Here is a 72089-nt window from a genome sequence, read left to right on the forward strand (position 1 = left end):
CTTATGAAGGAAACTGAGACGTTTCCATGGTAAGATCGGTGGGTGATGCAGTGGGTTTTGAAGTGCATTCTGTTCTGGACTGGGAGCCAATGGAGAATGTACAGTGCTAGGGTAAGGTTCAATCCTTTTTTCTTTCAAAGGAATGGTCTGCCTGCTGCATTTTGTATTCGCTTATCTTTTTCCATGAGGTATTTTGAGAGATCGCTTATCTTTTTCCATGCAGTTTTTTGGGAGACCTAGACAGAGGTTGTGTTATCCAGAAGCCAGCCTGCATCAGGGAGACTTGCTCTGTGTGGTGGACCTTCACATACCCACCTGGCCGCCTCTTTGGTGCATCTGCAATTTTTTTTACTCTGAGGAATCAGCAGTTCCAGTACAGAGTTCTTCCTTTGGTCTTAATGAGCCCACCAAGTCTTCATCGTTGCAATGTCCGCTGTGGGATGGTACTTCAGCCACATCTAACCCTAACTGGACTACTGTCTAGTCTTGGTCTCCAACCTTCAGGAAGCTGCCAGGTCGCTCCAGGTGCTACTGGATTGTCTCTTCCGCCTTGGCTTTCTACTGAAAGCAGAGAAGCCCTCCATGACTCCTTTTCAGATGCTGATCTTCATAGGCTTCAATTGTGACACTAGATTGGCCTGGGCATGGATCAAAGTTTTCACTCTCCACTAGCCATTGGCTAGTGATAATGGACTTGTGGCGAGTAAGAACTGGTGAGCTGTGTGCTGCCATTCTACGCAGGCAGATTTCATTGGAACGCGGTTGCCTGGGTCCCATGTCGGCGCTGTAGGTAATGTTTACCTTTTGTGGCGCCCCTTCACTACAGTTAACTAATGTGGGGGCAGCCGCGCAACCCCCATTCTCTCCCCGCTGCCCCCATTCCCAAATGTCTCTCGTGCAGGGACAATCCCACCATCCCCGAATTCCTATTCTCCCTGAACCACCCTCCCATACAACATACATCGACCCATGCACACATACCAAAACCTCCTCCATGCCTCACTATTCTGCTCCCTCTTCCTGATGGTGCAGAGCGCAGTAAACACATGCAGTGATAGGGAACCGGCGCTGCAGAGTCCTTTCCTTTTTCTTTTTTTTCCTTTGGATCAGTTGTGGGGGGCATCCCCCGCTCAGTATACTGTACAGTATAGTATAGTGAGCGGGGTGTTGCGGGGGATGCCCCTGCAGATTTTTTGTTTTTTTGGTCTGCAGCCCTAAACCGAATCCAGATGACCTACCCAACCAAAAGTCTGAAAGAAGGTCGAACATTTGGTAGTGCCTTCTTTCGGACTTTTGGTTGGGTGGGTCATCTGGATTCGGTCATTTTTGGCCCAAACCAAGTAGTCTCTATGATGATTCTTTTTTTTTTCTTTTTTTTATTTAGTTGGTTTGGTCTCGACAAAATCGAGACCTTTCAACTTTTAAAAAAAAATTAAAAACTCATACACAAATTTACAACAATTTACAGAATTGACATATATACAAGATAAATAAATAACAAAATGTGATTAGATCTTTACATGTAGAAAACAAATTTAAAACATTACTCATTATGGAGTTTCAACAGTAGATCTTACAAATTGTATTTTGCTCACAAATCAGCTTTTTGACAGTGCATACATCGGTATTTTGAGCTGATGTAAATAATTAACCACGGCATATCTTACAGCCTTTCTGGTAGTGTGAAATAATAAAACCCATAGGTTTTCTGGAGTCAGGATCTCTTGGGCCAAAAATAAGGGTTTGAAGTGAGCATAGCGAATTGACAATAGGCTATTACATTCTGTGCACAAATGCTGAAGGGTTTCTACATGTTGTTTACAGAATCGGCAGGGTAATTGGGTATTAACATTGTCCCGTCGATTCACCACTTCATTGGTCAACCACAGATTTAACCTAAATCTCATAAATCCATTCCGGTGGCTTGAGTTAGGAGACCTCACCATATAATCGGCCACCGTATTGTAGCATTTAAGTGCGAATGGAAAAGCCTCAACATTTTTATAGTTTACACAAGCCAGGCATGTCCGGATCCAGTCATCCTCCCAGATTTTTGATCTTGCTTTATCTGGGTTCTCCAATAATAGGGTTGGATCTATCTTAGCTTTCCTTAGAATTGACTGGATTTTTTGTCGCCATGTTTCCGGGAAAGTATCCATAGAGTTTAATAGATACATAGATATGATATTGGTAATCCCTGTTGTGGCTTGATTTAGGAGGCATTTGCGGTATAAGGCACATAAGTGCCATTTATAAATTGCATATAGGGAGATTAACCCTAGCTCATGTCTTACAAGTGGTAAGGGCTGCGATGTTGGTAGCTGTAAACTTTGCCTCCAAAAATGACCTTCCCTGATGGCCCAATAGGTATATGACATAATATGTCGGGTCTCAGCACCATACAAAATAACAGGTACTAGTTTTTGCTTATAGTATGTAAGAATCGGTAAGAGAGAGAATTTGCAATATCTCGCCTTAATGATCTTAGCTTCTGAGATGCACATTTGGAGTTTGTGGAGCCCTCGTTTATTGTACTGATCCTGGGCACACAGATTAGCGATGATGATGCCTAGGTATATATAGACATTAGTAACAGTAATCTTACTGTTCTGAAGAGGCCAATGATGCTGAGCTAGGCTTTGTTTCCTAGTGCCAAATTGGACGACATTTGTCTTGGCAATGTTAATTGTTATAGCATTTGTTTTTGTATAACCATCGAGGGCACCTAGTAATTTTCGTAAGCCTTTAGGAGTGTGCGACATCAAGACCATGTCGTCAGCATACAATAGCCCCTGAATCTGAACTCCCATTAACCTTGGAGAGTCAGATATCATTTTGCTAAAGCTACGCTGGATGTCAGAAACAAAGAAGTTAAACAAGGCTGAAGCTAGTAAACAGCCTTGCTTCAGGCCTCTAGCTGTTGGAATGGGAGGAGTTAGTAAGCCACCGTTGGTGAGTCGTACTTGAATTATAGTATTGGTATATAGTTGTATTATCCATTTTAGAATGTGCCACGGACAGTCAGCATCTGCTAGTTTCTTATACAAAAGTTCTCTTGGCACCGCATCAAACGCCATCTGAAAATCAATAAAGGCGAGATACAGGGGCTGTTTTCTTTGATAGGCTCGCTGGATTAGACTTGACAGGGTGATGATGTTTATACCAGTGCCTATTCCTTGCAAAAAACCCTTTTGATATGGATCTCGCAAGTTACTCCTCTGTAGCCATGTATTAAATTATTTCAGGAGAAGTCTGGCAAACAATTTGCCAGGACAGTCCAGTAATGCTATAGGCCTATATGATCTGGGATTCTCGTGATTACCTTTTTTAAAAATCGGGAGGATAATTGACTTTTTCCAGGTTTCAGGGATAGCACCAGATATCAATACTTGATTGAAAATACGGTTAAGAATACCTGCCCATTCATCAATATGCATTTTTAACATGGCATTGTGCAGCCCATCTGGGCCTACTGCCCGGGATGAGCTCAGTTTCACGATGCACAGTCTAAGATCATCAATATCAAACGTGAGTTCCTTTGTAGCTGTTGACAGATTGAGATTTAGTTGCATGTCGGGGAAGGGAGAGAGATATAGTTTCTGAAAATACAACTGCCATGTCTCAGATGAAATTGAGTTGATGTGGGCTACATGTTGAGGGATGTCCGCTGTTCGGTTAAGCAGGGCCCAGATTCCAGCTGTGGATTTTGAAACTAATTGTTTTAGCATAGCTATCCCCTCAAATTCGTACATCTTGGCTCTTTTTATCCTGAGCCATTTTTTATAATTTCGCTTGGCTGCTCTGATTTTTCCAGCCATGTCGGATCTCTGCAATGTCCGTAAATATCGAATTTCCTGTCTCAAGTCAGATTTTCGATATTTTATTTCTAAATCATAGGCATGATTATGTCGCTGTTTAGTTAGCCCATCGTTAGTAATAACTCGGGTGAACATCTTGATGTCAGTTGTATAGTCTTTAACCATATGACTATTCTGATACATAGTCTCTAGGTTATAATCTAGAGTTCTCAGTTTCTCTTTGTTCCAAGACAATCTATTTCTCCCGTTGTTCACCGCAGCACCAATTACATTCATGTTAAATGAATGCATCGTTTGAATATCAATAATCTGTAGTGACAATTTGCGTTTGTGGTGATCACTTAGATCAGTACTGATCACTTGCAACTATTGGACTTAGTTAAAATTTCTGACATTGATATAGATAAAATCGATTATGGCATGTTGGGCACCCCTCCGCCAGGTGGGCTGGGCAGGGCAATCACCCCTCACATTGCCATTTACCATTACGAAGTTGCGCTCTCCCATAATTAAGGACCATTTTATTTCATCTTCTGGTACTGGAACAACCCCCTCTGAAATAAGATGTAAATTAAGGTCACCCAATATCAGAGTGTGTGTCAAGGTGGAGTCAATGGCAAGTGCATCTAGTATTTCCACAAGTTGTTTAAAGAAATCTTCTGAGGCTAAAGTGTTACTACACCAATAGATGTTAACAATTGCTATTCTTTGATGAATACCAGATAACTTTACCACCTGAAATGATACAGAGGGAACCTTACACTCGGTTGCCTCTAAACCACAGGTCTTTTTCACTGCTAGTATCAATCATCCTTTGGGTCTGCCCTGAGCACCTTTTTCTGCAGGAGTAAATAGTATGGTGTGTGAGTCCCAGACCGGTGGTAAGATAAGCCATGTTTCTTGAAGGGCAACAATATCACTGTCAATTAGATCTCTATTTCTTAGAGAGTTGAGATGGCTGTGACCCCGTGTATTCCAAGAAATTAGGGTCAAGACCTTGGTATCATGGCATAGTTATGCATGTCTGGTCTGATCCATTAAATCTTGATGAGAGGAGCTATTGGAGGTTGACGTGAATATGCGTGACATATGGCCCTGTAATGTTGCAGGACCAGGCATTGGTTCTTGCGATAGAACAAACCCTATGTCAAATAATGCGATTCTAGCCTGCCACAAGGTTTCAGCTACCAATGAGGATCGAATATATATGCGGGCAACAGACAGGTCAGTGTGGTTCATGAACTCAATTTGTTCAATATCCAATGACGAGATGGTTGACAGAGCAGGGATTTCTGCACAGATGTTAAGGATGCTAGATCGATTCAAATCATAAGACTTAAATGGTGTTTCTCTACATTTAATTATAAAGCGATGGTGAGATGGTTCTTGCTTGGCTTTGGTTTGTGTAGGTCGCTCTCTTGACAACATTGGTAGCCTTCCCGGGGAATGGGCCCTTCTGTCTTGATGAGTGGCAATAGTTGTCTGGGGCCCCTGTATTAGGGGCTTGAGCGAGGGAAACCCTTTTTCTGTTAGTTTAGATGAATTAGTCTCATTTGATTGGTGGAAGAAGGCTTTGATGGAAGCCTTGATCTCTTCACGTAGCTTTTGTTGAGAGACTGAGGTCTGATTAAAGACCGGAGGAGGAGGGGAAGCAGAAGCCTGAGGTGGATGGGAAGGATTCAACTGAGGATCAGAATTGGTATTGCGCGTCAGATATGCCTCCACTGAGGCTCTAATTTGATCCTCCACATTTTTCGTAAAACAGTCATCTTTTGGCAGGGCTAACTGGGCCACTGAGCTCTGGATTGACTGGCCATCAGACTGCAGGCTTTGACTACTATCAAGTTGTGAGAGGTGAGCCTTGACTTGGTCGCCCACAGTTTTTGGATACCCAATATTACAATTTTCTTGTCTTGCTACCTGAGGGGATTTATTTGGCAAAAATTTCAGGTATGATTCAATAGATTTCTGAACCTGAGCCTGAATTGCCATCAATATCGGAGCGCCTTGGACTCCAGATGGATAATTTAAAGACTCTGCTAATGCTGTTGCAACCGCAAATGAGGAGACCAGAGATGTTACTTTGGAGGTTTTAGACTGAGATTCTCGCTGTTCGTTATTACATTCAACTATCTGCACTAGATCATACAATGGTTTGTGCGGAACAATCGGCATGCTCGAGGCAGTTGCCTCAGGATTCTGGGTGCTAATATCAGATATGGAAATGTTCGTCTGATCAATTGATGAGTCCACAAGATTTTTCCGTTTTTTCCCTGCGTTAACATTGCGGCAGGAGTTTTAGATTTAACGGATTGGACTTTTCTTCTCTTAGTGGGCCGTTGTGTTGTAGATTTAGTAGAGGTCGTGTTAAAAACCTCAAACATATTCTTTGACATTAAGGGACACGAAGATTGACTTGTTTGAAGGCTAGTAACCGGTACAGGAACATCTACATGGCCACTTGACACTGCTACAGCGACAAGCTCAGACGCGGAAGCTTCTTTGAGACTAGTTGATGATGCCATGACAGAGCCTTCCGATGGCTTATTAGGACTATCAACAGTAGTAGTATCTCGAATTGTTCTGGACAGTTGGTCGGACAGCGGTATCATCAGCAAATTGGATTGAATTGTTTCTAATCCTGTGTGTGAGATAAGATTACTATCTGGAATCTGTGTAGAAACTGCTTGAGTGATTTTTAATCTCACTGGTTCTTGGATCTGCTCAGATGAGTTGGGTTGTGTTATGATTTTTGAGTATACGGAAAGCAGGTGCTCAAGATTGATGGATTGTTTTGAGATTTTTGCATCTAACCCCTCGTAAGGTTTTGCCACAGCTAACAGGGCTGTGTTCATGGCTGCCAACGTATTGTTCAGGGCAGGAGCCTCTGGAAATGAGTATCTCTCCCTGTGAATGGGGTTAAGAAAGAAATCAGATACTCGAGGGCCCTGATCAAAACGTGGTTGTCTCGGGGTAGGTGCTATGAAGGAGGCTGCTTCCTCAATTAATTTGAAAGGAGACACCGGGTGTGTTACAGGAGAGGCTATTGGTTCTACTGATGCTGTATTGTCATGAGGCAACACAGGTGATAGAATTTCGCAAGTTGTACCAAAATGACTATTGGGAGCTTGTTCTAACTGAACTAAATCACCGGTATTTGAACACACATATAAAACTTCTTCTGAACGCTCCTCAGTTCGATTAGAGAGGTTCATGAATTCAAGATCCACCTCCTCTATTTCTCCAATCATAGTTAGCTCAGTGTAAGCCTGTCTCAATTTGTGTTGGGCCAGAACTGAACACTGAACCGGTTGTGGCATGGTGTCTCCTGGAAAAAGGGCTGTGACAGGTCGTAGGTCATCTGCCGCGCAAGCTGCTATCAGCGTGTTATCAGTGGGAGCACCATGTGAGTTGGATTCTCGAGATGATATATCAGAGGCTATTGTAGGCATGGGGTCAAGAGTTATAGGGCCAGACAGATGGTCAATAACATCTACTCTCGTAGAGACAGATTGTATTGTTGGAGGCGAGTGGCCAGAGTGATCCTTATCCTCAGATGTAATCCCCTCATATTGACACGATTGAATGTCATCAGGAAGTGATTGGGTGCGCTGAGTTGTAGCCCGCACCCCACATGGTAAGAGACTTGTTAGTCGAGGTTGGAGTAAAACTTTTCTCATGGCGTTTTCACGCCTTGCCTCTATCAATTTCATACGGGTCTCTAGAATGGGCGGCATGCTGGTGGTCAGAGTGTACGGAATCATACAGTTAACCACTAAATGCAGAAACAGAATGGGAAAATAAACTAAAATAAAAAGGGATAGAAATTAAACTAAAAAGTAGAAGGTAAGTAATACCTAGGACCTGGACCGCGCGACCCACGAACAGCAAACAGTACTTATAGTACTTGCTGAGTGCGCGCGCGGGTGCGCTATGACGTGGAATAATGAAGGGCCAAGCCGAGCGGGCTTGCGGGGGGGCGTGGCCAAGGTCTGCAGTAGCCCTTTGTCGGTTTCTATTAGTCCAGGCAGTTCGAGTGCTGCAAAAAAGGACATCCTCCTGATGAAAATGCGAGGCTGTTTGTACGGCAGCTATCCACTGTGAAGTCCCGGAAAGAGGCAGAGAACGCTCCGGATTCAAGTCCTGAAATGCCTGTCACCTTTTCACCTTTACTTTGAGTGTAAAGTTCCTAAAGCTAGTCAACCAATGTACAATGTGTTCCTTTTTCCAGGCACTTTTAGTTTCATATTGGGGGCTTAATGTTCATTTCATGCACTAAATATAGCTGCATATCTGACTTGGGTTCTGTTCTAGTCTTCCAGACTGAAGAAGGGGCTATTATCTTGTGGTGATATTTGCCCCCGATTCATGGCCTGAGGCTTTGCTGAGGGCCGTATATTGGGGAAAGTTCATTATCCCTAGCGATAATGACCCCCTCCTGAGGTCTGAAGCCATTTTAGGTAGTAGTGATAGCGAAGTAGACTTTGTAGCTGAAGTAGAAGAAGCTATATTAATAGTGGATAAAGTAAATGGACAAAATGTGTTAGTAAATGGAATATATTGCAATATTTAAGTGAAAAGGTATTCATTTTATATGCAAGTTTGGTAGAACTGGAACTATTTTCACATGTCTGTGCATTAGGTGTAAAATGAAACTATTGCTCTAGTAAAAGAAAAAGTGAAAGCTTTGTTCCATGCTTTAGCATTTTTAAAAGGGAAATGGTATGGCTGTTCCTTGAATTAGTATTTTGATGGTATTTGAGTGCAGGCGAAGCTCCGGGAGGCAAGGGAGCACTTTAGTGGGAAGTTCTTGGTGTGGAAAATTGATAAAAGGGTACAGGCGGCGATACACCAGAGAGGAGGCAGATGGACAAGGGCATCAAGAGATCTACAAGCACATCACCCAATATCCGATTAGATTGGGCGTGGAGAGTGCCCGGACCCGTGTTTTAGGGTGTGAGCCATTCCTTGAAGATGAGGGTCTTGTTCCTGAAGTGAAGAGGTGATGCTTTTGTTGAAGGAGAGGGGCTTTCAGACTCTTTGGCTGGGATTCAGAGAAATGCTTTGTGGGGGTGTTCGGTCTACTTCTGAAGTCAGAATGTTTGGAATGCAGTCAATATAGTTATCGACCGCCTTCAGAACTTTCTTATTGGTTGAGAGGTCAGTAATGACATAGATGTGTTTATTCTGATTACATCACTTATTGTGTACTAATTGGAAGCCCGACACATCGGGTAAAAAGGTTGCTTTATAAAGAGAATTGTTTTTGCACTACTCTTCCAGGGGTATTGTCTTGCTTGGCCTTTCATGGGCATATTTCAAACTTATAAGGCTCCACTTTTGGGGACCCACTTAGAGTACTGTGACGTCTCCTTGAAGCAGGTTCCCTGGCATTCAGAATGGGAGTTTGAAGGTGCTTTAATAACAATAAAGATTTCTAATGACCTAATACCCATGGAGAGCACTTTGCATTAGCTGCATTCTTTTCCTTGTATTTATTGAATTGTTTTTTTATAACTCACATAATACTTTTCCGATCACGGATCCGGGATTCAAACCTCTGTTGCTCTGCGTGGTCTTGCTCCCAAGACCAGTGCGTTGCCCCTATGCTATCCTCCATTCTATAAAGCCGGAAAGGTACAATGACATGATTTCTGCTACATAAGTTTAGATGGACAGTCGCTGAACTTTGTTTTATATAGTTAATTTTTTATATAGTTAATATGGTTTTTCATAGAACTAAATGTCGCTGTGCAGACACTTCAGAACACTTTCCCGCCAGGAGTACATGTGGTTCGCCAAGCCATTGTAGCAATGGGATTGGCATCACCTGGGGGTTTGTAAGAGCTGTGACCAAGGGAGTGTTATCAGATTGGCGGAGCACGGTCCTTCAGCATTCAGTGGAGTGTGCAGGGTGTTTGGCAGTGTGCCTACATTTGTGTCAGTGAGGGTGAATATTGTGCCTCCGTTCACTCCCCAGAGAACTTGGAGCACTTACATGGGGCAACTGCAATAATAAGGGCTTGCTGCATGTCAGACTGGTTTTATAGACCATTAAGATGGAAGGGATTGAATGAATATCTGGTCATTAAGAGTGAGGTCCGCTGCCTTAAACTGGTAACCTGTAAACCTTAAACTGTATAGAATAGATGAACATACCAAAGCGGATGAGTGTGGAGAGCCGATGAGTGCGTAAATACAGAGAAGCGAATAGAACGTAGGAGTGCATAGAACTGATGACTATACAGAACGGACGAAGGTATAGACCGGACGAACGTTTAGACCGGATGAGCGTGTGGAGAGTGAGGATGAGCGTGTGGAGAGTGCGGATGAGCGTGTGGAGAGTGCGGATGAGCGTGGAGCGGATGAGCAAAACACCTGATCTTGAACGCCTGAAACGAGAAAGTGCATAGAACGGACTTGATCGCATAGAATTGCGTGACGTACATAATATGCCTTGGAATGCAAGGAACATTTGAATGAGCATATATCCCATCATACCACACCCCACGCTTACTCTCTTCTTTACACCACCACTCAACTAGAACACAGAGATACTATGACACCATTCGGTATAACTGTTCTCATATCAACATCTCCCGCTCACTCCCCATCACTCTTTGTAAACACTGCTGGTTACACACACCCCAGCCAGGCGTTCTCCTCAGGCCTAACGCAGCCACACTCGGTCTGGATAAATCCTGCCAGAGCGAACACATGCTCTTGATCTCCCAACCACCACACCTACCGCTATGAAGCAGCTACTACACGAATTCCGCACCAGCTGCACACATACCTGGTGCGCACACGCACCTTTAGACTCTCTCTACTGACCCGAACTTCGGTTCCCAAGGGCGTTCTACCTACCAGCGCCTTCAGACCATACCAATGGTATATAAGGCGCTATATAAATGCAAAATAACATAACATAACAAGATCCGTCTCAATTTTATTTATTTTTTATTTTATTGCATTTTTTTATACAGTATCACGGCGTAAGTTACAGTGTAGATGAAGTGCTTGCTGGTTACATGGATGGAAGTTGCATAATTAATACAATAGTAGGCCAAAATATGAAGAAGCCCACACTCTTCTCTGTTGTCAGCACAGTACAGGGCAAAGACATTGCCCCCTTCCCCTCCCACACGCGTGCTATCAATACAACCCACAGCAATGCTCTCCAATCTATGATAATATTATGTTCATAAAACCACAAGCATGAATGGAAAACTACTCAAATATTTCCTGTCATTTGGTCCGACTCGATCAATCCCCGAGTCAGAAGGCGGGACCATAGAAATGAATCCATCGAGGTGCGTGACTGCGGCCGCGGGGTGTTCATGCTGTCCAACGTGTAGAAAGTGAAACTCTAGAGAGCCTGACTTTCAAAGAGATCTTTTCAGAGGAAAGAATGACGCTTAAAAGGCTGCCGTCGCTTTATCTGACAACGTCAGCCGTGCGTCCTGGTGCGACGGGAGCGATATTGACTGCGCAGTGAACTCTTGGCAGCCCAAGATGGAAAACCACTCGGAGCTGTACAGAGCCGGGTCCTATCTCACCGAGGCATCGCCGCAGCAGACGCATGATGGAAGTTGTGTTATATTATTGAGAGCGCTTATTTAATAAGGGCAAATCCAAAAAGACAGAACATTTATGTGTTAGTAAAAAAACTGCTCCTCACAGCCACACGACAATACAAAACCTGACAATCATCAAGTAACCGTCAACAGTCAACAACAAAGTCGTCAGTTTTTTTAAACAAACATTTGGCCATGATGAACAAATGATATTTTTGTTCATTATTATAATATACGAATTAATAATGAGCATGTATGCTCCCTTCGCCGTCTTTCTAACAGCGGGTGGTTGTGGGCATATTGGCTGCATGGACTCTTGTTTCCTGGTGCTAAAGTCCCAGTGGCTGCAGAAACGTGCAGTGCACCTAAAAACACTCTTCTGTGGTTGCCATGGACAGCCACCTTGTATTGCCTTGCCGTAGAAACATAGCGTTGCCTTGCTATAAAACCTCCCCTGTGGTCATGAGTCGGCATGAATGCTGCTCAAATGACGCAACATGAAGAAAGAAAGCCTAGAACATGGTCCTCTTCAAATCCTGTCAAATCTTTAAGCAATAAGCCCCGAGCTGCAGGGCATGAACATGTTTAAAAAATGGAGCTGTGTTGCAAACAAATATATTGAAATCCATTGTATTCAAGGTGGTGACTGTTACGTCAGCTAGGAGGCGCTGGTGCATACTTGTGGCAAAAGGCCTTGTTGAATCCTCTGCAGAAATGGTACTTCATAAAAGAATTGAGCTTTGAAATAGGCCTTTCACTGAGTGTAACGGGGTGGGTTCATCAGTTATTTGTTTGAGATTGGTAATTGGCCAGTTCTCTGTGCTTAAAGTCTGCCCATCGCTGGGATATTGTTTAATCACTGCATCTTTGTCTATCGTGCACAAGTTCTGTACATAATATGGGCTTAAAACTATGTCTAGGCAAAATGTCCTGTTTTGATTACTATTTATTTCAAAATCTATTTGCTTTCTGAGTTGCATTCGCTCTGTTTGCTCCCAGACTCAGAATCGTTTAGCATTGCATTCTGGAGTGTAGATGTGACAGTGGAGAGTTCTTCATTTGAAGAGATAGCTGGTTATTTTACCACCAGTTACAGTGTGTCTCCTTAGTAGTCCTCTCTATCATCCAACAAATCTACCCACCCTCGCAATGGAATTCTGAATTGGCCAACGTGGCATTCATGATTAATTACAGAAATCATTGAAGACGAATCTAATACCAGCTGATGTAATCAGCGTGGGTATGCAGTCATGGTCTAGAAAAGATGTGGTCAGTGAGACTCTCAAGTCATTTTGAACTGTCAAAGATGAACTTGATATGTACACAATTTACTTTGTCAGGAAGATATGCGTGTACCACACCTGAGTGTGACACCCTGTCCAGTGAAACTGACTCAGAGGGAGCATATGCTGATGATCATACAAATACATTATTGAGCATTGATTATTGGTGGCCTGTAATTCATAGGATGGTCTAGGAGACATAAGAAACTGTGTGGATTTCAGAGAGAGTGATGCAATCCACACCTGTCTTGGCACAGTAGTTTCTGTGGTTACCATGGGTTAGTGCATAAGTGGATATGCTGGGCCCACTTGGCGATATCGGGTATACAAACCAGAGTGCCATTGTACTAAATAATTGCTATTCTAAATGACCTGTTCAGCATCACTGGTATATCTCAACTGGTGTGATCAAGTTCCTGTGCCATTATTTCCAGCATGAAGGGTATTGTAATGTGTTGGTGACTGATGATGGTGTTCAACTTGACTACAGACGGAATTCTATCCGTAGGCTAATGGCCTAGAACATATAACATCCTCCTTATATCATCCACCAACTAATGGGCATGTGGATAGGTTTAACTCAACAGCAATGGAATGTGTAGGTACAAGGCAGAGAAGGAGTGTTGTTGAGCTCCCCATGAGCTATTATGGTAGTTCGACGATGGTGATGTGTTTGCAGCAGGAAACAGGGATTTAAGCAGTTCTATGCTTCTGTTTATTTATTTATATGCAGGAGGAGCAATGCTCTCTTGATCACAAAAGAACATGCAGCAGATAAGAAATCAGATTTGATGGGAAGCAGTGAGCTTCTTACAATGGGGTGAGTTTGAGGGACATTCTGAACAGGTTGTGGAGGGGAGTAAATGGAACAGTCACTGGGGACAATACCTAAGTGGACATACATAGATTAAGGACAACCAACACTGGACATTTTTATTTGCAGGTAGGCGGTACGACCAGCTGTTCTCGGACTGTGACCATGATGGGTGAAGTGCTAGAGTGGAGGCAGAGGAAGTGGGGGACAGAGGCAGGTCAGAGGCTAGGGAAAAATGTTAGCTAACAGGCAGATGAGAGGTAGGTTAAGATGGTAACTCAGAGGCGAGGAGGTAGGCTTTTAGTTTGGTTTTGAACAAGTCCATTTATACTGTTTCTCAGATGTCCGGGGGAAGAGAATTCCATGCAAGTGGAGCAAGGAGAGAGAAAGAGCGGAAGTGACAGGAAGCACAGGAAAGGTGAGGAGCCACAAGGGTAGTCGAGGGTGCAGAGCAGAGATTATGGGAAGGCTTGTAGAGTTGGATAGAAGAGGATAGATACAGTGGTGCCTTACCATGGATACATTTATGAACCAGAAGAGACATTTAAATCTGTCCCTGTTTTGCATAGTCAGTCATCCAGCCTGGTGGTGGTATGAGGAAGTAGGTGTGAAGTGAGTGAGTTAATGATCTTGTTGCAAGGACAGAAAGCATAGTTGGGTCAACCAAAAAGGATGCTGGCACAGTAGTATAGTTTAGAGAAGACAAGAGTGGTTAAGATATGCTTGGCTGTGTTGAAAGGAAGGAGGTGCCAGATTTTCCTAATATTTAGGAGGTTGAGGTGAGCTGCTGTTGCAGTTTTGGAGATGAAAGTAGAGAAGGTGTGAGAAGGGTTATAGATGAAGCTGAGGTTTCTAGCCGAAGAAGAGTAGGGTACGCTGTCAGGCTTCGAGACCCAGTTAATTGAATGTTGCTTAAGGAACATTACTCCTCGCAATAAATAAAAAAAATCCACATCAACAATATTTTCTCTTATTTATTCAATTTGCTTTATTGTTTTGATGAATATATATAATATACATATAGATATTTATTGAAAAAACCTTAGTTAAGTGAGAGTTAAGATAAACCAACTCATCACAACACGACCTATGAAATTAGGCAGGTTTGGAAGATTTTAACTAGCGTCACCCGTGTTGGTCAGCCCATGAGAACATTAATAAGATCGCACCAGGGATAAACACTGAGCTCAGAAACGACATCATGGGTGACAGCTACAGGGGTGACTCTAAAAATCTAAAGTTTGTCACTAAGGTTCAAGGGTTTTGCTGTACTATATCGTGTTAATGGCCCACTTGCCATGGGCTTTGGCCATGGCCATTCTCCAGTCTGGAACAATTAGTATAAAAGTCTGTGGCTCTCTATGCATGGCCCTTCTCCCTGTCATGAATAAGTAACCTGATCTCACCGGCCATGGTTTTTGCCCATGGCTAGGCCCCTGTCCTTGTTGCACCAATTACACAGTTCACTGGGCCTTGGCCACTGCCCACATTGCACCGATTAGGACAAAAGACCAGTCTATGGCTGTAGCCCATATGCCCCTCACTGGTAAATAATACAATCCCACTGGCCATGGCCTTTGGCGATGTGCCGTGGCTACTGCCCTCATTGCCGCAAGTATGCTTAAAGACCATGGTTCAATGACCTTGGTCTCTGGCCATTAGCCCAAGACCTCTTTTTTGCTCCCACTTCTTAGATTCCCCTTGAAATCTCCCATGGTAATATATTCACCATCACCATGATGGGTCCTTGTGTTGCTGCCATGATCATTCTCACAATAACACAGTGTTTTCCGGGTACTGCTTGAAAATAAAAAAATCCTCCCCATTCTCTCTGCCTCTGTCCACGTGCACCCTTCTTCCTTTTTAAGTCCCCTGCCTCCTTTCCTCTGTGTATATCCCTTCTCACACTCTCCTATTATCCAATTCCCACAACCCTTTTCAATGACACACTTTTTTTCTGACCACACCTTTCGATGATCCTGCAATAAACTGAAAATAATCTGACGCAAAACAGGGTTTTCAACCCTCAGACCTGGTGAGGGCTGGAGAACACCTGGTGCTCTTCGGGCGCTTGCAGTATCACCCCTCCACTCCCCTCTGCCCTCATCCCCTTGCACCTGAGTGGCTACCTCTCCTGACTGTTCCTGGAATACATCATGGACATAGACCTGCATGCTTGTCAGCAGGCTTCCTCGTGACAGGGATTTGAAGTTGTCAATTGCTTATTGTTGATTTATGGTGCTTATGCTTATTGTATGTTTGATTTTCTATGTATGTTATATGTGTAACATTTTGGTTAATTGAATCAGTTGTTTATCATAATCCTTTTGTGGTATTGTGGGTATGTGTCACTTTTTTTGATTTGGTATTTAGTTTATGAAGAGGTGGTTGTATGTTCACATTTTACTTTCTTTTAGGATTGTGTCATAGATTCGTTTTAAGAGACAAGTATTTGATTCAGGTGGATTGTTAAAATTGTGTCTCCCCTTGATCAATTGTTTAGTCTGTTTTAAGGTTTCTTGAATACATTTTGATTGATAATGATGATTTAGGGGGATTGAATTGAATTATTTCTTCCCTCTCTATCAGTTTCGTTCTATTGGGTCTCCTGTACAGTTGTATAACATACCCGGTCCTTTTGTATATATCCTGGAATACATCCACCTTCCCGACAACTCTCAAGGTCAAGCTACTCACCCCATGGCCATCTTAAGGGAATTTGGGGCCCGTGGCCCAGACACTTTGGGCTTCTCACCTGAACCAAAGTAATTAAGGAATTCAGGGTGCCTGGGCATGCACTCCCCACTCAGCATGTACACAAACCAAATCTTGATAAGCTGTCGCATCAGTGATCAAAATGATATGGGCGTAATTTACCCAGGATCATAAACATTGGTTAAAAGTTGAAGCTGGGATCGGATCTCTGCCTGAAAAGTCTGCCCTTGACTATATTGTCTTGTAGTTTTTGTTACTGTAAAGTGCGATTACTTGTGGATGTTTGACTTCATGAACCAAAATAATACCCTGTGTTGTGGACCTGGTTTGGAAGGTACACACATTGTGCAATAACCCAACATAAACACGTTAAAAGAAAATGTTGACAGAACCATGTTTTGCAAAAGGATAAGGGGTGCAGCTTCCTTTTCTCCATCAAATGAAGCACACAAAAAACAGAATACTAATTAATATGAGCCTTAAAACCCTCATCTGGGTTTTACTATTGTATTTGAAAGATTTAAATACACCCAACACACATACTTGTGGATTGCTATTCATAATCTGCTGAAGAACATTTGGAATTTTACAAAAAAGCAAACTGTGTTTTGTGTCAGATAAGCAGACCTGGAAATAGGCTTAGCAGAATCCTGTGACATTTGGCTGACTTTTCTGTCTACAACCCCTTCCACTCCAATGGCCTTCGTGAGAAGAAAGATCATCCAATCGGTAAACAATGGCACCAGAATGTGAGAAAGCAAACCTTTGTACATAAAACAGCACAGCACTAGACACATAAATAGGAACTCAATATCACCAATCGGGTCTATATGTCTCAACACTTTGTTTCCCCAATATCGAATTTGGCTATATAATCACCTCCCTCCCACTAACAATGTCTTCTCCTATGCTCTTGTTTGGAGGAAATGAGCTCTAGACCTGCATCAAACTCATGGCATATTAGTTTATCTAACTAGTGGTAGCTGGTACTGGTCCGTTTTCTTGTAGGACAGTAGGTGTTACCACCACCAACATGTATACACACACTCAAGTTTAACAACCTCCCAGAGGTGAGGGTGTGTCAGCCTAGGCAGAATTTGGTACGGCAATCATGCAGATGAACACAGATCTTTTGAACCATAGTGGCACTCAAATTTATTGAAATGCATTTCAGCTTTGAACATAATTCATATACTCCACACAGAATGGTGAGAACCCTGCACCATGTGTGCTATAGTTAAAGCACAAACGGTATGTACTACAGTGAATGCAAAACACATTACAGGATGAATTTCTCGGAGCAGAGCGCACTTTTCAAGAACAGCCAGACAGAAGCACACTATACAATATCATGAAGTGTTATTCATGTTTTTTTTTAAATGGGCACAGACTGCTTTGAAACAGGCATCCATATAAGGGCCTCTCCCAAGGTTGGGGCCAGGGACACATGCCCCTTTTTCCCTCCTATAAAGATGACTCTGAATCCCCCACCTTCTACAGATACTCCTCATGTCACCATGCCTCTATCACAACCACCCCCCGATTGGTAGCTACAACTTCTTCACCCTCATGCTCCAACTCCCTCTCCTAATGCTCAAACTCTCCCTCCTCAAGCATATCCTCCCTCCTCAACCACTGTTTTTCCTTCCTCAACCACTATGCCCCCCTCCTTAAACAATGTATTCCCCTCCTCAACCACTGTGCCCCCCCTCCTTAATCAAAGTTTTTCCTTCCTCAACCACTATGTCCCCCTCCTTAATCACAGTTTTTCCTTCCTCAACCACTGTGTCCCCCTCCTTAATCAGTTTTCCCCTCCTCAACCACTGTGCACCTGTCCTCAACCCCATGTCTTCCCCTCCTCAACCACTGTGTCCCACAGCTCATGTTTTGTCACAGCGTTCATCGGCCCTTCACCCTCAGGCTCCGTCTAACTCTGCTGGCTAACTCAGGGTGAGGAGTAATACTGCGCCTCATCTTTTCTCCCCAGCATGCACTCCAAATGACGAACATGTTGCCTAGGGTCCCAATGTGCAAAACACAATTGTGCCTATGATGCCTAATGAGCCTAAGGTGCCGTTGCGCAACACACAAAGCAAGTGACAAACACAGGTATTCTTGCAAGACTAACATTATAGGAAAGGGTTCTCAAAATACACAAACTTTAGGGAAGGTGATTGAGTACAACACAGGAAGACTTCTCGGGTTCACACACAAAGATTTTTCTTTAAATGTTTTTGCAATTGGACTGAGCTTCAGCAACCATAAAATCTGAGCCTCCCGCTTTCCACTGGCACTTGGCTGTTCCAGCTGCCTCCTGTGCCTGTAAGGGATCTAACCTCTCTCCCTGGCTGTTCAACCAATACCTGGCACCTCTCGCCAACCGCATCGCCACTCTCTGCTCCAACTTCCAGTGCTATGTGGATGACACTCAGCTCATTTTCAGGCTCCACTCCGCCACCTCTTCTCCTTCTCTCATCTCCGGCTGTCTGCTATCCAGGAGTGGTGTGCCGCCAACGATCTCTGCCTTAATACTAGTAAGACAGAGATTCCCCTCATCGGCACACCTGCACCCTCCTTTCCCGTCACTCTCTGGCTGGCCTCTCTTGGCCCTCTTCCTGCTCCCACCTGTGAGGCTAAGAACCTCGGGGTCATCTTCGACTCCACACTCTCCTTTTCTCCTCACATTTCTGATTTCTCTATGAAGTCAATCTACCAACTGCATCTACTCAGAGGTATTTTTCCTTTCCTCTCCTTGCCCCAGAAGCTCACTGTCTCTCGAACTCTGGTTCTCTCTAGGCTGGACTACTTCAACAGCCTCTTTCTAAATCTGCCTGCTTCTACTTTCTGTCCTCTGCAACTCATCCAGAACAGGACTGCGAGACTTGTCCTTGGCCTCAAGCCCAGGGATCATATCTCTCTGGCACTGAAATCTCTGCATTGGCTCCCAGTGGCTGCGAGGATTATGTTCAAGACCATCTGCATTGTCCACAAGGCCCCGGGCCTCAATACCTCAAACTCTCTCGTCGTAAATACCTTCCTACTCAAGCTCTTTGCTCCTCCACCTCCAACTCCCTCAGGGTCAGACACTTCTCCAAGCAACTGGTTGGTGGTAGATCTCTTTCTTCAGCTGGGGCCTCACCCTGGAACAGCCTCCCTGCTTCTCTGAAACTTGAGGAGAACCATCTCCGGTTTCGGAAGCACCTCAAGACCTTCCTATTTGCTTCTGCCTTCTCTCTTCCTCTCCCCTGCTGATTTCATGTCTGACACTGCACTGGTCACCTGACTACCCTCTGATTTTGGGCCCAGGTCCCTGCCCGCCCAGTTGCACACCTGCACTGCCTCCTGGCAACCCTTGCGTTTGAGTCTGTATATGTAACCCTACAGTCCCCCTACCTGCACTTTTGCACACCTGCTATCTGCACTTACCCTTGCACCTGCCACCCGCTGGCCGCACTTCTTGTTATTGTTTGGATCCCATTTACAGCACTTCCCCCTGCCCTTTCCCCTGGCACTTTCCCCCTCGCCGCTCCCCTGTACTTGCGCAATCTCAATGTCACTTGGCCTAGTAAGATCGCTGTCTCTGTCCTCCCTCTGTTCCCCCTCCCTTGCCTCCAGCGCCTTGAAACACTTGTGTATAGGCGCATTATAAATGCCATATCATATTATTTCATATGACCCCAGTCACAGAACTATCTGTATGGTTGCAACCTGATCAGTGACACCCCTCTCATACCTCCACTGACACTGGCTTGAAAGGAGAACATGTTTGATAACAGATTCGCTCCCAGGGAAGGCAGTTTAGCCAATCAGGTGGCTGGAGCAGCGGGCGAGAATGCACATTCTCTGCCCTGTGTTCCAGCCACCTGAGGCTCTTCCGGGTGGTGCCATTTTATTATTTTATTTTGGGGAGGTCACAGGGATCGTCTCCCTGTTGTCTCACCACCTCCCCACACCCCCAAAATATCCCCAACCCCTTCCCCACCCTCTCCCTCCTCCTCCACTTGCCTGCTGGACTGGTCCAAGCGTTCCTCCTGTCTCCCGGCTGCCTTCATAGAAACGGATGGCCGCTTTCTCCCTGCCGTAAATCTTTTTTCATTTTATTTTCCCCCTCCGGTGATTGGCTGCACAAGCGGTGCAAACCTCCTGAGGAAGACATTTTTTTAACGCAACCCGGTTAAACACTGGGTGCGTATGGCTTCCACCCCTGTTGTGGGGGGCGGACATGGCCTTTAACAGGTCCCAGCCTGAGCTGAGGCCCTCGCTTTGCTCCGGCCTACTAAGGCTCGGGCTGGGGGCCACTAAAGGCCATGTCCGCTCCACCCAGCAGGGGTGAAAGCTATATGCACCACAGTTGCACAAGCCTCAGGATCTCAAAGTCCCAGCATGTGCTCGACGGTACCCTGTTCACTCTGATCTTCCAAGTCACCAGCCTTACACTTTACTTCCTGTGCCATTACTAGTCTGACTGTATGTGTCACAACCTGGCTCGTCTTTATCATGCACTGATTGGATATGTGACCAATGCATTCCATGCTCCAATCGCCATCCAAAGCCACTTGCCAAACATGTGACTTCACTGAGATACAGCCCCATCAACCTGCGAATGAGTTTGGCCTGACATGTGACTGACTCTGCCCGATATCCACCAATGTTCCTGACATCTGACGGATTGCACATGGCCCGTCCAACCATTTAGAAGCACTGCCCTGGCATGTAACGGGTTCTAGCTCCGATTTAGAAGCCTTTACAACCATCCCAGCATGTGACTGACTAAATCCCAATCATGCTGTCTTTTCAAAATTCAGCTGTCTAGCAAGGAATTAACTTTGGCTCAGCTCTGGTAGCCTCTCAGAAAGACCGGTACTGACTCTGCCATAACCAAATAGATCTTACAGAAGTGTGACCAACATGTGAATGGGTCTTTGCCTAGCTTAAATGCCTGCTGAGATTGACCTGGCATACAGTAGACTCAAATGCGAGCTGGTCATGTGCACGACTGTGCCTCAGACGCAGAGGCTTTTCACAGATACCGATTTAGCTGTTGTATGTTCATTCAACTGTTTTTTCGATGTGTTGTTTAGTTTTTCAATAAAACCCATCAACATTTTTATTTTTTTATTTTTGGTGATGTCCCCCCCCCCCCAAATCTCCCTCCCCTATTCATTTTACACTATTCCTGACTCCCCATCCCTTATACGCATTCACGTGCCAAGTCGGTACGACGTCCATTCCTCGACAGTGGATTTTATCGATGTGTTTTTTGCCGAACATTTTTATAAAGAAAACTCATCAAAAAATGTAGGGGGTTGCCTGTAAGGATGGCAACTACAGGCAACCCCCTACATTTTTTGATGAGTTTTCTTTATAAAAATGTTCGGCAAAAAACACATCGATAAAATCCACTGTCGAGGAATGGACGTCGTACCGACTTGGCACGTGAATGCGTCAAACCCTTTGCACAGCCAGTTCAGAGAGTTGCCCAGCAGTGTCTCAATGTGCGTCATTTCGGCCACCATGCCTCACCATGCCTCACCATGCCTCACGAACCTCAGATCGAGCTTTTCAAACGTGCCAAACTGTATTACAAAGAAAACTGCTGCAGGTAACCTTTTACTTCAGCTGATGTGCAGGATGGGAAACCTTTGCCAACAAACGACTGGGAAACTGACAGACGAAAAGACAGATTACAGAAGGAAAAGCGCAACTGACTTTGAGCGAATGTGACACTTGCAAATTAATTAACTTGTTAGCCTAATTAGGGAAGCAACGTGTAATATGAGATGCAATGATCTGAAGAAACAAACATGTGACTCACACCTTACAGGCAAATAACACATATTTATAACCAAACAGGTTAAAATGCAAGAAAAAATAAACTTCATCCTGAAATGTGAGACTAGAATAGGCCATTTCAGCTAAAAAGGTACACACGCCACCTCGCCTCCCAGTGGCCATCCCTGCAAGTTCACCTCAGTTCAAACCCACCGAGCAAAGTTCATTGTGGGCATGGAAATGATCTGAAAATCATGCATTCTTTTCATTAGGGCAGTGCTGTATTATACATAGCATTAGACTAACCCTACCCGCCCTCCTTCTTGTTTGCAGATCCGCCGGAGCGCCTGGGGATCAATTCCGTTGGTGACAGTGCGCTATATAAGTACCTTTAACATAACATAACATAACATAACATAACATTATTAAGCCAAGACAGAGAGGTCTCAAGGAAGAAGGCAGTCACATACATGCTTCACCCTCGTTAGTGATCATCAGTGTGGTACAGACTACATCCTTGAGAATGGAGTATTGCGGTATGTTGAGCAAACCCCATTATGGTTACGGTGTGTTTAGGAAAAGCCTGAAAAAAGAAATGAGAGCTAACAAGCCACACATGTCGCAGCATCTCCCAGTAGCCACCTGTGGATGAATGCATTTTTGCTAAAAAAATAATGTCTTCGTCTTATAGGGCAGCGCTATTTTATAAATAGGGTTATCAACTTATACAGAGAAGGCTTAAGGGTGCGGGCAACCACATTTTGGCTTTAACCCTCACAAGGGGTACATCGCTGTGGCACAATCTGAAATCCTGGTGACTACGGAATTGGGATTTGTTTAGTGTGTGTTTGTGTGGGTGTGTATCTGCCGGTGAACTTCCCGCAATGGCTACTAACTGGCGTCGTGGAATGTGTGACTTGGCTCAAATGGACTTTGCAACTTTCACATTTCAGGTGAAAGGTAATTTGTCATGCCTTTTTAAACCCGCCCTAACTTTCTTGGTGCATTTTATACATGCCCCAATGCTCCAACCACAAGGCTGTCAGGGCTACACTGCACTGATGATGCCTAATAAGGGCGAAATCAGATATGAAGTTGTCTTATGGTTCCATGTCCTTTCAATGAATGAAATTACTTTGTTGTAGTTGACTTCATGGGTGTTTTTTCAAAATGTTACTTCCATTTATTTTTTGGGGGGTTACCTCCACATTCCGCCTTTTAATATATGAAGTAGCACTGCCCTCTAAAACACAGACAATTTCCTGGAGAAAAAGGCTCACATTTGGGCTAATGTTCATACCCACAATGCTTTGCTAATGTGGCTCAGAGCTGGAGGTAACCTTCCTGCAACGGCTACTAGGTGGCCTTGGGCAATGTGTGACTTGGCTCAAATGCACTATCTTGCATATATTTTAAAACGTTTGTTAAAATCACCCTTGATAAGAGCAATTGTGTCAATATGAGGACCTCTATTATCACAAATAGCAATCATGTGTACATTAAGCTGGCACTGGAACTCAAGAATACTGCCTAAAGATGGTGGTGTGTAACTGAAAAGTAAACCATTTTCATTTTTAAATGGGTGTTCCCCCAACTCCTGTTTATCCACACACGGACCCCCACTAGCCCCCTCCCACACCCTGCTGTGCCCTACCTCCTGCTCCAGAATGCACTGGTGTTTGGGACCTGCTTTCATTATTTTGCTGGAATGTGCATTATCACGATTCTATCCTGATAATGCACATTCGAGATTCTGCATGATGAGGGACATGCAGATTCCAATATAAAGTCTTTCCTTCCCTGAAGGCCGCTGCATTCCGTTCCGAATATTCGGACTCGTGCCCGCATATGTCTAAATGCCACACCACATTTTCTTTTCGTGATGCATGAGATAATCCATCAGACGCATTATGATTGACACTACATGGTAGTCTAAACAGTAATAGGCTTACTTTTGTTATGACAAGAGCTCTCATACTTGTTAAGTACATACAGTGAGTTGGCCTGCCTTATGCATCTATGCCTAATCTTGATGAAAGCCCGGTGATCCATAAACATGCAATGATTTAACATGGAGGCCAGTACATCACGTAGGAGGTTATCAAGCGAGATATGTTTGAAGTAAGGTCTGAGGGCCTTCCATGGTTCATTCGTTGATGGCCACATGGCCACAGAACTGGTGTGGCCACTGATATAGCTCCTGATGTTGCATGTGATGGCAGCATGCGTTATATTCAGCATATCAGTTGTACTTCTCTTATTCCGCAAGTCACCCTAATGGAGGTGTTCATTGATCAAAACACTGCATTGATTTGTGCAGCCTTCCACGCCAGATTCTTCCAACTGGTAGCACTGCAGCAATCAGTGTCGCCATTATTTCACGCTCTTGGTCCTGGGTTTATCAGCCTCGGGTGGGAGGATGAAGGGCTGAGTCAGCACAACAGGGCTGTTGAACCCACGCTTCACAGCATCACCCTTTTCCGGAAGAAGGAGTGTTGTGCTTGAGTTCCAATGGCCATGACATGTGATGTCAGTATCAGCACATTACTATGGGGAAGTTACCGTAGCGATGGCAATTCTTGACATGTTAGACTTCATCCTGCCTTACTGTGGGGAAGTTACCGTAGCAATGGCAATTCTTGACATGTTAGACTTCATCCGGCATTACTGTGGGGAGGTTACCGTAGTGATGCCAATTCTTGACATGTTACACCTCATCCGGCATTACTGTGGGGAGGTTACCGTAGTGATGCCAATTCTTGACATGTTAGACTTCATCTGGCATTACTGTGGGGAAGTTACCATAGCAATGGCAATTCTTGACATGTTACACTTCATCCGGCATTACTGTGGGGAGGTTACCGTAGTGATGGCAATTCTTGAAATGTTAGACTTCATCTGGCATTACTGTGGGGAAGTTACCGTAGTGATGGCAATTCCTGACATGTTAGACTTCACCTGCATTACTGTTGGGAAGTTACCATAGCAATGGCAATTCTTGACATGTTAGACTTCATCTGGCATTACTGTGGGGAAGTTACCGTAGCGATGGAAATTCTTGACATGTTAGACTTCATCTGCATTACTGTTGGGAAGTTACCATATCAATGGCAATTCTTGACATGTTAGACTTCATCTGGCATTACTGTGGGGAAGTTACCGTAGCGATGGCAATTCTTGACATGTTAGACTTCATCCGGCATTACTGTGGGGAGGTTACCGTAGCGATGGCAATTCTTGACATGTTAGACTTCTCCTGGCTTTTCTTTAATGATTTCTATTTGTGATAATTGAGGTCCTAATATTGACACAATTGTTATTGGCAATACCCATTGTATCTTAGCTCTTTTTATTTTTGGCAACTATTTCCGTCTGTTATTTTAGCGAATTTGGTTTCATAGAAGAGTTTGTAAACAGGTTGCTGATTTGCATGTTGCTGACTGAGTGCCTGCAGCTGAGAGAAGCCCACCTTAAGGGTTGCGTGTGCGCTGTTCAGACAGAGGCTGCAGTGCATGTGCCATTCGCAGTAATATGAATTCCACAGAAAGCGCTTTATAACTTGGCCATTAAGTGGTGCTGAAGGCGCTGCCCACAACCCATAGCACTTGCCATGCGAAGTGAAGATAGGAGAGGGAGGACGCGTGAGGTGAGACGCGCAGCCTGCGGGGATGGATTGGCTATTTACCCACCCATTGATTGGCCATGGCCATTCTAGTCCACGTGGCCCTTCCCACCAAGTCCCTACCCTGCACCGCCCAAAACAGGTATCTCTGAGCCTGAGTTGTGCGTTTTCTGAGCAGTCTTGCTCATGGTTTAATTGCAGCTATACACTATACACCAGCACCTAATGAATTGACACTAAGCCACATGTGTCTCCAGCCACTTGATTTCTAAGCAGTATGGACGGTTGCCCGTTCATCAGTTCCTTGAACTGATTTCATGTGAAAAATAGCATTGGCATGGCCAACAGTGTTGACTGTCAGGCACTGCCATAATATGTCCAGGTATCAGCACCATTTGCCAGCTTTCGACTAGATAGTGCCCATCTCGCAGTGCCTAGTAAATGCTGTTCCCATGCCTGCACAGAAGCCTCACGTTTTGGTTTTAGCAATGCTTGTAATGCAGGGCATTGCGCCACGGCTCTGGTTTTCATTTACCCTGTGTGCTGCAGTCCACCTACTGCAGCAGGAGTTCCAACATCGCGTGACCTGCTGCAACTCATGTGTCAACCTGGAGTTTCCAGGTTGTTCTACTCTTTTGGTTTTGTGGACCAGAACGCCCTCAGACCTCCCACCAAAAACGCATGCTTATATGCATGTTATTCAAACGTGCATCCCTCCTCTTGTGGCCCTGCCTCCTCATCTGAACTCCCATCCTTACCCTCCCCATGATCGTCCTTACTTCCACCCGCTTTCAGGCGCTGTCCTCGGCGCGCCACATTTTTACTGGTTCTGTGTACTCCAAAACAATCCATCGAATCTGATTCCATTGAATTCTTAGGGGGCGGTAGATATTGCCACATATATGTGCAGGGGAGACCCCCGCAATCCCCCATAACATCCCCACATTAGTTATTACCACAAACCCACCCTCCACATATATTTGGGGCAAACTTTGTTTAAATAAATTTGATAAAGTAATATTCGATGATTTCTTCTGCGGCAAAACTTCCCAACCCTTTTTACTCACTTTCCCCTCCTCGTCAGTTTCTCGATGCACTGTGATGTGCCTGAAAGGTAACATGCTGGTACTAGACAGAGAAAGTAAATAAATCCATTGCTGGAATTTGATTCTCTAGCATCTCTGCCTCAGTGCATTAATCCCTCATTTTGACCCCACGAGGCTCTTCCATGCACCCCAATCTCGCCTTGTAATGATTGTTGCCTGTACGCTGCTGAGACGACCCACAGCCCTTGCAGTGCACCTGAGCCCCTTCATGCATGCAAATGAACACAACACAATACAGAGGCTGCACTCTGCTGTAGCAATGCACCTCAATTCCACAATGTGGCCATCCTGTTAATACACTAGTGAGACAACACACTACTCCAACAATGAACATCAATCCTGTTCTGCACCAAAGCAAGATGGTTCACGACTGAGACAACGAACAACTCTAGCAAAGCACCCCAGTCCACCACTGTAGACATGTAACCCATGTTAACATCCAACTGAGACAGCACACTGCTCTAGCAATGCACTCCATCTTATTAGAGCACCATGTAGACAGCAGACACTCTCACAAATCACTCTCACACCCCCCCTTGTATACTGATAAACTTGCTTAATATACAACAGAGACAACATACAGCTCTAGTAATGTACCTTTTTCTTGCCCTTCGGACCAATGTTAATACTCCAAGCTGCCAACATACAGCTCTAGTAATGTACCTTTTTCTTGCCCTTCGGACCAATGTTAATACTCCAAGCTGCCAACATACAGCTCTAGTAATGTACCTTTTTCTTGCCCTTCGGACCAATGTTAATACTCCAAGCTGCCAGCATACAGCTCTAGTAATGTACCCTTTTCTTGCCCTTCGGACCAATGTTAATACTCCAAGTTGCCAGCATACAGCTCTAGTAATGTATCTTTTTCTTGCCCGTCGGACCAATGTTAATACTCCAAGTTGCCAGCATACAGCTCTAGTAATGTACCTTTTTCTTGCCATTCGGACCAATGTTAATACTCCAAGCTGCCAACATACAGCTCTAGTAATGTACCTTCTTCTTGCCCTTCGGACCAATGTTAATACTCAAGTTGCCAGCATACAGCTCTAGTAATGTACCTTTTTCTTGCCCTTCGGACCAATGTTAATACTCCAAGGTGCCAACATATAGCCCTTGCAATACAACACAATCATATCCTACAGCACTCACTGCTAATGCACTTCTGAGATGACGCACAGCTTTAGCAATATACCCCAATCACCCTAGGTAGCACACACTGTTAAAACATTACTGAGAAAGTATAAAAGCAGTAGCATCATAACAATTAGGGACATCAGCCAGCTATAACAATTCACCAAAACCTGCCCAAAACCATGTTACTGCACCATGAAGACAATAGACAGCTCCAAGAAATCACCATTATCCCCCCGGCAAATAGCACAATTAATAAAATAATAAAACTGGTGCATCACACATCCCTGGCAATTCACCTAATACCCACTGTGCAGGCTACACAACCTTCCTATCACATAACAGAGCCAATGTGCTGCTTTCAGCCACTTGCCCTGTAAGCACTGTATGCCCTTCAATAGGCATTAGCTGGGCATTTTCCAAGCACAGCCATCATATTTATTTATTTATTTATTGCATGTGTTACACACCCAAACCAGGAGGTATCACTGCGTAAATTACATATATAAGAGCTTGTCTGGTTACAAAGGAAATGCGGTACAGAACAACATAGTTACAGTACATTTACAGGGTACAGTGAGCGCCATGCGCTCCCAAGGTTATAGAGGAGACAACACTAGTTAAAATGTATTTAAGAGCCAAGTTTTAATAAGACTCTTGAAGCGCTGATGGGAGGCCTCATTTATAATGTGCATGGAAAGGGAGTTCCAGATATACCCAGCTACTCACATAATTTGCCAGCTGTTGTCATTTTATACCTGCTAGTACCAACACACAAAAGCCATAACCGTTGGCTCTGCCAATGCTTATTTTGTATCGTGATTGCTACCAGTTTTTCTGTTTTGCTGTTGTGCGTGTCTGTGAAAAACAGAATGTCCTGCTATCCAATTTATTGGAATTCAATGCATAGACCTACACAACAGGAGGTAGGTGTCCTGTTAGTCAGTCCTGCTGGATCTTGAATCTCTTACCTGAATGTTGATATCAACAGCACGGCCAGTGGCCATGTAGGTTTCCTTGTTTGTGGTTCCATCAATCACTGGTCATAGCGAGTTGCCATAGTTCCCATGGCATGGCCAGGGGCATTGTCCCACTGACCCACCCAAAGTGGTCACAAGGCACTGGGTCAGGCTTGTAACCAGGCTCAGTGGCCACTTTACACCCTTTCTGGGTCTCTGGGCCACTGGACATAGCAAACCACTTGGCTCGGGGCACAGCAGGCCCTGCTCGAGTCTAGAACAGGGTCTTGACCCACAGATATGTGGGCCAACCCCAGGACCTGAAATCATGTGTCAGACCAGGCACAAGATCCTCTTAAAGATTTGATGCAAATCTGTCCTGCAGTTTGTCATTAGAGAATGATTGGGAACATTTACATTTTGGGATTCTCCCCATAACTTTGCCTCCTGTGATGGAACCGCAGCAACAACAACAAAAATCAGAGTAGGGTCTATATTCTTTTTAAAGAGTCTCATGTGGATTTGTTAAATGGCACTGAAGTTATGAACTGCCCAAAAAGTGTTCTTTCTATGTGGATATATAACTTTAATTAGCACCGGAGGGAGTGGTGCCAGCCAATCAGGAGGTTATGAATGCAGCCTTGCACCAATGGTATAATCCCATGTTCCATTTATCTATGGCTACATATCATGCCACTCCCCCTGCCACCATTTTCCTTGTCAGTGCCACCGGCCTGATGCCCCCTGTCCCTGTCACCTGGCAGTTCCCCCATCCCAGACAATAGACTCCCACCTCCCTCTCATCCCCAACCATTACCCGCCTTACCTGAGGAACTTTCACCCGCTTCTTCGCCTTATGCCGTCTGCTCCCTGGCACCATAGAAGCAGAAAAGGAACAATGGGCCTTTTCTGTTTCCCCGGCAGCCATCTTTGTTTTTAGTTTTCTTTAATGGGGGAATTATATGCATGTAATGAGCAAAGCCGATTTTCCATTTGAAAAAAAGGAATAGTAACACCCCGGATGTTGGCCCAGGCTGCTAATAGCATTGACCCCTTTGGTCTGGGGCGGTCCTCGGTGGTTTTAGCCCTTATCCCCAGCTGATGACAATCACTTTGATTGGGCTTGTAAAGGCTGTGGCTGGAGAAATGCTAGTTGGTTAACGGGTGCGACGTCCTTTCATTACGGGATGTTTTTTTGCGGGGGTCTTTACCGCGATTATTTTAACGAAAGAAACTCATTGAATTTTTAGTGGGGGTTAGACAAATATATATTTGTGGTGTGGGTGTTTGAGAATAGCAAACAAATTAAAGGCCATGGGAGCTTGGGGGGGAGGACCCCCGTCAAATAAACCCCCCCTCAAATAAACCCCCCCTCAAATAAATTTTTTTAAAAATCATTTTTTTTGTTAAATAATTGGCTGTAAAAATCCCCGCAAAAGAAATCCTGCGTTGAAATGACATGGAACCAGTTAACGATACATACAGTTGCAGCTACGTTTATATTGCATTTCACATAGGAAAATGAAAACAATTGTCCACTATGAACTTTGATGATCAGATACGTGAAATGTCACCAAATTCAGCAAGAATCTGAACACGTATGACATATTTGGCGCAGTTTCATTAATGATTTCATGCTCAAAATGATTGCTGACAAAAATGTGCGTTTTGCAATGAGATGTTCATACAAGTCACATTTTTGCAAACCATATCTCAAACTTGTCTGGTTAGATTTTTGAGGTTTCTGGCACTTGAAAAACATACAGCAAACACACAATCACATATGCAGCCCCGAACGCAAACAAAAAAAAACGTTCACTTAGTCATGCACAGTAGGGTAGGAGGGACACAATTACAACAAATATATACTGTGAAATGAAAAACATTCTGCAGACTACAAAAGCTGTTCGACAACACCCAACACCCACCGTTCATGTGCAATACGATCAGTGTAACAAACCAAAATGTACAAAATTCAGCAAAAAGGAATTTTGGAAAACCCCTGGTTTAATCCACTCAGCCCAAGAATAACAGCAGAACCCTTTTTAGTATGATGCAGTGAGCGTCAGTGGTGATGTGTGGCGATGCCCAACGACACAGACAGTATACAGATATTCTCGGGCACTAACCAACTTGTGCATGACAACATTGAAACCGAACCACATCTTATTATATATGTTAAAGTTTCAATAAAACCAGAGACATTATATCAGAATTACAACCAGGCCACAGCCTATTTAAAATCTCTGAATGTCAACAAAGACACAGCCAACACGTGTTTCGACCTATACAGGTCTTTCTCAAGGCTGTCAGATTATACAGTAATAGCCATAGCATCAAATGATAAGAATCAATGAGTAATTGTCCATTGTTTCAACGGTACAATATGGACAGCCAAGTTGAAAGATATGTTTGTCCATAAGCAACATAATGGTACACATTAAAAAAAATAAAATGGAGAAAACGTAGAGAAGAGAGAAAACAACAATTAATATATTGATTTTGAAACCTTGTGAACGACTGTTCAATTATTTTCTTTAAAGGATGCAAAGTACTGTAGTTGATGTAACTGTTAAGTTTACTTCAAGCACTTATTTACGACCCTGGCGGTACGGGGTTAACGGTGCCGTAAAAGGTGCCAGCGCCATTAACCCCGTACCGCCTCATTACGAGGTCCCCTCGCGGGACACAGTAAGCACGCCTGGGAAAACCAGGCGTGCTTACTGGGTCCTGCGAGGGGAAGAGGGAGCAAACAACAGGCCAACTCGTAATGGCCCGTTGGTTGCTCCCTCTCCCATTCCCATTCAGCCCTATGGGGGCTGAAATGGGAATGGGGAAGGACCGGGTCTGGGTCCTTGGAGGGAGGAATTACCGGGCCTTCCGAACTCGGAATGGCCCGGTAATTCCTCATTCTGTGGACCCGGACGCGATTTCGGCGGCTGCCATGCCGCCAATAGCGGCATGGATACCGCCGAGGTCGTAATGAGGGCCATTCTGTCTTGAAAAGAATCATATTATTAAACAGGGAATGACCATTTCAGCAGTTTGTAACTTTGACATATCTAATAAGATGTGGTTCTGTTTACAATGTGTGCCCAAGAAAATCTGTACAAATTCAGCAAAATGAAAAATATTTTGGGAAGCTCGCAAGATGATAGAACAACATGCATTAGGTACACAAAAGATGCCCTACCACTCCCAAATGGATTTACACCACTGTACATGCACAAAAAGGTCGGACAGACAAAAGGCAATGAAACACATACCTCAAAATGAAAACTCATTTTCTACATGCGCAAAAGGGTTAAATGAAAAACATACCTTGAAATGTAAAATATTCTGCAAAATATACAAGATGATTGGCTACACTAATGCGTAGTAGGGCCGTCATCCCGGCACAATTGGTTTGGAAGGACTAAATAAAATTAAAAACCTTTAGCCAAATAAAAAAATATTTTGTGTAATACATAATCAGATCAAACCTATCCCAGTATGCTGCATGGCTATCATACTTGCACTGTAGTGATAGAAGAACAAAAAAAAATGAAAAAGAAATGGCAAAATGAAAGATATTTTGTTAAATGACAGATGTTCGGTCACAACCAACTCGCTGCGGAACCACCACAAATGCGCGGTGGGATCAGAGGGGCCAAAATTAATTAAAACATTTTGTGAAAAGACAAATATTCTGCAAAAAGTATGGGATGGTAGGCCACATCCAACACACAGTCCGGAGGAGGTACCTGCACTGTAGGCTGATAGGGCCAACACTAGATAAAACAGTTGGCGAAATTCAAACAAATATGCAGGCATGCCAAACCATCTGCAGTCCCCAACACATGCGCACACATGTCCAGTCATTCCCGGTGAGCCACATGGAGAAAAAGAAATGAAAACTATTCCGAAAAATAAAAAGATTCTGTGAAACACAAAAGGTAATCTGCCACAGTCATCCTGCAGAAGGGCCACCGGACATGCATAGCAGGGCCAGAGGAACAAAACGAAATGAAAAACATAAAACAAAATCAAAAATATTATGTCAAATGCATAAAATGATCAAATTCACCTGAAGGACAGTAGGGTCGAAGGTAAAGCATGTTTTTAATGAAAGATATGCTGTACTGCAAAATGCATAAGATGATCTGCTGCACACAACAACATATGTCAACATAAATCACATGCAAATCATACAACAATCTCTTAAAAATCAAAGCAATCAGTGGAAACCGATAAGAGGTTAGAGTCGACAAACATTGCTAATGCCAACATTGCAGAACATTAAAAGCATGTCAAACTCCAAAACTGTAGCTAAAAGGATCTTACAAGATGGAACATCTGCAAGCTACATGAATAATTCACCCACGTGAAGACATTTCTTTTTCGTAACTTTGTATTAATTACTACACATAAGCGTGGCAATGTATATATCTCACCCATATCTCCAGCAAGATAAAATCTAACACAATATAAGAGCATGTTCATATTCCTTCAGCAATATAGCATTGCTGGAACTGCTGACATTATTCAACCGGGGTGCGTTGTGGGACTTCTATTGAGTTTGCAGATGGCTGTTTGCTATTCTTCACATTCAGACTAATGATAAATCCTACCAACGTGTCCTAATATTAATTTTTCACAATTCTATTGCTCCACAATCCATCCATGAAACATAATGTCCTCATGCTACTTTTTCATGCGGATCAATCATGGCCTTTGTTCTGCTTAGTGACCGTGTTTGGTGTTGGAGAGAGACAGAGAGAGGGTGAGAAATAGATAGGGAGACATACAGACAGAGGGAGGGAGAGAAAGAGAGAGCACAAGAGTTGTTTATTTATTTCATCGCACAAAACCCTGAGGCATGTAGGCACTCGTTACAGAAAGTGCAGAGTACAGTAGTGAAATGCCAAAGCATGCATGATGCTTACAGACAAGACAGGTGTGTGTATGCAGACTGGCAAAGCCTCACCTCATGGTACGGGGGGGCTACATCGGACATGCAGACAAGCATATGAGACAAAATAGGTGTGTGTATGCAGACTGGCAAAGCCTCTCCTCATGGTACGGGGGGGCTACATCGGACATGCAGACAAGCATATGAGACAAAATAGGTGTGTGTATGCAGACTGGCAAAGCCTCTCCTCATGGTACGGGGGGGCTACATCGGACATGCAGACAAGCATATGAGACAATATAGGTGTGTGTATGCAGACTGGCAAAGCCTCTCCTCATGGTACGCGGGGGCTACATCGGACATGCAGACAAGCATATGAGACAAAATAGGTGTGTGTATGCAGACTGGCAAAGCCTCTCCTCATGGTATGGGGAGCTATATGAGATATTTCTTTATTTATTTGACTGTGTAAAGCGCTCTACAGCCCAAGGGCATCAAGGCGCTGTTGCAGGAAGATATCTTAGTTACAGGTAGGAGGCTTTGCTCATGGTTACAGGGAGCGAATGCCTAGCAGGGTGCAGTGATGCACATACATAGGTGATTGTGTTACCATACATTACCTAGCAGGGTACAGAGCATAGAAAAGGTTACTTGCAATGATCGCAATATACATTAGCACCTGCAGGAGAGGCCAATCCAGAGGCCTGGAACGCAAGTGTTATCTGCCCAGCCTTCACCCAGTTCTTTTATTCTTGGAGGCAGTGCCTCAGGCCAACTCTCCACTGGAGTGTCACACCTCAACCACTCCACCCGCCACCCCCCACCTCCAGCTCCCAGAAATAGTTATTTCCAATCACTGTCATGTGTAACTTGTTTTAAGGGAAAGAATGAACTGCCCAAAACCAGATTTCCTAAAAACAATCAAAAGGTATCAGCACCCCACGTGGCAGTTCCAAGTGCCAATAGTGCGAACATAAAATGCGTTCATGGGTGCACAAGGCTGGAATGTTGTGCTTGAGGGACATTAGTAGTGGCTCTACCCTTCCACGAAAGTGGCATTTAAAGCTATATTGATAACCGTTGATATCAGGGCAATGGCCATCTTGTCCACCTGAAGTTGACAATTACCCTGCATGCCACAACACCATACTACGTTCCTAGTCCCATGCTATGACCTCCCTTTAACATTGTGTATTGTTTTTCATCTATAAACTTTAATTGCGAAGCAAATGATGGATCAAGCATACAATATGCAGGACACTGCAACAGACTGCATACAAGCATTCGAGACAAAGAGACAACAGAGATGGAGAGAAAGAGAGAGAGAGAGATAGAGATAGATAGATATAGAGGTAGGTGAGAGAAAGTCCGAACGACGTAGAGAGGGAGACAAAGAGAGGAGTAGATAACTGACATAGACGTATTGATAGAGCAGTATGTAGCGATTTTAAGATGTTACGTTGGTGCATGTTCCAAAGAACAGAAGTCATCAACCTTTTTTGTTAATAACAGTATGTTCTATAGTAATTGCATACTTGTTGATGTGCTCCTTTCCCATTAATGACAAGTGGTGACATTTGTACCTTATTGATTGCATCTGAAATCACTCTAGTTGCTCTCGAGTGGTGGTTTGATAATTATTTTCTTAGCATTTTTAGCAAATGAGCAAATGAGTAGCTTGTCAACAAAAGCGATAGCCATATGCTTCTCAATTGTGAAGTCCTAATGCCATCATAGCATCCTACATTCCTAAAACAGATTGCAAAAGCTTAATTCATGGTACATTGCGGATGCTTGAGTATCATTAATGTCTTCCTCGTGTGCATATGATATCCCTTGTGATTTAGCAGAGCATAAAGTTCATGTGCGTGTGGATACATAAATTAAACTAGTAACCTTTAAATTGGATGCCACCGACACTTTTAGCATTAATTAATGTATTTAAACTGTACTAAATAATGCAATTAATATTCACCCATAAGCTAGTAATATGTCAGGATATCGCATGCAATGTAGCTATACAGGTTTACCTATATTTCTCAATATTACTCAATATTGATATTTTGCCAGTTTCAACACTATCCATAGTTTTGCAAATTCGTCTTCTAAGGCACATGGACATGCACTTATCTTTGAAAGGGCTGCCCAATTTCGCTAAGAGAGAAGCTTTGATTAGAATCCAGGACCTATTCACAGAATTATGAACACACAGGGAAGCCTGTAGATCAAAGAGAGTGCCGTTTGTCTGTCAGAGGCAGTTGCATCGGCAGTGCGGGTTGACGGCTGGTTACGTCATAAGGTTCCTTCCTCTAACCAGATAGAGACTAGTTTGATGTCTGAGCGTGCGTGAGCCTCACCGTTGACCGCGGTCCGGGACCTTGTCGGAAACTCGCTTCTGCCTTGCCGCTGATGTCCAGGCCTTTGGGTCCTCTTGATGTCCTGGGATCCCGGTTTTTGACTGCGAAATGAAGGGTGAAAAGCATTTGCTTATACAAGAGGTTTACCAGAAGCCCTGTGGGGTAGGCTTGGGCTATGCGGTAGCCTGTAAATTACCGGTTAGTCTTCTGGTAGGGCCATGAGAGCAGTGCCATCTCTTGGTTTGAAAGCGTTTTTATGCGCCTGTTTGGTCTAAAAATGTGTATAATGCCTGGCACCAGAACACAGGGGCTTAAAGCTACAGTGGAATTTCTGCAGTCAGTAAAGAGGTGAGTTATCGACCCCTTGGATGTTTTGGCAAGAAGCTGTCAGCACAGACAGCATCTGCAACAAGCAAAACGTCTACTAAGAAAGCATGAATGATGCCACCTTTCAGATTCTTCTGCCATTAATCAGGTGCCAATAAATGTCCCCCTGACAGTGGAGGGTCAAGCAAGTCATATTATAGATGCATTGCAAGCCAGTAGTACCATAGACCTAATTCCGGTCATAGATGCATCGCAGGGCAATAATATCCTAGATTTGGCTTCTGTTTCACCTCCTAAATCTGTTCTACAAGTGCATCAGGATCTACATGAGGAAGTCATCTGTGAAATACAAAAAAGTAAAGCAGACAGCCGTAGTATAGCGGTGAGCAAAGCTATGGAACATCCCTTTAATAGTATGGATACTGTCATTTCTGAAGCCCTTGACGATATGGATCAGGATAAGAAGGGATGGAATTTGGCCCCTAGCTGGCAGTCTGTTAAATGGTTATGGACTTCCAAATTTGGATTGACTCTTTTGACTCTATACCGCCTCGGCTTTATAGGATGGATAGTGAGTGCCACACAGACCATTTGATTGCCCTAAGAACTGCCAATAAGGCAGACGCAAGCTGTGAAACTGAGGGGGAAATATCTAGTAACCCTTTGATGATGATGCTGATCCTGCCCTGAGTAATACTATTTCACAAGGTTCTGGTGGGAGTACAGTCTCATGGGGTACTATTCCCTCGGCTTGCAAGATGATGACAAATTGCATACAGACATTAGTGCCTAGTTGTCGTAAGAACAATTCTACCTGTCTTTCTCTGAGTATAAACATTTGTGTGAAAAAGGCTTCAATGACAAAGATTTCAGATCCATATTTAAAAGGTTTGATTTCCGATAAAAGGAACATGGTCATTGTGAATGTAAATAATGTAAAGGGTATTGAGCCGAGGGAGGCCCTTCGGAATAAGGTTTTGGCATGGCTGCGGTGTAAAACTGGGGGGGAGCTACATCAAAACCCAAGATCTGAGACTTTTGCAGAGGGTTCAAATTAAGACTTGGGGCCGCATTACGAGTCCGTCAGTAGCCGTGACGGAAAAACCGTCAGGCTGCTGACGGACCCAGAATGAATTACCGCCTCCACACTTGCCGGATTTTCAGTGGCATTACAGCCCTGGTGGTCCGGTAATTCCGGAGGTGTAATAACGTTAATCCCTGGGGATTGGGACCATGGAAACACCGGCGGTGCCGGAGTTTCCATTGACGTCTGCAGGCAGGTGGCTTTACTCTCGCCAGGTCAGCCATGGCGGGAGTAACACCACCCGCCTGCAGAACTCATAGTTAGCCGTCCAGGAACGGTGCCGGTACGGTTTTACCGGCACCGTTAAATCCGGACCGGCTAACTTGTAATGAGGCCCAAGGACTTTAAAATACGGGCCCAATTGTATTGTCATTGGATGTGGCTCTAGCAATCTCACTGCTTTTCTTGACTGCTGCAACTCGTTAGCCAAGTTGGCCTCTACCACGAGTGTTAGAATTGTAAGTTACTAATTTTCTGTGTTTTATCCTTATGGTTCTTACTTTGACATATGATTTTGTGATTAATGTGTTGCTAAGTCTTTTGTTCTTATGTGCACCGGTAAGCCTCTGGGTCATTGTTAAGTAAATAAAGTAAAGGAAAGTAAAGTCGACATCTTTACCAGCACACCACCATTCCTCTCCCCTCCCAGTTGTGGAACTGTGCCAAATGCTGTATTGCACCTCCCTGAGTATGCATGCTCCATACTCAGCACCACCGCACCACTGCAACAGCAACACTTCCTTGCCCGTTTCTGAAATTGTTCCAGAGCAATGATTACACTTACCGTTTTGTCTTTCGCCCGCAAAATCTGAAAAGGTATAGCTGAAAAGCAAAGAAAAGGTATTTGAATAGCGGTGACTGAAACTGCAGGTGCACGAGGCCTCGAGGAAAAGAAAGAAAATTGGTTAAATAAGAAGATGAATGTTGACGTTTCACGTTCTGCTGGCGTGTTTGTATTGGGAGGATAGCTCAGTGGCAACATGCGGGTGTTGGAAGCAAGGCTACGCTGAGCAACACTGGTTCAAATCCCGGATCCGTGCTTAAAAATTGACCAAGCGCGTTATAAGTACCTGTACTTACACACACGTGTTGTGCCTTGTTGTGCCTTGAGACACACACGTGTATAGGCGTATTACAAATGAACAACAAAATAAATAAATAAATATTGCTGCTTTGGAAGACATGGTTAAGACCCCAGGTTTGTGGGCATAGGTTTGAGTCTGGGTAATTGGCAGTGGGTGCTAAAATAAACCAGTTCATCCCACACAGCCTTGGGTTTAATCTAAAGGTTAGGCATGCCTAGAAGCTATGCCTCCAAGCGTTCCCGCTTAGCATCATTACTCTAGAAGTGTTAGTCCTGAGCTTCATCATGTCCTCTGTATTAATTTTCTCTCAGTACAAATGGTCTACAGATCACTTGGAAGTCTTTGCAACATCAGCTAATCACCTTGGCTGGTTATCTCACTTCCACACTTCATTCTATCCTATGTGCTATTTTTTCTTCTTGTTTCAAAGGTCTGCAGATCACAATACAGAAGATTGTCCGGTCATATGTCATAAATTCTTTAGAGGGTATTGCCTTAGGGCCTGATTACGAGTTGCGGGGAGCCTTCAGCAGAAATAGCGCTATCCGTAAATACCACCTCTGCCATAATTCCCAGTGGTGGAGTTAGTGTACCTACAGGGGTATTCCAGAATTACCACCTCTGCCAGTGTTAACCCTTAAGGGTTCATTTGTAAATCTTTTTCTACCCATTGTCATCTTTTCTGTGAAGGTGGAAATGAATAATGTACATTAGTGCTTCACACCACTGCTGTACATGTTTGGAATGCAGAAAAGGGTGGATACTGGCCCTTGTTTGCATTATTAGATGTATAATGTGATGAAAGGGGGAGCATCAGAAAGGCCGACATTTTCACACCCTTACCATTTTACACATAAATGAAAAAATCAATTGATGGGAATCTCCTGTCCATCCCTTCTGCATAATAAACAAATGTGTTTCCCCACCCCAAATAGGCAGACTTGTTGAAAATCTGCGGATCATATTCCAAAGGAAAACCCCAGAGGTATTCCTCTAAACCCTCAATCCAGTGGATGGTAAGTCCAGTGGTATTTGGTAAATGCTGCCACATTTACCACTACTGCCCAGCTCATAATCACCCCCGTAGTTAAGGCAACCATTTCGGTTCTTGGGCCACACTACTGTCTTTCCTTCTGCTGGCATTTTCTGTTGATGTGATTGGCCTTATTGGCCTCCTGTCTGGGTGCTTGTAAATGCCTAGGTAAAACTCTGCTAAAGCAAGGGTGGATCCAGTTGGTTCTATGCAATTTCTTCCACTTTTTTTCATCAAAGTAGAAATCGAATATGTTTTTTAACTGGAATTTTGTGCTGCAAAAATATGCAGGGGAGACCCCCGTGGCCATACCCCTTAACCTCCTATATTAATTATTCACCTAAACGTACCCGCGCATATATTTTACAGCAAAATCCTTTGCAAAAAAATATTATGATTTCTACCTCGATGAAATCAACAGCGGCAAAAACTTCCTATCCCGTCCAATTTACTTGACTTTTTTTTTTAATTGATCTCAACAAGATAGAACAGGATATAATGTTGACATGGTAAGAGAACACTGATTTAATCTAAATAGAAAATCCAAGTATACAGAGGAATGCTTCGTTAGTGTGTTGGAACCAGAGATGTCAGCACACAATGTGAACAATATGGCAACATAGGATATCCACTTTGTGCAAAGTAAGGGAAGGCAGACAAATGCAAATGGACTACAATTACCAAGTTGGGTGTTGATACGCTATCCAATTTAGGAGACGTATTTGGAATTTGGGGATCAAACACAAACTCATGTTATTAATCTTTCTGATCATTTATAATGCTTGGTGCATTTGATGGAGTTCTCATACAGAGAAAGTAGAGACACAATAGAAACCATCCACCACTTTTAGAAACCCTCCACAGCATGTTTCCTTGAAATCAATGCAGCCTAGATCTTGAAACCAAATAATTCAGATTCACCATGCGTGTTAGATCCAAGAGAACACGTGACAATGACTTAAGGTTCAAGAAAGTGTTCTTGTTGTTAGGCTGGATAATGGAATACACACCTGGAGATGCTGTGAGTTCTCTATAACAGAAAGGGATGTTCCACTCTTAGAACTATCTAAGCAAAAGGTGTCAGGATGGGTTAAGCTAAATTGCCTTTGGGCATCCGATCTCTGATCTAAGCACAGTCCCATGAATATTGCACACAGCACACTTCCTGACTCTGAGGGATATAGCACAGACAACGCTTCTTGACTCTAAGGGATATAGCACCCACCACGCTTCTTGACTCTCAGGGATATATAGCGCCCACCACGCTTCTGATTCTCAGAGATATGGCGCCCACTATGCTTCTTGACTCTCTATCAGTCTCAGGAATATTGCACCATTTTCTCTTCTTGAAACCTAAAACACAGTTTCAGGGTTGTAGTGCCTAGCTCACTATTTGTAACCCTTTCAGGGATGCACTCCCCAGGTTACTTCTTAAAGGATACCGTGTCCAAATCACTTCTATGCCTCTCAAGCAAAGACTCATGGATATATCAGCAATCATGCATTGACAGTTACAAATGTTCTCATCCTCTGGCGGGGTCAGCCTCCTAGTTCAGGATCTTCTGTTCTCTTCGCTCATAGGAAGCCCATGTTGTTCAGGGTCTTTGTCCTCAGAAGATACTCAGGTCCCTTGATGTCTCTGGTTCTCCCTGCTCTCTTGACTCCCTCAGCTCTCTTGGCCTCCCGCCGGCCCCTCCTTTCTCTCTCATGCCTTGCAGCTCCTGTAGGTCTCTAAGCTCCATCAGGTCTACCATCCCACTCAGGCCCCTCAACTCCCTCAGGCTTTTCTGGTCTCTCTTGATTTTTCATTCTCAGAGGCCTGCCAGTTCGTTCCAGTCTTTCAGGTCTTTTAGCTTTCTGTCTCTCTGTCATTCTGTGTCTCCTTCCCCAAGTTGCTCTGCTACTTCTCCTGCTCGTCCTCCAGCAACGACATTCACTCCTGCTTCCCTTCTCCCTGACTTTCTGGAAGCTGACCTTTATATAGAGCCTAAGCCAGATAATGACTCTTTGATTGGCCAGGGTGGTCATTTGTTTCTCTGTTGTATCCTTATTGGTAGTGAGGCTACCTGGGGAAGGGAATCTTTAAAACCCATGGAAGCTATTTTGAGTGTTCGTCTGCTAGCCCATTTTTCTCCCTCCGTGTTTGTTCTTTTTCTGTATGAGGTGATGGTGATATGAGGGTTTGTATTTCTTATACCGCTTTGTTATACTTTTTTCTGCAAATTTCGTTTTGGGGTATCCAAGTGTTTTGGAGGTCTGTGCAAGTATTTCTGCTAAATGAGTGTAGGAGGGTACGCTATTTCAATTAGATTTCACATGTGAGTGCTGTGCAGGAATGTTGGTTTTCAGTGTCTGGCTTGGTCCTAGGGTGTCTTGACTGTTGACCCCAGTGAACAGAGAAGGGGTACCCAATGACATTTAAAGAGAGTCTCCTTGCTGAGTGAGGGGTTGAAGGGATGTGGTTCATCTGTTTTTTCTCTTGTTCCTTCAGGGCCTTCACTGTTCTCCCCAGAAAACATATGAGGAGGTCCCATTGAAGTAGAGGGATTTGCAGTTCCTCTAACTCGCTGCCTTCACTGACCCCATGTTTGGATTATTGGGGGTAAAGGAGGAGTGTAGGATGGATTCTGGACGCTGACTTTGCAACATATCAGCAAGATATTCTTTGGGCTAATATTAATGCCACAGAGACAATCAGATGCATATATTTTGGCAGTCCTATGAAATCCCCCGGAGGCAGCCCAAGGGGTCTACGGAATGGATCACCTTGCTCATATTCCTCAATTTGTAATCCCCTGGGTCCAGAATTATATCACTCTTTTGCATTATCAAAGCATGCAAAAACTCTGCCTTCCTCTCCATGACAGGGCCCTTCTAGCAGGGCAACACAGAACTTGATTATAGCTGGAGTAACATAAGCTGTCTTTTTTATAATTTGAGCTGTATAATTTCACGACATTGGATAAAAGCGACATGTAATGGCATGAACTCAATGACTCCCCGCAGCATGCAAGGACCTCCAGAAAATCTAGTGGGACCTTTGGATGCCTTAGCCACATCCTCATGCATGAAAAAGCTTTCATCCACAACTGACTGCTGTCCCCAGTATCTCTCATGGCAGGAGTTTTCTGGTCATTTACAAGAACATTGTCCATATAATACCCTTTGGTGTTATGTGGAATGGAGCTATACACATCCATATTCTGATTTTCACACAGACCCAGGGACACTAAGATTACACTGGCTTGAACACCAAAGGGCTCTTTAGCCAGTATGTGAAAGTGGGCACTGGCCATTTGTACTTCTCCCTCAGGGATGAAGGCTAAGGAGGCAGTGCTGACCCCTGCAGGTTTACCCATGCATCTGGGATCTCCTTTCACATGGTCTACGGGAAAGAGCAGTCCATGTCGTGATTCTGGGTTTGATGGACACCACCATCCTTCTGCCGCCCTCAGCTTTCATCATGTCCCTCAGGAATGGAGCAGCTTGTGGCTCCAGCAGGTAGAGTTGACACCAGGGTTGAACGGCATTGAGTGGGTGATAATACTCTAAGGCATTGGTGCTCTTCGCCCCCTCCTTCCTGTAGTACCTCAAACCTAACACGCGTTACACCAGGGAGCATCTCTCCTAACCTTCCATTACTTGTTTGTTTGGCTGCGGTGGGATTTATGTGTTCTGCATCACTATCGCCCCATAGTATACCTTTTCCGTCTCTTCCCTAACAGTGCATTTCTGCCTGCTGTCACTGCATGTGTCAGTCTAGGGAGAATGTGCATGTGTTTGTATTTCCAAAATATCAGCCTGAAGGTAAATCATCTATAAAGTTGTATCGCCTCACTTGTCAAAGACTGATGATATATTTACAGCGCAGTGCCGTAAAATCAGAAAACAAACACAGTTGACATGCTGTATAAAGAAGCAGGCCTGAATATGACCCCCTCTGCCATGTACCTTTTAAATGATAAATTAGTTGAAGGTCAAATAAAACGCTTGGTGCGTATTCTGCCATAAATCGTTTACTATTTTATGCTTACCCGGTGCCCGCTAAAATGACCAGGCTTAATTAATTTTTAAGAGTTTTTTTGAAATTCTTTTATAGTTTTTTCATAACGCGCTTAATACCCGAGTTCTCTGCTGCTCTGCGTGGTCTTGCTTCCAAGACCAGCACGTTGCCCCTGTGCTATCCTCCGCAGACCATACTGCAAACTTTGATGTAGTAAAGGTTAAATAGCCAGTCTTTGATAATTATGATTGACTCCTTATAATTATGTGATGTGTGCTTGCCTGGTTAATGCCTCATTCATTTCATATCCTACTGAACATGCATTTCCTATTGATAAATGTCCGGAAGCTTTTATAGGGGCAGTTTACTTATATTAGACATTTATTTATTTATTTAGTCCCCATCGTGGTCAAGATTACAGAGGGTTTGCACTGGTGCAGGTGCAATTTTGCATAGCATTACCCCATACCAAAACCGATTCTCTCAATGCATTTACCCCTGTGCTAATATGGAATGGGCAACAATTGGCCCTTATTAATTGAAAGCAATTTACATTACCATGCAGCATTGCACTTTCATGGGTGAAAAGGTTCGATAATAATGCCCTCATGTGCTGTACAAGGACTCCTTTTCAGTTTTGGCTATTAGGCGTTGCTCAAGCGCCACCTATATGTCAAGAACTACTGCATTGGGGTATAGGCAGGAAGGATATTACATGGCAGGTGAGATACACAGTTTATGGATGTTGTGTGGTCATTCAGACACTCACTGACCAGGGCCATGATAATCCCAGTGGCCATTCACATCCACTGACTGCCCCCCGCCCCCGCTAAAAACACCACCTCCTGAGATCTGTTTCAGAGTTAGTGGATTTATTTCAGCTTTTAATGCGCTAGCGGTGCAATAAAAATGTCTTAACCAGGTTTCCTTCAGCCACTTCATTTATATCCGTTCCTGCATCAAAGTCATGTTAAAAACAAGCACTGACAAAGCCAACAGTTCTGGTTTGTGTATAGGTATTAGATAGGCATTTGCAAAGTGCTGCTATCATAAGCGCAGGTATTCACACCATTTTCCAGATGTTGCAATCTTATGGCCAGGTTGTGCCATTATGGCAGTGCCTGCCAAATGCCTATGCAATGCCTAGACAGAAGCCAAAATGATTGGCTTTGTTAATATTCGTTGATATATCGTTGTTGTGCAGACAAGTCCAGGGATGGATTAGGAACCAAAAGAGGTCCAGGAGATGATTTTCAAAGTGGCCCCATATTACACATTTTCAGCAATCCCAACCCTTTTCCCACAGGAACATTTGAAAATAACACACAAAAGAGAGCCTGGGTGCAAAGGCCTATGGGGAAATCTCCAGAGCTCCCTATAAGCCAGTCCACTACTGGACTGACTGCCCTATCTTGCATCGGTCACTGACATAGAAATGCCATGTTATGTCCTGTATACTCATTAAGAAGCTCTTAAATGGTGCCCATGGGGAATTATATGGTTGGTTGAAATCACAGGAGAGACAGGACGCTGACCTGGCAATGTCTTGCATTTCACCATCTCTTTTAAATGTCTTTTTAATGTCTACATTATTCGTTGATTGACACTGCTGGACGACCTGGGTGTCCAGTATAGTAATTATGCTGACACTCAGATTGTCATGAAACTCTCAGGTCAACATGCCACGGACCTAGTTGACCTCAATATGATTTATACTGCCATCCATGAATGGATGGCTATCAACTCGTTGGCAAGAAATACAGCAAAAACTGAGCTCCTTATCGTAGCCTCTGCGCCAAAACTCAAAGCTTTATCTCCGGAGTACGCGGGTTTGACCATTCTTAATGCTGTCATTCCTGTGGCAAATAAGGTGAAAACCCTTGGCGTTACTTTTGACTCTGAGCTGACCATGAAGCAATATGCAGCGCAGATCCGGAGCTCCTGCGGTCTTGTTAACAAGCTGCTGGGCAACATCTGACCTTTTGTGTCTGATGAAAACACTGCCATCCTTGCCACTGCCCTCATAAATTTGAGCTTAGATTACTCTAACAGTCTTTTGAGTGGCTGCTCTCAGACTATTCTGTCCTCTCTCCAGGTATCCTAGAATAGCGCGGTTTGGGCCATTACCGGTATGATCAAGCGTGCACATGTTTACACGGGCAAGACGGCACTTGCATTGGCTTCCTGTCAAGCACAGAGCGACTCATAAGATTCTCACCCTGACACACAAGTGAATTCTCGACTCAGCACCCAAAGAACTCTCTGCTTAGGTGAAGCACTACATTCTATCGCGCACCCTACGATGTGCAGCCTCGTTTTAGACTGGCCACAGCAGGTGCACTGTTGATTTTAAAAAAGGACTGAAGACAATGCTATTCAATCACCCTCCTGACTAAACCCCTTGCTTCTTTTGCCTGACTCCACTGATTCATCTGACCCTGACTTTCTACCTTTGTTCTTCTCTTCACCTGTCCTGTCTTGTACTGTTTCGTGTGTGACCTGAGGCCTGCAGGCGTGTGGTGCGATATTTAAGAATTCAAATAAATAAAATAAAATAAATAATGTATTGTTTTAGTTTCTTAGACCTAGCGGAGAGTGCACAAGCACGACGTGAGGGTGCTTTTATTCATTTATTTTATACCAGATACATGTATTGCAGGAACTGTGCCCCATACATAGTAAGGAAACTATGAACCAGGTAATCCAGTTTTAAAAAGAGCACATTGGGCGGTTTACAAAGCGTTTGTGAGGGGAATCACATTCTTGGGGTTGGAGAGAAGCAAGTTAAAGTGGAATGGCATTGAAATGGTGCTGGAGTTAGGCCGGCGTGTCTTGTGTCAGTGGTGGTGCCATGCTGGTGGGGGAAGATTCTGTGTGAAATGTGTAGGTCTTGGGTACCTTTCCGGTGTGATTAGTATTCCCCACATCTCAGAATTCCCTGATTGAGTTACTTGCTATATCATTTCTAACAAATAAAGACCTTGCTAACAACAATTTCATACGTAAAACGAGTTGAAAGAAAACTAGATGGACTCACAGCCCACTTTACCCCATGAACAAAGTCTCTCCGCTTATCCAGCAACCTCATTCCAGTAATGAAAAGCCAGACAGCCAATCTCAAGCTTTGCCTCGTCCACAAAGTTCAGTCCTATATCTCTGACTCAGACTTCAAACCGGTCGTCTAGGTCCTGGCTCCCGTGCCCCTGGACTATGGGAAAACCTTCTTTGTGGCCTTTTGGCTGGCATCTTGGCCCAGCTGAATGTAAGTCAGCATGCTGCACCCCCACCCCCCACCAGAAAGGGCTTTCAGTAGCTACCTCCCCGGGGCCACGCCACTGGAAGTGATAAAGCATCACCTATATATCTATGTCCCCCAAAAGACCTCAAGGAGGAACTGACGACTCACAAAGCACACACCACTGAACATTGATTGACGGGCCCCTCAACCTCTCCACACGGTACCCCTTTCCCTTTCTGATACTCTCTGATACCCCTCAACCCGCTTCTGAATTCTTCATATAACCTCCCCTCCATTGCAGTGTACCCTTGCTGTTTAGCTAGTGTTGCACCACATAAGTCCCGTAGGCATGTACAAACATATATCCTTCATTGCAGCTGAATTCTCCATGATAAAAATTATTCTTTGCTCCACCCGACCCGTTCACATACACGACGGCAACATGTAACACTTGAAAATACAAATGGTAAACAAGTATAGAATATTGTTAAAAATGTGAATTATACTTTTATACCGAAAGGTCACCCTTCTTGGATGTCAGAGCAGTCGCCCCAAGGCTCCTTGGCGTGTGCCCGGCCAATTCCTTTCACTTGCAGGAACCTAAGGTGCTCCCCAACACATGGCACGGCATATATATCAGTCCCAGAGGCAGCTTGCATGACTACTACCAGGGAGAGGACTATCCCATGGAGGGCCTGTTTCCTGGAGGTCCGCCTCGGCACCAGGGGCACCCCTGTCAGTTATAGGATCCAGGAGGCATGTAGAATTCACTCATTCCTGTTGGGGGTTCGCCCACACAAATTGAGGATTTGCAAGCATCTGAGCCTATTTCCTAATTTGTAAAGAAAATAAGTGCCAGTGCCCAAATATTCAAGCATGTCTGTTACACATCGGGGCAGGCAGCTCCCAGTCCACTGTTGTCACCCCCATGGGCTGCTCCCTACAGTGTCGGAATATTTGGGGTTAAAGCTGTAACTCCCACCGGCTTATCGGATTTGATGGATACACTATCCAAGGCATCGGTGCGTTTTGCAGATATCAATCAACCTAACACAAACTAACTCAACATGCTAGTTGTGTCTAGTAAGAGAAATATTTAAGTGTTTTTGTTTAAAGCTGTCCTTGTTAGCATGCGGCTCTGATTCTATAAGTGGCAAGTGGAACATGTTGACTATCCACAGAAAAAGAGCAAATGTGCTTCCCTCCTGTCGAAAATTGATGAGCAAATTCAGGAAAAATCAGAACTGAACTAATGAACTTCCCTGCAGCTACATCCTTCTGTGTATGTCTGTACTCATGACAGGCACTGCTCTTGGACATTGACCTTTTCCCTGTCCTTTACCCTGTGTTTGTGTTGCTGACATGCTCACTGTCCTGTTCTTTTCAACCCACACTACCTTGACAGTGCTGCTGGTTATTACAGTTACTTAGCTGGACCAATGCCATGCAGGTTGACTGGAGCACTATGTGATCATGGCCAGCACAAGCACAGAGGATTAATTGCCACCATCCAACTGATGGTTCACCCTGGAAATGGATAACTAGTATTGCCCTGCCCACCTGAATCATCAGGTTCATGGATAACAATGAGCTGGCACAGGATGCAGAGACCCTGATCATTGCACACTGTCGCTGCTTGATGTTTGACTACGACGCAGGCTCATGAATAACAATGAGCTGGCCCAGGATGCAGAGACCCTCACCATTGCAAACTGTCGCTGCTTGATGTTTGACTGTGACGCAGGCTCATTAATAACAATGGCTGGTCCAGGATGCAGAGACCCTGGCCATTGCACACTGTCACGGCTAGATGCTTGACTGTGATGCAGGCTCATGAATAACAATGAGCTGGCCCAGGATGCAGAGGCCCTGATCATTGCACACTGTCGCTGCTTGATGTTTGACTACGACGCAGGCTCATGAATAACAATAAGCTGGCCCAGGATGCAGAGGCCCTGGCCATTGCACACTGGTGTTGCTTGATGTTTGACTACGATGCAGGCTCATGAATAACAATGAGCTGGCCCAGGATGCAGAGACCCTCACCATTGCAAACTGTCGCTGCTTGATGTTTGACTGTGACGCAGGCTCATTAATAACAATGGCTGGTCCAGGATGCAGAGACCCTGGCCATTGCACACTGTCACGGCTAGATGCTTGACTGTGATGCAGGCTCATGAATAACAATGAGCTGGCCCAGGATGCAGAGGCCCTGGCCATTGCACACTGTCGCTGCTTGATGTTTGACTGTGACGCAGGCTCATTAATTACAATGGCTGGCCCAGGATGCAGAGGCCCTGGCCATTGTACACTGTCGCTGCTTGATGTTTGACTACGATGACTGACAGTTGAAACAATAAAGTTGCCAAAACACCACATCGTAATCAAACGGAGTCTGAGGCAATAAGTGCCAGGGCTCAGAAATAAGAGCTGGGGCTGAGCCCTGGCAAACACCCCCACAAATTAAGCACTGTCTGAGCCCTGATGATTGATGCTCCGTATATCATTTACGCTAGGATGGGTGTACCCCTTAGGTTCGTAGACACCTGGTGTAGGAATAGAAGTAACAACAAAGGGTGGTGTCTCACGAAGGCAGGATCAATATAACAAATATCAAAACAATTAGGCATAACAGTGTCCATCAAATTGAAGCGGTGGGCACAACTCAAAGATCTTCCAAATGGTTCACAATGAGTGTATTTAATACACATGGATAAAAAATGGTGGGTAAGAAAAACTAGCAATAGGGAAGATATTATGTATCTACTGTGAAAACGAATGTAATATCGTTGTGTTTCATTGTTGTCACCCTCTAGTTGACCACTGACCTCTACTAATGGCCTGACATTAGACCATATCTTTAGTCTATAGTCCAAAGTGGCCATTGCTATATGCAACAAGGTACCACTAGGTTTGAAGTATTTTTGAAATGTGGACTTCTTGTAGTTGTTGTACCGGTGCTTTTGTGAACTGTTTATAACTTTTGAGGGGCTTTTTTAAGTACCTTTTAGTTTCATAATCTTGTTATGTTATGTATTGTTTGTTTTATTACATTCAAACCTTTTTTGTGATTTAAAGTGTTTTTCTTACCCACCATTTGTTATCTATATGTATTAGATACACCGATAGTGAACTGTTTGACTGTTCCTTGAATTGTGTGCCACTGGTTACATTTTATATGTCTGTCACGAGTAATTGTTTTGATATTTGTTACATTGATACTTCCTCCTTGATTGATGCTCCATGCCATGTTATGTTATGTTTATGCTTGTATCGCGCCGAAAAGCCAGCGGGCATCAGGGCGCGGAGAAACCAGAAAATCAAATCACATAATAATCACGTCTAACCAGGAAGGGTGGCAACGATGGCTTATCTCTTATGGAAAATTTACTGAAACAAACACGTTTTCAGTTATTTCCTGAAACTCTGATAATTGTTCTCTTGCCGAAGAGCAGCAGGCAGCTTGTTCCAACGTTGTGCTGCCTTCACCGGGAAGGATCTGCCTCGACCTGCACTGGGGTTACAGAATTTGCCAGCACCAGGACCCTTATGGCTCTCAAGGAATTTTCTATTGGTGAGGTTGCATTACTTGAGCTTTTAACATATGCCCTCAATGTGCTCAAAATAGTGCACATTTTAAAGGGCCTTAAATCTAAAGGTCTGTTTCCCACATTCTAAGGGTTTCATTCGGTGCCTTTCTCACTCAGTCCCGTATCTCTTTCTTTTTCCCCATTATTCTTTTGCCTTTCTGCTCCTCTCCATGTCCATTCCTGTTTCTACTTCCTGCTCTGTCCGCTTCTCCTTCAGGTTGTTCCTTCACCCTGCTCTTCATTCTCGCTCCTTGTTTCTCCCCACTCTCCTCCTTTCCTCCTGTCAACCTCCCCTTTCTACCGCAATCTTTGCCTCACCTCTTCCTGTTACACCCTCTCACTTCCTGCTCCTTCACCTGTTCCACTCTCAGTTGCTTGACTGTTTCTTATCCTCTCTTTGTATCATTTCACTCTGTCCAATCTTCTTGTTGGGACCACTATGAGTGATAAGCACACATTATTTAAAAAAGCACACTATTGGAATAAGTCACACACACACCACGTATGCATTTAGCTAATGACACGTGTCAGCCCTTATTGGAGGCGAGATAAGAGGGGAGAATCATAGGGCTCCGTTATTGAAACATTGTACAGGCTGCACGTAGATATGACTTATTAAAAATTTAAATGTGGTCTGAAAAGTGATGACACTGCTACATTTAAGCCTTTTGGTAATGTGGTAACTTGAGAATAAATCGCCAATGATAAAATAAGTTGGAACAGAAGAACCAAAACATTTACAAAGGACAGTTAATTAACTTTAAAAATGTGCTGTTCTGTTGTTGCTCTTTTCAGAGGTATTGTATCAGCATGTTTCTATCTTCTTCATTTTTTGTTGGACAATCGAATTAACAAATGTTGAAATTATATCACAGATTTCAAAATATGGTGAAACGGGATCATTTTCATCCTGGCGAGATTTGTTTTTTATTGCTGGTTGTCAGGTGCTCCATTATTGCTTTGTTGACTGTATTTTGTTCCCCAAGACAAAGCAAACCCGCCACTGCCCTGATGAAGGATTGTTGAGCACAAAACCATGCTTGGCATATTACCCTAGATTTAATTTACTTCCCTGAGTCACATCTGATCAAAGATAGAAGAGCCTGCCAACCTTTTGGCAGTACACATACAGTCACATGTATAGGCTTGCACTCAATAAAACATATTTCAATTACCAGGAACAATTTGGATTGTTAGCATGTTGATTCACAGACCTTTTAATTGCAGGGATGTTAGGAGCCTCCTCAGTGACACACACTTTCCACACATGCAACATAATCACTGTTTACCTCCTTGCAGTATCCTAACATGTCGGCATAAATACAGCCTCCATTATTGAGCTATACCCAGGCAGCAGAGCAGGCTATTCTGTGCTCACATTCTAAGCATGGCCATGATCCCATGATCCCAGACCAGATGAAATACTCATGCATACTGCAGACGGGGCTGGAATGAGGCACACGTCAAATGCAAACACCCTCATAGGTCAAAGCCGCTCTGTCACCATCAGATAACTTAATGCCAGTAAATAGTAAGTCTTTCCTCAAAGTATTTTAATGGTGTGGTGTATCTTTATTCTTCTGTTTTCAATATTTCTCTGATCTTTTTACTTTATTGACAGTGAAAGTGCACCTGTTCACAAAAGGGGTCCGGGTAGATTTTCAATTAGCAAGGACAAAAGAAGAGGACCCAAGATTGGAGTCCTCCCGTCCCCTGCACACTCTGGGGATACGCAGCAGAGGTGTAATTGTTTAAAGTAAAAATGTCAGCTCTCTATCAAAGAATTTTGTGAAGTAACACATTAAATTATAATGTTCCTTATTGAGATCAGGCGGAGATACTGATAATGGTGTAAAAAAGGGGAGAAGAGTCTCCCATTTATTCATGAACGATAATTGAAGCAGAAGCAATTGAGAATAGCAGTACATTGTCTACATTATCATAGTTAACAGAGACTCCACTTTGGAAGGCTTGACGCATTTCGAGGACAATCCTCTTCTTCAGAAGCCTCTGTGGAACTCAGTGGTTAAGTGGATCGGAGTACTGCAATATTAGATCCGTGTCACGCGGGAGTCAACAATCTCAATCGCTATGAGATATGATGAATTGCACTAAGGCAATTCAGTCATACGGCGTTACGCGTAATTGCGCAATCTTCGTATCGTTCCTCGTTAAAAATAAGTTCACTGTCAGAATGCAGGAACAAGATACATTATCAGGGTACCGGAGTGGAGTAGGCACAAAATGTCTAATATAAGCCATTAGAGAAGCAAAAGAGCCTCCTATGGCAATGGTCGTTTCCAATGGAACTTTCGTACTGTCACGGAGCCACGCGCAGAATAGCAGAGAGTTGAGAGTTCAACGCCGTGAACGCTCTCTGATTTCTATCGTATGAAGAATAGGACGCGTCCCGTGGCTTGATCCATGTCCATGGAGATTTTCAATTAGCACCCAGGTGAGGGTGCTCAGCAAAGTGGGTGGGTGGAAATGCAAGTTGAAACTGCCAAGGTCTACACGCATTCTCACAGCAAACCACGACCCTTCCACCAGTGCTGAGTTTCTTTTGTCCACAGCCTCCAACCCCTCCCACGGCCATCCTCTCCCCGGCCCCCATGGTATCCTGTCCCCTCCAGCTTTCCATCCCACCTCATGAACTTGCTACCCTGGGTCCTCTTTCCACCTCCCTGCTATGTTGCCATCTGTGCCGAGCCCGACATATAAATAGTAAAGGGACTTGTTTCCTTTTCGATTTACTTTGGCGGCATGCATATATTTTTTGGGGGATTGGAGATTGGACTCACGCAACATGCGTGGAGCTCTTTTCTCATCTAAAAAACCCTCTTTTACACGGTTTGGACTGCAGGGAGAATCCTGGGGTGCAAATAGGGATCGCCCCCTGATTCGGTGGTGTACAGGGCACGTAATGGCACTGATTGCTCACCAAGGCCCTTGCTTCACTCAGGCCAACGTAGCCTTGGGCTGGTCGGCTTTTGCAGGGCCGGTTCACTCCCGAATGCAGGGGTTGTTTTTTCTATATTGTATTCCTTGCTTGCTCAAAAAGGCTATCCACTTTAAAATGTGTGCTCTACAAATCCTGTCTAAGTATAATACATGCTATATTTTGGTAATCACATCTCTAGAGGATGCACACAGGTCCTACGCTGTAGACAGGAAAGTGGCCGTGCTGGATGGCGTTGCGGTGCATCCCTGTACGGATGTACACCAGCTGTCTGCAAACGTTTTGTTTGCGGGCTGACTGCCCGCATTAAAACTGCTTGTGGCCCCGTTTTGACTAGTCATTGAAAATGGGGGCCCAAGCAATGTTTGTCCCTCGCCTCCATTGTTAAGGATGACCTACGCACATGAACATGGGGAGCGGGGGACACACCTGCAACCCCCAGACATCATGTTCAGGTAAGTAGGTCAAAAGGGAAAAGGGGGAAAACGTACACCTATAATTAGGTCAAAAAGCCCTAACGAACAAATACAAACGATTCAATTGAGTAATTCCCTCTGTACAGGGTCATCCTTCTGATCTTCGTTAACAGACTTTCGTTTCCCTCATTTTCATCCTTGATTGATAGCACAAAGGAATACAAATTAAACACCAGGGCCAGTATTACAGAAACGTTGGACTGGTGCAAATGAAATCATATTCTTTCAATGCATTTTTGCACCAAGGCAAAGAACTACAAGTAGAGAAAACTTAGCCCGGGTGCAAAAATGCATTGCGCACATTTTCTTTTTACATTAGGGCAAAGTTTGTGCAATGCCACCCTGGCTTCTTTCATGTAGAGTTTCATGCTTCGAAGTGCTGCAGTAACGTGTGCCTTAATTAGCTAACTTATTGCAACCCAATGTGTGAGGCTCAGAAGGAGTTACAGGTGTCTCGGCAGGACTCGAACTTGCCCCGTGTGGGCTTGAACTTGCCAAGGGTGGGCTTACCTCATGTCAGGGGTGAGTGCCTAACCCGTGTGCGCCGCACCCACCTCCATACCGCCCTCCTCTATAAGAAGAGGCCGATTTGATCTTTCATTGAGGCATGCACCTAGACAACAAATAGAAAACGAAGAGTTTAAAAGCATGTGTGTTTAGATGAAAAGGGAAACGTTTGTTTAGATTCAAGAAAATTGCATTTTGCAAGAGAAGTACAAAGCTTAACAAGAACAATCCTAGTTAATCACAATTCAAACTAAACACCTCATAACCATAATTAATCTATAGCATGTTTCTCTGCGAGTGATCCGTTCCATTTTAAGAACCCTTCACCATATGGTGACAAGATTGTACAAGAAGTCATTGTCAAGGGAGAAACGGCCGCATTACCAGGCAAAGTAGGTGCCTTCACATCAACACCATGGAAACATATTTAGGTGACCTGCAGTTCCTTTTCAGATCGCCAAACTTTTAACCAGTGGTGGACTGAGAACCAAAAGAGGCCCTGGAAATAATTGTCAAAGTGGCCCCATATTACACATTTTCAGCAAGCCCAACCCTTTTCCTATGATAACATTTGGAAATAAAACGCAAAAGAGGCCCAGGGTGCAGAGGCCTACCGGAAATCTCCAGAGTAACCTATAGGCCAGTCCACCCCTGCCTTTAACAGGAAGTAAAAAACAGTGTCCACTGCTCTTATAAAAATAGAATCTGTCACAGCCGTTTTTACGTCAAGTCATCAAAGGTTTTACATGTGAACAAGAACTGTTTGTGGTTGTTCACATGGTCTCTTTTGCGGGATCTGTTGTGGAATGTTGATCTGCGCTTTGACACTCTCTGACACCTGTGAGAGGACTGACAGCAGTGACTTTTGCTGCCGGAGGAGCGGGAATTTGATCAATATAGAAGTATTCCATGTCCTATCGTGCTTTCAGCAGGACGCGTCTCCCCACATAGGAGTTCATTTCCAAATGTGATCAATCGTTCCTCTTATCACCAACACGGATTTCTTGAACAAGCAATTACTTAGTCAGGTATTGTTCAGGGAGATATGATCAGAGCCTGTCATACTCAGGACCCTGTTGGTTTTGGGTGCTCGGGCTAAAACAGGCAGATGGCTCTTCTGTTCAAATGTTCCCATTTGCAAAACGCCGTCATTCCCCGGTGTCCTAGGAGCACTTTTCACACATTCGGGTCCATGTTTCCAATTGGATCTCGCAAGCAAGAGTATTTTTTGGAGCACACTCTGTAGATCTTGAAAAGGTATTTTTGGATATTTTCATAGTAGCAACATTGGCTGGCAGCCAAACCTCCCTGTCTTCTATCAAAAGTAATTGAAATGTTGTTTAATATAATCATACGTGTGGTGAATCTGCTTGAAAACACTAGCCTTATGGTAACTTCACTTTTCAGAAGCCGCACTTGCAATATTTGTATAATCCTAACAGGGTCTGTTTCTACCTCCAATGTTCAACTGGGTGACCAGCTGTAGTTCTAAACAAACATATATTTGGTTAAGATTTAGTGTCAGTGTTAATTGTGAAAATATTCTCTTTCCCTAATAAAACTATTTGGAAGCCCAATTGAGAATAAAACAAAAAATTGACTGTCCTTCGCAAAGTTTTATTCACCTGGCCATTGGAACATCGGAGGCATTGATGGGAAAAGAAAGCAGTTCTTGAAAGAGTGTTGATGCAGTCACATTATTTGCTTGCAACATTTTCTAAATTGTGTTAACTTAATAAGTATGCCAGGTAGCATATGCCATGTGCTTGCGAATAACCCTGAAATGGGTGCAGGGAACAGCTTTCCATAATAAGGAAAGGACAGAAAGAAAACACATCGCAGGCTGCTCAAAATGATCTTCCATGTTTTAGAAAAAGGAAACCCTTGAACATGGATATTTAGCAGAGACACAAAAAATATATTTCAGACGGTGTCAAACTCTAGGCCTCGGGACAGGAAAACTCTCTGTTTTGGGGATATCCCTCATTAATATTCATGAGATAAATTTGCACACATTTAGAATCATTGTATTTAAATGTATTTCCTGCAAATTATTTAGGGATTTCCTCAAAACCCAGCACAACTGTGGCCGTAGAAGCTTGGAGTCTGGCCCCCGTGGCATGTTTGATTGTGGGAGAGACATTTATTAACTATTTTCTGGGAATCCTTTGTGAGAATGAGCGTGATGCCCAAATCCCGCCTTGCCTCCCCTCTTCAACCAGCAGCAAGAACATTAGCCTTGTCTTTCTGAAATACTACCATGCTCCATATCTTTCAATGTGCAGCCCTGAAACTACTCTTCCTAGATGTGTTTCTGCAAATAAAGGAATGACAAGGACATTTATTTACCTTCTATCAATGAACACTTGCGCTTAATTTTAGATACTAAAAACTAAAATAACCCTTTAAACAGTAGCAGCGTTTGTGAAAACAAATAGAAAATATTGAGGCTGAGTACCCCAAAAAGGAAATACACCGAACACAGGTTACAAAGGAACATACAAAGATCTTTCATTTTATACTGAACAGTTTCAAAGGACAAAAACAACGGATAGCTATCGGCCCTCAGTACAACACAACAAACTCCAGCGTGGTTCGGTGTGTTCAGTGAGTGGGACTGTACATTACAATAGTCACACTTTTTATACCCTTTGAGAACATGATGTCCAACCCTACTGTGGGTTAATATTCCACTAATAGATTACTGATCTAGGGTTCATACCGGGTTCACACATCTATACGCTTAGGGTTTGCCTTTAATACATTTGTCAACAAGCCTACACGGCAACAGTGTATTTTAGGATTCCTCATAGAGTCTTCTCAAACATTAATACAATGTAGTTAAACAAGTGTTCTTGGTTCAGTATTTGGATACATTGTTCTTAACATATACTTGCGGATTCGTTTCAATGGCACGAGTAATCCTTTACACACAGGTCAACGAAGGACAAGGTCTCAGTTCATGACCCTAACAAGTGGCCTGCAGGCAAGTTACACATTAGTTTATACATAGAGGTCAAGACGGCCATGTTACACTTTCGGAATGACACTGTGCACCATTTTAGCTCACAGGGTGACTTTGCAGAGGGAACCTAAAACGGCAGATTGACCTAAAATGGCGGTTTACATTGATTCTAAGGTCGGGACCTTGCAACACGGATTTCTTCGCAAGTAGTTTACAAGCAGCTTGGCGTAGGCCAATATACACATATTCATTGCAATAGGAGGCACGATATAATTTCCCGTTTGACACGTTCTCTGGTGTTTCTCTTTCAGTTCTGTCTGCAGTATATTCTTATGGACTAGCAGTAGCCTTGATCGCTGAAACCTCCTGCCCTCTAAGGAAGTAATGGCAGAAGGCTCAGCATAAAGTAAGTGCAACTGCTAAGCAGGTGATCAGCCCCATAAATAGGTGAGAGTAACGGCAATACATGCAAACGACGATAAGCATGTCCCTAGAGGTTCAGTACAGGTCATAATAGGTGGTGGACCAGAAGAAAGGGTGATCAGCTTTCTAAACCACACAATTTCCTGAAGAGGAAAGGGTGTAGTCTTTCACGGCAGTGAAGATAGTTCTCCGCTGACTTGAGGATAACGTGACCATCATTCGAAAGGAAGGCAGGCTCCTGCTGCTTGAAGAGCTCTACCACCCAGTTTATTGTTCCTGAAGTGGGCAACAATTGTCATCAATGGCCATTGCTGATTTCAGAGACCTGGGTGGAAGATATTCCTTACGTGTGTTTCTGAGACAGGCTGGTACTTTCTTCTAATAGGCTCTGAGCGTGAAGCATCGGACGTTTAAGCTAATGTTTGCTCTAACAGGGAGCCAGTTTAAATAGAAAACCGCCAGTTTCATTTGAGCCCAAGACTTGAAGGTCAAGGGTTAGTCTGGTTGCTTTGTTCTGCAAGGTCTGAAGTTGCTGTGTGGTACTTTAAGGAAGCCCCAAAAGGAGACTATGACAATAGTCAAGGCATGACAGGACCATTGCAGATCGAGTTGAAAGTGTGACTTTTTGTGCGATCGTGTATATGAGTAACAAATGCAAGGAGATTATCTAAAACATCTCCCGGGTTCTTTTAAGAGGGAAAGAGAGGTGGGGGGGTCCTCTGAGGGAAGGAGACCAAGCAAATGGAAGAGAAGGTGGGCTGGCATGACCAACATAGTTAAGCTATATCTTCATGGTGTTAAGGCAAAGTCGCAGTTGCACATCTGGTCTTGATCTGGAGCGGGCAGTCTGGAATCTGGCACAAATCAGATGGCGGGCCATAGCGACTGAAGAACGGAATCACTAAAAAATATCAAATCCCATTACTGAGACGTAGAAAATCTTGCATGGAAAACTATTAATTTCCCCCAAAAATAGATAGGGGGTTGGGTACGGGTGTTTAATAAAGTGGGTGGAAGTGGCGGGGGGTCTGCAGGGGGTCTCTCCCGCATTTAAAATACCTACAATTCACTGTTTTACATGCAAGGTTTTAAAGCTCACAGTAAAAAAAATGATATTTTCACATAGATCCCTGAAGAACATGTGTGTATCATCCACATATATTTGAATGATGACAATATGAGCCATGATGATATCAGCGAGAGCTTGAGGTAAGCATTAAAGAGCCATGGCGATAGGGTGGTGACTTGAGGTTCTCCACAGAGCAGGGTGGAATGTTTTGAAAAAGAGGAGTTGGATCTGATCTGAAATGCTCAGTTTGACAGGAAGTACAGTACCAGATCAGCTAATGTGCAGAACCAAATATTCCAAAAGACGACTTTAGGTGACTGCGAGTGGCATGGTTGAGAGGGTCACATCCTGCAAGAGAGGTCCAGAAATGTGAAGATAGAATGAGTGTTAGTGTTCCCATGGCTCAAGCAGGCCTGAAGTTAGAGTGATGGTCATGCATGCGGTTGGGTCTCATTGAACTCTCATGGCCACCTTTTCAATGATCTTGCCAATAAAATGGGTGTTGGAATTCGGGTATAGTTTGCAGTGATATTGGGATCATCGCTCGCTTTTTTTAAGGAGAATTCTTCGACAGGCTTTCTCTGAGGAGGCTTTCATATTATTAAGCAACAGTATTAGTTCTGATCAAGAGATTGGGTTAAAAGCAGGAAAGGAGGCATCAGTCAGTGTCGGGAGGAGTGGCTGGTGTTGGCAACCAGAGATTGTAGGATTGATTGCGTTCATCCGGCCCACAAAGAAGGAGGAGAGGGAGTCTGCACATGCTTGAGAGGCAACATGGGGCCCCACATTCAGTGGAGAATCTGAGATCCTTTTAGATTCTAAAAAACTAAGCCTGCACAATGGAATCATGAAGGAGTTATTTCTTTTTACGATGGATTACTGCATGGTGTACTTTTTAGTAGGCAATCTTTTTCGTCATATTCATTCTCTTATTTTTACACCAAAGCCGGGCAGGGGCTAAATTTTTTACTTTTTAACATTGGTACTTCCGGATCAGATAAGAAATTGGATTTAGAAAGAGGTTTGATGTTTTATTTGCTGAATAACTGCAAAAGGCATATCCAACTCTCTTTTGCGTACATAAGCCAAGCTGCAAAGCTTGGATTTAGGAGAACCGGCACAGACATTTGGGTTGATAAAGGTTTCTGATAACTAGAAAGACCCCTTGCAGGTCTAATTGATATGGGACTAGTTATTTTTTTGCAAAGAGGTGAGGTTTTGTTCCTCTAGCAATCCCAAACTGTGCGAGACAGTGGTAGATAGAGGAAGAGGAGTAACCACAATGCTACACTAAAGAATAGGTAATGTGGGCAGAATGGCATCCAGAGTGCTGGCACCAATGTGGGCGGGTGAAGAAGGCCAGACCTTTGTGAATCGCACAGGGTGAAAAAGGCCAGGGAATACCTTGTAGAGGGACGATCTAGCCATATGTTGAGATCACCAATTTCCACAATTATAATGGATGGATTTAAAAAGCCTACAGTAGCCAAGTTTGGAAATCGGCATGTCTTTTGCTTCGAATACATTTCGTTTATATCTTGATATCTTCCCATGCCAATCTAAAACCTTAATTGCTTGACCACAACCCATTTTCAGGGTCAGAGATGAGCAGCACATGTCATTCACGGGACAATACCTTGTAGATTTAATTATGTTCCTAATAGACTTTATCATTGTGAATCGTGATCAACAACGGTTACAGAACCAACATTTAGGATAAGGGCAAAAGGCACAGTTGCTTAGTCCTCCTCTCCAGAGAAAAGCCTTCAGCGGCATAGCCATTCACATTCACCATGGGAGTAGAACCTCTTTAAGAGCAAAATAGCTTATTAACCCTTCTGGAAAACCAAATGATTCTAGGGATTGTTGAAAGAACAACCATTGACGTCTTTTGAGACACTTTCTCCCCATCCAGACTTATTGTCAGCATGGGCATATGCAGGGGAATGATGAGGTATATTAAATTCAACGCAATCCATACCTTTGCATGCCCAAATGGCACCTTAGTAAATCCCGAGTACTGTGTATATATTTTAGGACTACCCTTTCCAACTTCCTATCCTTTATCATTGTAAGAATATAGAAGTCTAGATTAAGCAATGAAATAGAGTGCCAGCGTAGAGTGCCAGCGTAGAGTGCCAGCGTACCCATTCACTAACATCCATCAGAGCTGATTCCATAATGTTTGGCTTTTCATACTTCATGTTGATTTCATTATATATTTTTAATATCATTATTAGAACCAATTTAAAATGAAATTCAATAGGCATGATGTCAAAACCTGATGCTTACAACACTTCAAAATGCCAATTACCTGTTCCACCTACTGCTCTAATTGTGGAGGTTACTAGGTTATTGGATCCTGTGGACTAAGTTGCAGAAGACACACATCTTCGGAAACATTCATATTTTCCAACAGATGTAGTGTCCTCATTTGCATTGAGATTTTCATAATATCCTTAAATGCAAAGCAATCTTTTCCATTATCCGTTACAACTTTTCTTGTGATATCTTTGAAGAAACTATGAGATTTGGTGCTTCTAAACTTTTTAAGACTGTGTGCCAATAAGTGGCAACTTTGTGATATGATAATTTGTTCAGGTTTGAGCGAGTCGTAGTGTGGGTTTGAAATCTCCATTATAATTAGAACTAGCATAGTTATTTTACAATCGTCCAAGGTCAGCCTCTATTCTTCATTTGATGTATCCAAGAAATAGGGCTCATTGCAAGTCCCAAGGTATTCCGCCGGTAATTCCGGTGGAATACTCGGGGACTACTGTACCATCTGCATCGCCCGAAATGCCGGTATTACCGGGACATTACGGGTGGGGAATACGCCGGTAAATCCCCATGGGACTCCATGGGATGGGGATGCCACAATCACTGGTGATACCGCTGCCTGCGATTGCAGCAATTTTCTGCTGGTATGGCCCTGCTATATTGGCCGGTCAGGCCTGGCGTTAGATCACAGCCCCTCCAGCAGACTTGTAGTTTGCCGGTCTGGAAAGGTGCCGGTAAACGTTGTTACGTTTCTGGACCGGCAAATGCGTAATGACTCTCATAGCCTATTATTTTCAAGCCTTACACTATTTTAGGCAGCACCACAGTGCCTCTCTAAATGTACAGTCATTTTGAAAAAACGTGCATACTTCTTTCAATTCGCTTGCACAATCACTGCCCCTTAGGTGTAACATGTTGAATTTCCACTTTTTTAAACCCGAAAGAATAATTTTCAGAGAAACAAACCACAGTGGCCAGAAATGCATGGACAGAAACCTTCAACTCAGCATCGTGTGCCTTTGTCAGGAATTTCTGCAGGGTCAGAGAGCAACCTATGCCTGAATAGCTGACAGCTAAGGGGTGGGAAAGGTGCATTCCCTGTCCTTGAGATGCATGATTGGGTTAAAGGACCAGTCCACCTTCCTCACAGCTTGACTAGGATCATTAAAACGCATGATTTTGTGAATTTCTCACCTTAAAACGCCCTCCGTCTACTTTGCAACCATTTACTTCGACTGAAAATGTAGAAACTTAAAAGTGATAGGTCCTTGCCTCAGACTAGCGGCAACGTTTAATGCGATGGACCCACGTGACCTAGAAGTGACTCCAATAAGAAACGCCCACTCATGTGGCTGACCCTTATCTGGAAGTGCTCCAGTTCCTCTAGGTTTCTGGGTGCCTTTTGCAATTTTAGAGTAAGTGGTTGGACATACTGACCCAACTGGGTGTTTTTCTTTTCTAACCCTACTTGGCTCTGGCCAAGAAAAGGTACCACCTCTGCACAGTTTCCCCCGAGCCTGTTGAAACTCGCCTTTATGAGGGCCACGCCTGAAGTCATCGGGGAAATTGCGTCATTAAAGTCCCCCCTGCCTTGTTCTCAGCCGCCGTTCTGTGTCCCCTGTAATTGTTTGGTCTGTTTGCTAGAGGTCCCTTTTTCGGTGAAGACGGCTTACACGATTCATGAAAGTCTTATGAAAACCCTGGTTGATATAGATAAATATACCTGTACCAGAGGCCATGTGTACACAGTGTTTGGGGACCGCAGGAGAACCCCCCACCCCCTACGCTGCCACCCCTCTGACAGCAGGTTCCACAATTCGTTAGATTTAAAGTGCAATCTTCACTGTTGCCCACCAGTGTTTACTTCGTGACTGTGGGGGGTTATCGGAATGTATGCCACATTTATATTCCAACACCCAACACCCTTGAAATAGATGTCTTTTAAAGCCAGCACTCTTCTTGTTAGAGAGGCTCCTGCATTCCAAGATGGAGATACACTTCTCGCAAGGAAACCGCATCCCTCCCCTGAACATGGCTACCTTTATTTAAACTACTGAATAAATATCTGTTTGACTTATCACTTTGAAATGTTTGACATGTCCAGTTAATTCTGTGTGGTGGCCTATGTTCTTTTCACTAGCTGTTGGTGATGCATAGGTAGGGCTTTAAGTGGGCTGGGGCTAGCCCAGGCCGAGCGGCAAGCTCCAAAAATCCTGTCTGAGACGATGCCCAGTGTCCCCTTAAGTACCCAACTAACCCCAGCCCACCAGCGCTGCAATATGGCAAGGCATCTTTTCTAAAGTCTGAAGCTCCCACATGTAAGCGAGAGCTTTAGGCTTTGGGAAAAAAAGCCTCTCCTTTCATTTGTCATGCCAGCTCTGCTGCCAGCCCCCACCCCTCTTTCATCAGAGATGCAGGGGTGATGATCCCCGCATCTCTAATGAAAGGGGTGACTGGCAGGGGGTCGGCGACTCAGTGAAGCGGTGAGGCTTTTTTTGTAAAGCCTGAAGCTCTCGTGCAAGAGTTTCAGCCTTTACTAAAAAAAAAAAGCCTCACGTTTTGATTGTGTGACCGGCCCCCTGCCAGACACCCCTTTCATTAAAGATGCAGGAATCATCACCCTGCATCCTAGGTGACAGGGCGATGATCTCTAGTGAAAGGGGTGCCTGGCAGGGGGTCAGCACTGCAATTAAAAGCCCCGGCAACACTTACCCTACCTTAATGCTGGCAGTTTGGCCACGGCCCTGGCCCTTTTGCAAAATTTTACTGTGGTGTGGCCTGACAGGCAGCACTCAGGCCACGCCCCCTAAGAATCCCGGCTCGAGTCTGCAGGCCACTTAAGACACTGGTCATATGTGAGAAGGCTTCATGCGTCCAAAACGAAACTGACTCATTGCAAGGCGCCCTCTAGGGATGTGTTCTTCACATGCCGAGGAGAAGCGTGCTTTTATAGCTGGTGCTACTGTGCACATTATTCTGCACCACACATAGAAAGGCACCCAAGCCATGCATGGTCAGAGTACAAGGAAAGGGGCAGTGTAACATTTCATTTACATCAATTCATGGCTGATGATCATCATTACTCCCATTTTTAAAGCCCAACATGTTTGTTATTTTGTCACTTTGCTGTTTTCAGCCACTCAACCATCATGTGGAATTGTACAAGACCTTTGAAAACATCTGCGGGACCCGGAAGCAATCTGATCTGATTTCCGGTTCCCAGATCTTACTGCGGCCAATGATGCTCATATGATGTTATGCTATGTATGGGGCTCTTATACCGCACACAGTTGCCACCTGTGTGGTTTTGTGGCGCTCTCGTGCATTAGTACAGAGGGTGACAGGGGCGGGAGGGCTTCACAGCATGAGGACGCACTGCTGCTCTTGCTCGGTGCTGCTGCATCCGTTGGAAGTCAGGAGAGCGGGGAATCTCGCGCAGCTTCAGCGAAGTGCCGCGCGAGCAGCAAGTGGACAAGGACACACTTCCTCTCCTGGTAATTACAGGACCTCCAGCTGCTGCTGCGCCTGACGGGGGCGCTTGAGCAGGAACAACACCTGGAAAGGATGGGCTATTATAAGACGCTGGTAACGCCGGGGACATAGCGTTGCGTGTGGAAATGTCAGGTCTTGAGTGACTCATCCGCTAAGGTCACGCGATTGCCAATCACGCCACTCCGCAGGGGCTCCGCGGGCATTAGTTCACCAATGCGCAGGGGTACCTGCCCGGGCCGAAACCCTGGCACAGTCCTTTACATGTAACCTGCGTGTCTGACCGACATATGCGTCTGCAAAGTCTGACCGAGGACCTGCCTATCCGCTGACGTCACGTGTTGATGTGATACACCTACCTACATAATTGATGTCTATGCCCGCTGCTAAATGACCTCTGCGTTTTTGGCGCAGCCGCGGCCAGCAGTGCTGTGATGTACGCACGACACGCGTCATTGATATGCAGTGCAATCCACATCGTTATGATCTGCTGGTTTGCGGCCCGCTGGCAACTTCTTTCTGGGCATGACGTAATACGCCTCGCACCTCTCGATACCACGTACGCTGAGGCGCACATGTGGGGTGGTAGTTATAGGTTTACCACCTACACAGTCACACCGAGGATGAAGTACTGGCATCAAGTTCCTCCCCAGCCGTAAATATGCACTCTGCTGGCGAGTGCTCTCAGCTTTCACCCTTTACTCGTCACATCTAATGTGAAAATCACAGGCACATGCACACGTGTGTGTAATACATCAACTTTATTCAGGAAAGCGCACGATCTCGGCAGTCAGTAAACGCCTTTGCAACAAAGAGAAAAGTCACCCGGAAACCCGAAACTTCAAAAACTAATAATCTTAGGAAGGAGTAAATCCCTTTCTATCGAAGAGAAAAATCACCCCGAAATCTCCACATTTAAACAACTACAAGCAGGGGAGCCGGCTTATGAATTTCCCGGGGCGGGGGGGGGGGGGGGGGTTGCGGCAAATACAGGAAGTGACATCACTGGCAGTTATATGACTGCAAATTTGCATGTAGTCGCCAACTTGGTGCAACGGCGCGCGGGGGGGCGGGTGTTGGCGCGCGCAGCGCAGAACAGTGGAAACATTGGCTAGCATGCACTGCATATACTAAAGTCAAGAAAGAAGGAGATTTAAGCCGTCAAGTTGTATTCCAGTAAGACATCACTGCCCCCACTCCACCGCTCTATAATCGTCCAGCAACACAACTAGGATGGGAGAATGAAATGCTTGCTAAACAGAAGGTACAGCTGCAAGGTGGAGTACCACCACCACCACCCAAAAAAAGTTCCCAATTCAAGGGAAACGAGAAGTAAAGACGTTTCCCGATTAAAAACTACCAAGCAAGACGTGTGTGGTGCAATAGTTCAGTAAAACATCAACAATTCAAACTTACAATAGTGCTGCTGTAGATTGGCCAGCCACAAGTGACATTTGCTCAGATGTTACCTCTGGGTAGGGATGTAGCTTAATCTTAAACCTTTCAGTGGACACATCAGATGTGCTGCTGAAGTATAATGCAATCCTGGCTGAAGTTTAATGCAATCAAGTGTGGTTTCAGACTTGGGGTGAAGAGTGTTAACTGCTTTTAACATTGTAGTTTACCAGAAATTCTGGTAAAGTAGTGTACAAAGTTAAAAAGCAGTTGCCCAGGCTCACCCTGTACCCAGGTGATGTTTGGGACTGATGGAAGCACTCGCGTCTAAATGTTGTAGCCATGGTTGTCTCCATGTTTTAAAAATTCCCACTTTCCGGGTTTTCAACGTTCATTTGAAACACCCCTTATTCAAAAAATGAAGGAGTCAATAAAAAGCCAATGCTGAAAAGCCTATTTCGCACAAGTAGTAAGACCCAAAGGGTAAGAGCGACTGGATAGCAGACCATGCCAATGTAGGATACTCCAGGATTACCTTCAGTCAAAATTCACCCACTGCAATGTTCCTAAATTCAGATTGCAGAGTAGTGTCCAACTGAACCTCAATCAGCTCTCCCTGGGCATCAAATGGATGATGCACCACCTCCTCTGCCAGAAAAGTCTGCATCACCCAGTCATTAATGCCAGCATTTTCTTCAGGGAAGTATTCATCAAAGCTCGACCTTAATGTTGCTAGGTGGCTTGCCCAGCTCGAACTGTTCTTTTACAAAGGTCTAGCTTCCTCTTGAAGGCAAATATTTTTTTATTCATTCTTTCCTCTGCGTTCCCATGTCCACAGGAATGCCCCCAAAGGTGGGATTGGGAGTTTCTGGGGTGGTGAGTTCTAGTGGTCTCAGTTTCCTTTATAAAATACACAAATCACATAGTATGTGAACCAGACAATGTATCATTGTGTACAGCTTAAAGGGGGACACCTGACCCAAAGCAGCACACTAGGAGATGTATTTTGGATCAATCAACATTGTAAACACACCTCTAGTTTAGATTGTAAAGAGTGCTTGTGCTGCAATTACAAGCACCTAGTTAATAAAGTCCAGACTTAAAACACTTGATCAGCATTCAGTGAGTAAAATAAACTTATAAAAATAAATGCAGCTTTGCATAAAATTGCAGAGAATTTTGGGATTATCAGGCACTGGCAAGAGGGCTCTGCTGTTGCTGTGGGAGAAGTGAGACTTGCAATGGCGACAAATTTAAGGTTAATAGCTGCCGTTTATCACAAGATGGCAGGCCAGCATAGATCTTAACCACTGAATGCCCACTGAACAGCTATAAACCCCTCTATGTCAGCAAGAGGCTGATGTAGAGGAACCAGTGTTAGAAAGCAATGAGGTAATTATACTCTACCATATCCCGTGGAAGGTGATGCCCCCCCATGACTCAGTGAAGGCCCCTCGTGTCAAAAGGTTGAAAAGTCCTGCCGTCTCAGTCCCCACAGTCCTAACTTCTCCCCCGCTTAGAGTGGACGCAGTCTGCGGCACACAGCTTGTAATGCAAATCGCACATTTTAAGCGTCAGGACAAAAAACAGAGAACTGAATACTTTGCTGAGGTAAATTAGTTCTGACTGGCAACACTGGTAATACCGTATAGAGCCACATTATCGCACCGCCCAACTATGAGTTTGAGGGCAAAGGTGGAGGAAAATCCTCCAGCATGAAGCTGGAGGTATTTCCTCCACCAAACCGCCCAAAATAGAACAATTTGGGATATTACCACCAGCAAAATTACTACCAGCACTAATACTGCTGAAATCCACCATGGAGTCCTAGGAGTCCTATGGACTCCAATTAATGGGGACTAACACTGCCTACCACCACTTGTAATCTGGCAGTAATACCACCAGACCAAGTGGCAGTAATGGTAGTACAGTTTGGTGGTATCTCGACAGATTTACAGGCCACACAGAGACATCACCTCTCTCCATGTTGTCTTTTATTGTAAAGTGGATTACCAGGTGTCAGACCTGTAAAATACCCCTGTTTCCTCAGGTGACTCAGACCCCCCCATTCCATCCTACATAAACTTGATGCCCCCAGGCTGTTCTTCTAGTCTACTTTTATTCTACCCATGTAGATCCAGGAACGTCATACTCCTGTTACTTTCATGGATTATTTTGCTTCCTGTTCCTTAAAGCCAGGGGTCTTAAACATGTGGCTCTCCAGATGTTTTGGACTACGACTCCTATGACCCTTCACCATTGACTATGCTGGCTGGGGCTGATGAGCATTGTAGTCCAACCCATCTGCAGAGCTAAAGGTTGCAGAACCCGGCGTCCAAGCAGAGGCCTGGAACTCCATACTGCCACAAGCACCTTATCATTTGACACTGGCTCTGAAATAGAGACTTTATGCCGGCCCTCTACCCACAAACACTGGTTGTTAATATTATACCTTGGAGCTGCACGCGTTAATAGCACTAGTGCAAGAAACAGATATTCAGGACAGGCAGTAAAAAGACTTCTGTGGGTCGTATGCGGCCTATGAGTTCACAGGGTTTGGTTGACCAGGGAATAGCACACGAGGCATGGTGTTGGGACAGGATGGCAGGTTAGCTGCTGGCAACCTTTCAGGTGGCAACCGTAAACCCATGAAGAGGGAGCAGAGATGTGCATTGCTTCTTTGCCCCCCTGATTCTCTGATTTGTCAGAGCTACATTTTCAAAGCCTCTCTCTGAATGGAGCATGAGTGCATTCATCTCTCAGTTGACTCACACAGTTATTGTTCTGTCTGCGTCTTTCATTTGTTATAAAACAGCACCCAAGGTTGGTGGCTCTCAGGGAGTAGGGAGCCTGGGACGCTCCAAGGACAATGAACTGGCAGCCAGGGGGTTTTAGCAATGCGCTACTTTTGTAAACAAAATGAACCCCCAAAAAATCTTTTTTTTGTGAATGCACCAGTAAATCATCAAGAATCGATGACTGGGAGAGAGGCTGCAGGAGAGCGATTCACCCTTATTTGTATGGTACAGTAGCACATATAGGAAAAAGAGGTTGGTTGGCTCTCGACTTACCTGTTCAGTAGCACACCTGGGAGTGGGTAGTTGAACTGGCTTTGGGGCCCCCGTTTCTCTGTGATAGCATAATCTTGAGGGCATACTTTTTTAATGAACATTTAATTGCAACAGCATGTGTATACCAAGTGCTTCATTTGTAAAACAGTAGGTGCCTGTGCCCAAATATGTTCTAGCACTTCTGTGACACTTAGGCAGTTCCACACCACTGCTGCCACCCAGGGTCGGACTGGGACAAGAAATAGACCCGGTAACCCAAAAGAAAGTGGGCCACCCCTCGCCTCAAAAAAGTGGCCCACCCCTCGCCTCACGACACTTGACCTCTGATGATATCACCGAAAGTGATGTAATTTGACCCCACACCAAAGTGACATCCCGGGAAGCGATGAAACACAACTTTTCACCCCTTGACAAATTAGGAAGTGGCATCAAATAGCATTGTTCCCAAGTAAACTACATTACGAAAAATATGGTTATGATTTCACTATGGTGATATACATTTCATACAACAATGGATCACCATATGTATCATTAATATCTGTGTGTATAGATCCATATTGTCAAATTACTGTGACTCCAAGCAGACGTCCAAGGCCATATGATAATATGGTATTATATAGCACTTACCCTTAAGCTCTTTTTTATAGAACAAATATGCATACAATATCACCCAACCTGTGTTGGTACTCATATCGACCCAAGAAGGATGAAAGGTTTTTGAAGAATAAAAAACGAAAAAATAAATTTGAAAAAAATGAATTTTTCCCCAAAAATGTTTTCAAACCCGCCCAAGCATGGCTTGAAACTGGCCCTTACTCCCCAGGGATGATTTCAGCCTGGCCAGGAGCCAGGGACGTCATTTGGGGGTCGCCAGAGGTCGCAACTGCGACCTCTGAGGTCTCCCTTGAGACCTCTGTGGTCTCCCTTGCGACCTCTGTAAAACAAATTAAAAAAATAAAACATTTGTTATTTAAAAAAAATAAATGTCTCTTCCTTTTTTTGTAATGCAAGGTCCTGGAGTGGCTGGCTCTCATGTTCAGGCCCTTTAAAAAAAAATAAGAAAAATAAGAACAGGAGTGCCACAAGTCTAACACTTTCTGCACTGACCCTAAATAGGAAAGAATAGGAAACAAATAATGTGTCTTTCTGGAATAATGCACAATAATTGCTAGACTCATTAAAGGTTTATTTCAGGCACACTTCATGGGGTGACTCACTGATTTAGTCTGTTCTTAAACGCCTCAACTCAGCCTTTCATCCTTCTGAGGTCGATAAATGAGTACCAAGACAGGTTGGGTGATATTGGGTGTATATTTTTTCTATATAAATCGCTTAAGCGTAAGTGCTATATAATAACACATCATTATCATTTGGTCATGGACGTCTGCTTGCATTCACAATAATTTGGTAATATGGGCCTATACACACTGATCTTAATACTACACATGGCGATCTATTCTTGCATGAAATGTACATCACATTATAGTGATATCGTAACCATATTTTTCGTAGTGTACAATGCGGTGATGTCACTTCCTGTTTTGGCAACGGGTGAAAGGTCGTGTTCCATCGCTTCCTGCGATATCACTTCGGGGTGAGGTCAAATGACATCACTTCCTGTGATGTCATCAGGGGTCAAGGGTCGTGTGATGTCACTTCCACTACCCCTGGCATTTTGGTGAAATGACGTCCCTGCCAGGGGCCAATCTGACCCTGCTGCCACCACCCATAGTGCGACAGAGGCCGGGCCTTTGTGGGGCCTCAGGCTCCTTTAGGAGCCTATTCATGAAGACAAAAAAAAGCACACACATTCTTTTGCCGCGATGACCATCATCACGGCAAAAGAAGGTGTGCACTTTTTCTTTTGTCTTCATTAATAGGCTCCTAATGGAGCCTGAGACCTCACAAAGGCCCGGCCCCTGTCGCACTAAGCATGTGTTGCAGGGGCCGTGGATCAGGCTGCTCCTTGTTAATGAAGCAAGAACCCTACCCTTTGGTCATTTAACCTCTTTTTTTTTTCCTTTTTTTTTTCAAACTGTGAATGCGCGCCCCCCTTGGGCATGAGGCTGCGGCCCACCAGAGGGGCGCGCCCCACAGTTTGAATACCGCTGCCTAAACCCTCCCCTCCAGGACCATACACCAATGAGTCCTAGAGGGGAGGGCTTAATCGCACATTTTCACGATTATACCCGGCCGGAGAGAAGTGAAGTGATGCAGTATCGATGGATGGCCCTCATCGATGCTGCATCACTTCTCTCCGGCCGGGGGGGGGGCTCAGCCCCGACTTGATTTTGCCGGGGTGGGCTCGGGCCCCATAGCCCCCCCTTACTCTGCGCCCCTGACTACAAGTCCTACGGGAGACAGAAGATCCACAAATATAAACTACTAGAAACTCTGAGGAGACAAAAGATCCCCAAACTGAAACAGCTGCTGTTCTCTGCCTAACCTATTATTCTTGCGCCATGCCTGACTGTAACTAGCATTTCCTGTAACTAGCACCGAGATGCCCATGGGCTTTGTGCGCTGCTATAAATACAAAAACAAATAAAATCAATAAACTACAAACCCTTGGCAGACAGTAGATACCGGATTTCTCTAAAAACCAAACAACGGCACAGCTGGAAGAGAGGAGACCCCCCTGCAGCAAAGAGATTAGACACCTGGAGATTCCCAAATTCAAACAATTGCAACCCCCCCTCCCCCCGCGAGAGAGGAGATCCCTCTGCAACCAGTGGTCGAAGTGTATGAAAAGAAGTAGTGGAACTATGTTCCCTGCTGGCCTGCTACTGCTCCCCACAAACCCCATCGCCTCGCCCCCTCCCACACGCAATCCAAACCCTCAAACACACCTGCTGTATGAGGGAATGTTCAGTGCAATGCACTGAAGTTCAAATGTCATCTTCCTACACGTTTGTTTTAAAACGAAACCATCCCGGAACGGTTTCTTTCTAAAACAAAAGTATCGGACCAGTAAAACTTAAAAAGAACAAGTAGACCAGAACTTCTCCCAACCCCTCCCACCCACTTGGACAACTGTCTGCAGCAAAGAG

This window comes from Ambystoma mexicanum, chromosome 4p (assembly GCF_040938575.1).
Source record: "Ambystoma mexicanum isolate Mex_15411 chromosome 4p, UKY_AmexF1_1, whole genome shotgun sequence".
Lineage (NCBI taxonomy): Eukaryota > Metazoa > Chordata > Amphibia > Caudata > Ambystomatidae > Ambystoma > Ambystoma mexicanum.